Source organism: Neomonachus schauinslandi, chromosome 1, assembly GCF_002201575.2.
Source record: "Neomonachus schauinslandi chromosome 1, ASM220157v2, whole genome shotgun sequence".
In the NCBI taxonomy this organism is placed as follows: Eukaryota; Metazoa; Chordata; class Mammalia; order Carnivora; family Phocidae; genus Neomonachus; species Neomonachus schauinslandi.
The window spans coordinates 111237346-111309434 of NC_058403.1; the positions used below are offsets into that span (position 1 = coordinate 111237346).

The 72089-nt window shown below is 42.3% G+C and overlaps 2 protein-coding genes and 2 pseudogenes across 3 annotated transcripts in view; 1 reads left to right on the forward strand and 3 right to left on the reverse strand.

Moving 5' to 3' along the window:
- WWTR1 (WW domain containing transcription regulator 1) overlaps positions 1–9010 on the forward strand; it is a 134091-nt gene extending 125081 nt beyond the window's left edge. For both annotated transcript variants that reach the window (XM_021685949.2, XM_044920299.1), the window contains 2 exons: positions 769–881; positions 5559–9010. In XM_021685949.2, coding sequence (XP_021541624.1) covers positions 769–881; positions 5559–5743 — 298 coding nt within the window. In that variant the 3' untranslated portion in view covers positions 5744–9010. The remainder of the gene's footprint in view (positions 1–768; positions 882–5558) is intronic.
- A 16357-nt stretch (positions 9011–25367) lies between these two features.
- On the reverse strand, positions 25368–50511 carry TM4SF4 (transmembrane 4 L six family member 4). The gene is made up of 5 exons (XM_021685981.1): positions 50059–50511; positions 49255–49344; positions 38487–38623; positions 30022–30211; positions 25368–25795 (listed from the first exon to the last, which is right to left on the reverse strand). The coding sequence occupies exons 1-5, from the start codon at positions 50230–50232 to the stop codon at positions 25778–25780; spliced, it is 609 nt and encodes a 202-aa protein (XP_021541656.1). The 5' UTR covers positions 50233–50511; the 3' UTR covers positions 25368–25777.
- Positions 50512–52427: 1916 nt separating this feature from the next.
- LOC123324855 lies at positions 52428–52701 on the reverse strand (annotated as a pseudogene).
- An 11528-nt stretch (positions 52702–64229) lies between these two features.
- On the reverse strand, positions 64230–71803 carry LOC110576755 (annotated as a pseudogene).
- Between the last annotated feature and the right edge of the window lie 286 nt (positions 71804–72089).

Below are 72089 nucleotides of genomic sequence, written 5' to 3' on the forward strand. Positions count from 1 at the left end.
TTTTAAACCCTAATAAAGGGCAGTTGTCGATTTCCTGTGTCCTTTCTGCCCTTGCAGAAGCCTGTAGCAAACAAACAAATACAATTATGAAAGTTAGTAAAAAAGAGAGGTAAAAACAAACAGTAACTGAAATAATGAAGAAAGGGAATTTTTTAAATTGTTGATTTAGAAGTATTACAAATACACAGAAAAATAATAAAGAATAACATAAGATTTACCCAGGTATCCAACACCCAGATTTGCCATACTTCCGTAGATCTTGTTTTGTTTTGTTTTTTAGAGTATTATAGTTAATATTTAAACCATCCCCACCACCACTGAAATGTTTCTCTTTTTCCCTCCCTAGTGGGAGCCACTGTTCAGCAATTGGTGTGTGTCCATCACACATATTTTTATACTTCCGATTACTTGTTAATGTGTGCATTCATAAGCAATATTCAACACTGTTTTCTTTTTTAAAAATTTACATAAATGGTATCATAGTCTATGTGCAGCACAGTTTTCAAATTATTATTTTGAGATAAAAAGGAAATCAGCATCAACTTACTGTGAATGGCCAGTTTTATTTGCCTGGTCTTTACATCTTGCTGACATTGGTATGCATGTTGGAAAATTAAAGAGGGGTGCAAAGTCGGCCTCTCTCCATTCCCTGGAAAGTTGGGCAGCATGACAGAAGGAGACCAGTTTAGGGGTTTCATGACTGTGTTTTGATTTTGGAATTTCTTGATGTGGGCTCGCGTTGAAGTCTCTCTGTCCTTCACTCCCCAGAGGGCCCTATCATTCGAGGGAGCAGAGCACGGACAGCGGCCTGGGGTTAGGCTGCTACAGTGTCCCGACGACTCCGGAGGACTTCCTCAGCAACGTGGACGAGATGGACACAGGTGGGAGCAAAGCCTGCAAGTCCTTGCAGTGTGTTTGCCTTTTTATATCGTCCCTTCGGTCATCGCAGTTCTAAGTCCAACCAGAAACACTTCATCTCAACAATAACAGAAAATGACACCTGAAAAGCCACCCAAACCCCAGACACTATTAATAAATTCTAGTCCCTTCTTCTTAGTTTATACAAATACAGTTTTATACACAGGCACAGGATTTTAAATTCTTTCTCTTCTCCCTCCCTCCTCCTCTCTCTCTTTCTTTCTTTCCTTTGTCCTTGCCTCATATAGCCCCTGCGCACTGTTGCATTCCTGCCATTGTCTCCTGCCATTCTTCCACAGTGGAATATTTATACTGTTCTCCTTTCAGTTATAATGTACGGGCCACTTTTTCTCTTGAGAAGTGGGATGGCTTTATAGTTCTACCCGCATGCAATTTTTTTCATGTCATTCGCTGCATTTGGGAAGCAATTGGCAGCGGGCATTTGGAAAGTTAAGTCACTCAGAAGATTCTAAACTGTCAGCTCCCAAGCAAGTCCCAACATGATAACAATGTCTTCCCTCAGCAATTAAAGAGAAGAGTCAGGGTACTTTTGACCTAGTCCCCGGCCTGCCCCCCTTTAGGCCAGGCCCCGGCTGGCTTCTGGTCCTGTCTCCTCTTCAAGTAGTGAGGCCACCAATTGCAAAGCCAGATTGGGTCTTCTTAGCCACAGCCAGATTTAATTATAAAGTCCTAAACCCCCAGAGGATAGTCTAGAACCAAAAATAAATGATGACTGAGGGGTCCACTATTTGGAAGTATTCATGCAAGTTTCTGTTGTCATCACTGATGACAGAAAATTAATTGTCCTGTGATGAAAAGAAGTCCTTTTGAGGAGACTGCGTGGCTCAGTCTTTAAGCAGCTGCCTTCGGCTCAGGTCATGATCCCAGGGTCCTGGGATTGAACCCCGCATTGGGATTCCTGTTCAGCAGGAAGCCTGCTTCTCCCTCTCCCATTCCCCTTGCTTGTGCTCTCTCTCTCTCTCTCTCTCTCTCTCTCTCAGTCAAATAAATAAATAAAATCTTTAAAAAAAGAAAAGAAAAGAAGTCCTTTCCCCAATGCCATTGTCCACAGTGCCTGTGTGTGTTACACTGTGTTCTTAGATGACTGTCATCTGTATCATAGTCTCTGAAGCTAAACCACTGGTCAGACCAGAGTCAAGAGTCAGCCAGGCATCTTAGGAGTGCAGTAGGTTGGAGCAGCTGCTTTGGGGTCTCTCTGCAGGTCGTCATTGATGTGTTTAGAGGATAGCACAGACTGTCTTGTGAGGAGTCACACGGGAATAGTTTGAAATGTTTGTTTTGTTATTCGTCGATTTATTACTTCAGTTTCCTCCCTCCCTCCCGCCTCCCTCCCTCACTTTCTTCATCGCTCTCTTTATTTTTTGGTGTGAGATTAATTTTATCCTCTTTGGAACAGCCTTATGAAATGGCTCCTTCCTATATTTAATAATTGTTAGCTTTCATCTTTTGAACACTGGGAAGCCAGTAAAGATAAAAAACAAAAGTTAAATAAAAAAAGACTCAGGAGATCTAAATCTAAGCCTGACCATTAAAAAAAAAAAGGATGGATTCTATTCTACGGCTTTTTTTTTTTTTAAAGATTTTATTTATTTATTTATCAGAGAGAGAGAGCACAAGTAGAGTGTGAGGCAAAGGGAGAGGGAGAAGCAGGCTCCCCGCTGAGCAGGGAGCCCAACGTGGGACTCGATCCCAGGACCCTGGGATCATGACCTGAGCTGAAGGCAGATGCTTAACGACTGAGCCACCCAGGTGTCCCTATAGCTTTTAAAAATAGCCTCAAAGTAGGGAATATTTTGAAGCCAAAATGTAGAATTAAGTGGTATTCTGGAAAGAACATAGTCTTTGTAGACAGGCAACCTAAATTGAATCTCTGTTTCTCCACTTCTTGGTAGTGACTTTGGGAAAGTGATAGAACCTGCCAAGGCCTTGGATTTCACATCTATAAGTGGGAGTAACATGCTTACTTCATGGAGTTGTGGGGAGTCATGAGATCACAGAGTTTGGCCCAAAGTTCTCTTCCCCCACTTCTGGGAGGCTGAAGTAATGGACAAATTGAACTTGATAAATGCTAGGCTTCCAAGTTAACCTGGTTAAGTGAGTGTCAGCCTGCGGAGTTTAGGGTCATTCTGTGAAGTCTTTCTAGGAAGTAGGCATGAAACTTCTCAAGGAAAGAAAAGTAATACAGTAATAAGATGAGGAAAAGCTGGGGGGTGGGCACAGCTCCAGTGTGGCTACAAAAGGTCTATTAGATTCACTGACCACATGCTGAATGGAAACAAGCCAGCTAAGCACACTCCCTTTGCAAATCACACATGGAAACAACAGCTGGATATGGTGTGGACTAGAGTAAAGGGAATAGCAAGAGCAAAGTTTGGGAAGTCATCCACTCTTTCAGAATATTCTGCAATAATCATACCCTTTTAAGAATTGCCTGGATTTTTATCTCTCCTGCTTTTCAATGGATAAAACTGTTAAAGACCAAAAAGATCACTATGCTATTGCAAAGTTGATCCAAAGAGAGATATTTTAAGATTGTTAACCTTAACGAAGAATCTTATAACTAGTTCTCCTCATGCTTTCCATGTCTGAGAAGAAAGGATAAGAGAAATTCTTTAAAACAGATTTTGTTTGGCTAAAAAAAAAAAAAAAAAGTGTTCTTGAGTTATTAGAAAATGTGTATGGGAAATCAATAGAGATGAATGGTTCTAACTGGAGGTAAGGAAAAAAGACACCCAGCACTTGAGATCAGATAGTTTTTCAGGGCAGATACTTTTTTTCAGCCTCATTTCCATCTGTTACATTCTAGTGGGTAGTGAAAGTTATTTGGGATTTCCTCAACATCAAATTTGATGTTGAGGTCATGTCAAACTTGATTTAATTTTCCAAATTACTGCCTTTTGCAATGAAAATCCTCTAAAATATTGCCAAGAGTCACTGATACTGTATGGGTTACAGAAGAGCCATTAAGCTTTGCTATCACCAAAATGCAAGTTTGGTTATGTTTCCCTCGTCACTTGGAAAGATGTAATTTTTCTCCTTGGAAAATGCATTTGGTTAAAATGAATTTTCTCTGCTTTTGCTCAGAATAATGAAATTTCAGGAAGGCTACCATACTGAAAAGACACAAAAGCTAATTTAACAAGTTTCTTAGAAATGATTTCTAGGGTGGAAGCTGGCCTTAGTTGCCAATGCTCCTCAGTCTCTGAGGTATATTTTAAACCTTCAGAAAGTTGATCAGGGCTATTTGAATTAGACAGTTGTTCTGATATTGGGTAATCAAGAATGATTGAGTTCCTAGGTTTTTCTTTCTTTTAGCACAATCAACATTTATTGTATTTTTGTATTTATATAAGTTTGTATGTATGAGTAATGCCCAGAACTGCGGATGTGTGGCAGACAGTCTATGGTGCTTTACTCCAGTACGTGAAGAAGGTACCTATAATCCCAATTTCAGATGGGTACACTGAGGGTCAGACAAGTTATGTGTGTCTAAGGTCACACAGCTAAAAGCCCAGTCCCACTAGCACAAGGGTCAGTATGTTTTCTCCTACACTATTATTCATAAAGAACATATATTCTTCATGTCATATCCCAGGCATCTCATTTTTCTAGAACAGCATTTTCTCACCTGTGTTCTGTGGACTCCACTTCCATTAGGATATAAATTCTGCCAGAATAGGATTGGATGATTAAGTGGATTGAGGTAATAGTGGCCTAAACAAAATAAAACAGATCTCATTACAACAAGACTTCTTAGAACCTTCATATGCTCACATACATTGTGACTCGTACACATGGTAAGAAAAGTAGATAGTTGTGGGGTGCCAGGTATATGTGTGTGTGTGTGTGTGTGTGTGTGTGTGTGTGTGTGTGTAGGGTGATCTGCAGAATTCCCTTTATAAAATACTTTGAAAATGATCCCTAGAGCCATCAATGAAGATAGCTTTTTAATAATGTGGTTAAAGGAAACTCCTCGCTACTGTCTTTGAACATAAAGAGATATTTTAAGATTGTTAACCTTAACGAAGAATCTTATAACTAGTTCTCCTCATGCTTTCCATGTCTGAGAAGAAAGGATAAGAGAAATTCTTTAAAACAGATTTTGTTTGGCTAAAAAAAAAAAAAAAGTGTTCTTGAGTTATTAGAAAATGTGTCTTTGAACATAAAGAGGGATGACATAGGTAAATACAAGCTTCACAGTGAAATCCTAAAAGTATAGCTCTGTGTGATAAGGTATTTATTACAGGGAAAGACTCTCTACTCTTTCACAAAATAGCTCTTCATGCATCCGTCATGGGAAGGCACAGATCACAGGTTGGATCCACAGTGCCTTCGCATGCTTCTTTCCTATCTCCTGGGGTTATCCATTCTGGGCCCTGTCTACCCAGGACAAATAAAGATTCACCCGGCATCTCTGCATCTCATATGAGTGAGCATCACCAACTCAGTTTCGGGAACGTGGTAGCTGAAATTTTTCACAGAGATGAACTATTTTAGACGAGCAGCAATAGAATCTTCTGTTTAAATGGAAGCACTGTGGAAATGAAGGTGAGCATTGGGTCAACTCTTCAAGAGCTTAACAAACGGAATTAAAATGGTCATCTTCTGTTCTGTTCTAGGGGAAAACGCAGGACAGACACCCATGAACATCAATCCTCAGCAGACCCGCTTCCCTGATTTTCTTGATTGTCTCCCGGGAACAAATGTTGACCTAGGAACTTTGGAGTCTGAAGATCTGATCCCCCTCTTCAATGATGTAGAGTCTGCGCTGAACAAAAGCGAGCCCTTTCTAACCTGGCTGTAATTACTACCATTGTAACTTGGATGAGCCAATGATCTGACATTTCCTGGGCCTCTTGGCAAAAAACAATGGAGCAGAGTCAGTCTGCAGGTGTACCACATTCTGCCTCCATGACTCCATGCTCCCTCCTTCCCATGCGGCCAGTTTCATCATTGCCTGGATTCGATTGACAGTAACTTAAGTCAAACAGATAAATGCTCTATTTTCAGTTTCTGCAGGCCTGCATTCCCGTGATTTGCTATGCAGCGTTCTTCTGCAGAACTGAGGATGCAGAATTGCTTCTCTATTTTTCTCTCTGCTGCCCCATGACTAAGCTTGATGGGTGTTAGTTGAAATTTATGCATCAAATTGATTATAAACCATAAAAGCTGACCACAGGCAGTGACTTGTGACAAGCGGCTCGGTCCAGGAAATGTACACAAAATTAGACCTGATTGACGGTTTCAAAAACTGTGTTAATGACAGTAGTACTGGATGCTTTAAAAAAATATTTAACGCGAGCTTTAAAAATCATTGTATGGATAGTACATCTCTGCTGTATGGGATACAATGTAGTTTTGAATCCATGCTGGTTCTGATGGTTCTTTTTACTCTGTATCTGCAAAGGCACACGTGGTCCTATTGTAGTTTGTCCTTCATCATTACTTTACTGCGTAGCGTCTAGACAACTCGTCCTTCCAGTGGGAGAGGGGCAGGAATGTGAGTCACAGTTCCTACCCTACAGATCTTATGAAAGAGACCAGTTTGGTACTAATTATGAGCATTTATTAAACAAAACTTTTTTTTTTAATTACAAGTTGGATTTTTTTTTAATTGCAACTTAGAATTTGATGTTTATTTTATAAAGCACTATAATTTTGTAGCTGATGACAAAGGGCAGCCAAAAGTTTTTGATAAATCAGTGGCGACTGTATTTTTTTTGTCTTTTGAAACCGTTCTGAAAACATCAGGACGACCTAGCTTTCAACCCGACAGCACACACAGTAAATTGTTGCTTTTTTAATGCTGAAGCCTTATCAGTTTTGCTTTCCAGATTTCAAGCGTTTAAAAGAATCTTATCTATGAAACTGTTTGAAGGATGAAGCAGATCTCTGACTGACGTGTAAAAAAAAAAAAAAAAAAAACCCTCTGAAGGGTGTACGGTGGAGACTTGTGTTTCTGAATTCAGTAAAATTGATTCCTAAGTATATTATCCTAACCCTGTTTGCTACAGTTGGTATAAAAAGGCATGAAATATGTACTCAATACCTCTTATGTAACCAAAAACATTTTTTTATTAGCTTTTAAGGACTGAGAGAGAGCATCAGGTTCACCCGGTGTGCACTCTGCCTGCATTACCCATGAAGTCCTCAATCGTTGAATACTTTGAACTGACATTATTTATAATCTATGAATTTAATATCTTTCTTGAAAGACATTAATAATTCAGGTCTCTGAGAGGAACCTTCAATTCCCAAGGGGGCTTATCTATTGGGGATCTTAAATAAGATCCTTTTCCATCTACCAGAGTAGAGACAGGCAGAATACATTTTATCTGGTTGGAAAGAAGGCAAGTGAAAAGGTCAGAGATGAAGTAGTAAAGTCACGGTCAATAGTGGAAGGATACTAGTTGGGAAATGGAAACAGACAAGTGATAGTACCCCAAAAGCAAGACAAGCAGGATGGTAGGAGAGGTGCCCAAAAGAACAAAGCAACGATTTTCTACTACAGCTTTTATACCAAAAGACTCTGTTGTAGAAGAAAGGGCTTCGGTGCACTTTATGGGGAAGGAGGAGGGGAAGGGCTGGTGTCGCCCTGTCCAAGCTGACGCTGAGCGTGTCTGTGGGCAAGAGCATAAGCCTGCTGTGCTTCCAACACAGGGAAGTGATTTCTTTTTCCTGAAGGACCCATGGTATATGTTCTGATTCCTTTTCTCTCTCTAAGCGCTCTGAGAGAGATCGGGGTAGATGTTTTGTGTTTGCTACTAAATAAGGGAGCACTATTTCTTTTTCTCTTTTGTGAGCAATAATTGCAAAAAGAGTTGTACATTCTTTCTAAGAAAAACAAAAAACAAGGGACCTAACAAAACTGAGCAGTGTTACTGTATTTTTTAAAAATATTTTTATAGACTCCTTTTCAGGTTATTAAGTGTAAAAGAAACAGATACCCCTCTTTTTTAAAGTAGTTAAAACATCGGTGATTTGTATTATCAATTTTTAGAAGTAATTTCCTAGTAAGCTGTGGCATTATAAAACACTAGAAGATTTTTTTTTAGTGAAATTAGTTGAAACATTTATTAATGAACATAACAAATATTTTTCCAGAATGAAATATGAACCATGACTACGTGTTTACTAATAGACAAAGCCAGATGTAATTTTTTTGTTACGTTTTTAAGGCCATAAAATACGGCCTTTGTTAAAGAACACTAAAGCTAGAAATCTGGAAGTAAGAACAACTTTTGAAAGGGTTTTTACTATTATTGTAAGTGTAAAAACCCCTGCCGAATTCATGATAAGGTGCTATTTATATTTCTTATTATAAAAGAACTGCCAGGATATCTCGTCTTTTCAGTCCTAAATCAGTAAATTTCAACATGTCATCTGATAACTTTGCCATGGAAAAGACATATTAAAAATTGAAATGGAAAAACAATTTCAGAGATCTTTCATGCAAGGTATCGATATCCTGACAGAACACATTTTCTTGAAGTAAATACATTGTCAAAACCTGTTTGCAATTCTACTAAGTCCAAGTAATTGTTAGTGTTTCACCAGAGTATTTAGGATGTGAGATGCCATTTCTTTCACTGATTGTACAACATGCGGGAAGCACGTAAGACAGAGTAAAACACTTAGTGCGGGGGGTTGCTCTTGACCCCGGCGTGGTAGAAAAGCTCTCTGTAGAAGGTGAGAGAAGTGTTGCTAATTATAAGTTGTGTTCTTAACAACAAAATTAGAAAGTAACTTCTGAAAGTACAACTTTTATGAAAAAATAAGCTGTTAAAAAAAGGAAATTGTAGATTAATTTAATTGGGAAAATGGGCGATTGACAAGAGACCGTTTCCCTAACACACTACATCATTTATGTGCTAGTACTTTTAACTTTTTAAACAAATTTACTTCTACGTTTTGTAATATGACATATGTGTGTTTATTTTTAATTTAGAATGGTCTGCCTGCAGAAGGTATGCAGCCAAATCAATCATATCAAACCATTTTACCTGGAGTTTGGTACTGGTTTTTACTTCTCTGATTCTGTATAAGAAAAATAAATACAATTGAATTTCCACTTGGAGCCTTTGTCTTTTCATTATTTGTGTGTGTTCCTTTTACTCAAGGCTTGGGTGGTACTGAAGAAGGGCTTATGTAACTCTCCTGGCAGACAATGAAAGAAAGACAATTTTGTAGGCCAACATTGTTTGGGCTCAAATGTCTGGTCTTCAATATCCTAAATATCCACAGAATCCTGGTTTCCCCTTTATTTGAAGCAACCCCCTGAGGGTTTTTTTTTTTTTTTAGTGTGTGTATATATATAATTTACGTCTTATACATATGATTAATATATAATTTTTTTTTTTAATCACACTGTCCTCCCAACACCCTCACAGATTTGACTGAGATGTCAGAACTATAGGATTCTCAGTTTTTCCTGTGTTGTTAATGTTATAGCGTGGCTTCTTGTTATCTAAGAACAGCTTATTCATTCTGAGTTTGGGCTTGTGACAGTGTATTTCCTCTGTCCCTTGAGTCCCTTGATTCTCACTGTTGTCATATCTTTGTCCACTCCACAGAAACATTAGGTGAGAGCACTCAGTAAAGAGTGTTTTCAAGCAGGAGCTAAACAACAGAAGAGATGCTGGTGGGAACAGCTTACCAACATTCCAGAGCCTTAAGTCTCATGCATTTGTTTTTAAAAAAAAAATTTCTTAATTCCAGGATAATTAATGTACAGTGTTACATTAGTTTCAGGTATACAGTGTAGTGATTCAACAATTCTCTAACTCAGTACTCATCACGATAAGTGTACTCTTAATCCCCATCACCTATTTCACTGATCTCATCACCCACCTCCCCTCTGGTAACCATCAGTTTGTTCTCTATAGTTAAGAGTCTGTTTTTTTGTTTGCCTCTTTTTTCTTTGCTTTGTTTTTTAATTTCCACATATAAATGAAACCATATGGTGTTTGTCTTTCTCTGACTTATTTCACTTAGCATTATACCCTCTAGATCCATCCATGTTGTAGCAAATGGCAAGATTTCATTCTTTTTTATGGCTGAGTAATATTCTAGTGTGTGTGTATACCACCATTTCTTTATCCGTTTCATCTATGGACACTTGGGCTGCTTCCATAATTTGGCTGTTGTAAATCATGCTGTAATAAACATAGGGGTGCATACATCTTTTCAAATTAGTGTTTTCATAATTCTTTGTGTAAATACCCAGTAGTGGGATTACTGGATCATAGGGTAGTTCTATTTTTTATTTTTTGAGGAAGCTTCATAGTGTTTTCCACAGTGGCTGCACCAGTTTGCATTCCCATCAATAGTGCACGAGGCTTCCTTTTTCTCCACATGCTCACCAACACTTGTTTTTGTGTTGATTTTAGCCATTCTGACAGGTGTGAGGTGATACCTCATTGTGGTTTTGATTTGCATTTCCCTGATAATGAGTGATGTTGGGCATCTTTTCATGTGGCTGTTGAGCATCTGTATGTTTTCTTTGGAGAAATGTGTGTTCATGTCTTCTACCCATTTTAGTTGGATTATTCATTTTTTTGCTATTGAGTTGTATAAGTTCTTTCTATATTTTGAATACTAACCCCTTATCAGATGTATCATTTGCAGATGATCTTCTCCCATTCAGTAGCTTGTCTTACTTTTGTTGATTGTTGTCTTTGCTGTGCAGAAGCTTTTTATTTTGATGTAGTCTCATGCATTCTTTTTAAAAACCGTATTTCATCATCACTGCCAATATAACATGCACTGCTTGTTGAAAATGTTATAAATACCAACATGTATGAGGTAAAAAGTGAAACTTCTCTATCCCCCAAGTCTCACACTTTAAAAAAATATGTAAGATTTTTTTCCTATAAGTTGGATTTTTTTAACAAGAAAAATAATGATACATGCTATTTTTAAGCTTTCATTTTTTCTCTCTCTTTTTTTTAAAGATTTTATTTATCTGACAGAGACACAGTGAGAGAGGGAACACAAGCAGGGGGAGCCGGAGAGGGAGAAGCAGGCTTCCCGCCGAGCAGGGAGCCCGATGCGGGGCTCGATCCCAGGACCCTGGGACCATGACCTGAGCCGAAGGCAGACGCCTAATGACTGAGCCACCCAGGTGCCCCTCATTTTTACTCTTAATAATAATAATGATATTACTAATAGTTACTGATCATTTACCATGTGCCAAGCACCACGCAAAAACACTTGATATGTATTATCTAATTTAATCTGCATAGTGACCCTATCATTTCAATATTATCCTTACTTTATAGATGAAGAATTTAAGAGGTTAAATCTTTTGCATGAGGTTACACAGTAAGCAACAAATATATCCAAAATCTCATGGGTATCTTTCCATGCCAGGACATAGAGTTGTATACTGGATTATTTTTAACAACTAATATTTTATATGGATGTCCCCTATTGCTAGCCAGTTTTTAGTTTTTGCCTTTATAGACAGTCCTACAGTAACCAGCCCATTCTCGTGTGAATATGGCTGGAGGATAAATTCCAAGAAAAAATCATTACATCATGTGATCTTAAATTTTGATAGATTCTGTTAAATATTTTTGAAAGGAAGGACTGTACCAGTTTATACTTCCAATAACGACAAATGCAAAGGCCTGTCTCACCACTGCCAATCTGGAGCTGAATATTGCGTCTTTGTTTTGTTTTGAAGATTGAGGAGTTTTCCTATAAACATGCAATTTCAAAAATAAAAATAATCAAATCTGATTTGAATAAACATTAACATTTTGGGGTTTTCCCCCCACTGTACATTCCATAAAATATTTGGGAAGATATGTAGAATATATGAAGTTCAAAAATTGAATGAAAAATTATTTCCTATCAATAAATATAATACAAATTAGTCTCTTCTGTTTTTCTTCCAGCTTTATCAAGATATAATTGACATACTGTATAAGTTTAAGGTGTACGGTGTAGTGATTTTATGTATATATATATATATTGGAAAATGATTACCACAATAAGGTTAGTTAATACATGTATCTCCTCACATAGCTACTTTTTTTTTTTTGTGGTGAGAACTTTTGACTAACTCTCAAGTCTGTATAGATAGAAAATACCGTTCTGTTACAGCCTGTATTTCCTTTTTTTTTCCCAGTTTGTATTTCTTGAATTAATAGTGAAATTGATATTTGCATATCTATAGTGCATATATTTGCATGTCTATAGTGAGTGATGTCAGTTCTCTACCCATATCACCTTAGATTCCTTTTTACTGTTTTGTGCACCCCATCTCCCACCCTGGTGTGTTTTGGCTTCCAACAGCTAATATCTGTGACTTTTAAAAAGGATCGCAGTCACTTTGCTCCCACACGTGCAGAGAGCTAGATGCATAGGAATTCACATTCTACAATACAACCTTTAGCCAATGACAGGTGGGTGTGTAACTTACATTTCAAAGTCTCCTGTGGGATCAGGCACAGACTGCCTTCTAGAGGACTTGGCCTGAGAGCACACGCCTGCTTTGTTTTCTCCCTTTCCCTGTCCTGTTTACCCCACTCTCTTACCAGTTTCCCTTGTAAATACTCAATTCCTTGAAAAACCCTTTCTTAAATAGTACTTCTTTAGTAAATGACTTGTACATGAGTCCTTGATCAGGGTCTGCTTCTGAGAACCAGACCTAAGCTAGTATCTGGAATATACAACAAACTTGCATGCTAATGAGAAAAACAGTCCCATAGAAATATGGGCCAAGGATATGAATTGAAATGTATAGGACAGGGAACTGGGTGCCAAAGAGCTTGCCAACTTCATCACTAATCAGGAAAATGGAGGGGCGCCTGGGTGGCTCAGATTGTTGAGCGTCTGCCTTCGGCTCAGGTCGTGGTCCCGGGGTCCTGGGGTCGTGGTCCTGGGATCGAGCCCCACATCGGGCTCCTGGCGCAGCGGGGAGCCTGCTTCTCCCTCTCCCTCTGCCTCTCCCCCTGCTCGTGCTCTCTCTCTCTCTCTCTCTGTGTCTCAAATGAATAAAAACAAAAAAAAACCAAAAAAAACCCTACTAATCAGGAAAATGGAAATTAGATAGTAGTGATCTACCATTTCATTTCTATCAAACTGCAAAATGAAAAAGACTGAGGACACCATGTGTTAGCTAGGATATGGGGAAACGGGAACTCTTAATGCACTGTTGGGGGGCTGCATAAGTTGATAAAGGCATGAAGGGGGCCACTTGGTCTGTTTTGCTGACCACTATATCCCCATTGTATTCCCCAAGTAAGTGAGTAGTTTCAGCAGGGACAGACAGGGAAGAAGGGCTGGCTGCAAAATAGGGGATGAGGAACTTCCTAGATGATTTGGTTGAGTAAACAAATCTGTCACCAATCAATGGGGTGACAGGCATTGCCGCCAAACTAGCTCACAGCTGGGACTTGTACATTTATAGTGTATCCAAGTTCCCCCTTTTTTTTCTTTTAGGATTACAATCTTGAAAATTCATTTATTTGTATTTTCAATTAAAAAATTATAGCTGCCGAATTTAGGATTTTTTTTCCTTAGGACACAGGTTTTTAAAAATTACCATCAATATTGTGTGGATATCAAAGCTCCTGGATATAAAATTTACTTATCTTCCATTGAGGGCACATATGAAGGTATTATATATGTAAGGTTAAAATCTAGATAATTTCTTTTTTTTAAAGATTTTATTTATTTATTTGAGAGAGAGAATGAGAGAGCATGAGAGGGGTGAGGGTCAGAGGGAGAAGCAGACTCCTGCTGAGCAGGGAGCCTGATGCGGGACTCAATCCCGGAACTCCAGGATCATGACCTGAGCCGAAGGCAGTTGCTTAACCAACTGAGCCACCCAGGCGCCCCTAGATAATTTCTGATATCTGCCTTGTTGCCCAGAATAGTTTAATATATGCAATGGATTAAAATGAATATAAAATTAAGATCAGACACATTATGTCATGTTAGAAAGACTTTCTGGACGAGTTTCTGGTCACTAGAGCTAGATGGGCTGTGAATTCTGGCCCTAAAACAGAATGGATTTATTCCAGTTATGCCTCAAAAGGTCTGGTACATTAGGGTCCTCAAAGCAGAACTCCTTATAACTTTCTCTGGAATGCCCCCAAATTTCAAGATTCACCAAAACAATTAGCCAATGCATTTTATTTTTTCACTGACTCGGATGGCTTTGAGAAACTGATCAAAGCTTTAGGTGTTGTTCATAGTAAGTTGCTCCCATACACATTTTACAGTTAATTCCAGATGGCTCATAGAGTCACTGAAACTCTTCCATTGGCCTTAGAATTTGCGATTCTTTCCTATAGGCTGTCCTTTGAAATAGGTCCCTTGTAGTAACTTAAAAGTGTGAGATGATAAAGCCTTAAATGTAGTTCACAGAGATGTATAAGTTGTGTTTAGAAATAATAATTTGCAGGGGTCACAGTTTACCATCAAGTTTTATATGTCCTAAATGGACCCTTCTGCTTGTAAGACAATAGGTCATATTAGAAATTGAACAAAGTGATGCATGCCTCCTATGTTTGCAGTTTGAGGACCAGAAATAGGGTGACCCAGTGTCCTGGTTTGCTTGGGACAGAAGGGTTTCCCAAGACTCAGGACTTTCAGTATTAAAATTGGGGAAGTCGCAGCAAACTGGGAAAGTTGGAAAGTATGCATCATGTACTCGTTGGCAGGACCGGCTACATAATTTGTGGGACCCAGTGCAGAATGAAAACATGGGGCCTTGCTCAAATGTATTAAGAATTGACAGTAGAGCATTAAACTGTGGGGCTCCTGTGAGGGTGGGGCCCTCTGTAATTGCACAGGACATGTCCTGAAGCCAGCCCCATTCATTGCAATCCTGCAAATCAAAGGATTTCCTGTGCTAGTATATCTCTCTGTAAGAATAAGAAAGAAGAGGCTGACATAAAAAAAAAGGGGGCGTAATTACAAAACTGGAAGCTCAGTGTAGGGAATGAAGAAGAGGAGTGAACAACCTCAAATAAGACATGGAGTGTGAGCCTTAGCTTCGAGGAGTTTCCCAGGCATTTCAGGGAAATGGCATACACGAAAGCGCCAAATTTTGAGTGCTGAGAAGGTCCATGTCTTTGGAGGGAGAGTGTAGGAAGGCCATGAGGCAGGAGGTGAGTAAATAAATAAAACAGATGGAGATAATCCTCGAAGGAGCTCGAATGCTTTGTTCCAGAGTTGGACTTTAGCCTGTATAATGGAAGCCATGGAGAGTTTTCCAGTAGTAGAATGACCTAAGGAAAACAGGTGGAAAAGTGAAGATGTATTGGAATGGAGAGAAGTTGGTGGCCCTCTCTGAGGACAAGGGCCTATTTGGTGCCGTGAGGATAGGAAGAAATTGATATCATGGCCTCTGCCTCCAAGAAGATAATACCCTACTATGTATTTAGCATCAAATGTGTGCCAGCAGAGTTGAGGAACGAGAGAGATTGCTTGGGGCTTGCTGGTGAGGAGGTAGGACAGGGGGAGCAGGGATGTGGCACTGGTAAATGAAGGCATGGGAGCACAGATGGAAAACAATATACATGTTGACAACCCACTGTGTTCCAGGAACTGGGTGTCACTATTTCCTCCGAGTGTGTATCTGTGTGTTTATTGCGGTACCCTGACACTTTTAGAGTCATTTAAGCAGAATTGAAATCTTTATAATATTGAGTCTTTCTATTCAATTCAATCTGTTTTCTTAACATCCTCAAAGAATGAGAGTTGAAGATGGGTAGACAAAAAAAAAAACAAACAAACTCCCCTAAAACCTCAGTCTTGGAAGTCAGGCGCTTGGGCCAGCTCTATCAGAAATGACAGATATACACTTGACCCTTGAACAACACATGGAATTGGGGGCGCCAACCCCCAATGCAGTTAAAAATCTGCAGAAAACTTTTGACTCCCCCAAAACTTAACTAATAGCCTACTGTTGACCGGAAGCCTTCCCAGTAGCAAAAACAGCAAATTAACGCATTATTTCATATGTTATATGTATTCTTACAATAATGTAAGCTAGAGAAAAGAAAACATTATTAAAGAAAATCATAAGGAAGAGAAAACACATTTACAGTACAGTACTGTATTTATTAAAAACAAACAGACCATGTATAAGTGGACCCAGGCAGTTCAAACTTGTACTGTTCAAGGGTCAATTGTAATTGTAATCTCTGGAAATCCACTTAACTTTCCTGGGTATCATTTCTTATTTTCCTTAGCTGTAAAATGCTCATTTTCTCCTGGCACTAAAATCCTCCCATTCTGTAATCTTTCTTAGTGTTTGAAGAGATTTTCTACATTGAGGAGATAGGTGGATTTGTGTCATGTACACAAGAACACACTCTTTTTCTTATAGCATTTTTTGAGAATCCAATAGTTATAATAGACTGGAGAATGAGAAACTGATATTTTAACTAAGACTCTAATCCCCCAAAGTGGTATAATTTCAGCAAGCACGTTCATCACTCCCCAACCAGGGGGCCTGACATTTCCACCATTGAGATTTAGGGACTATTCCAGGAAAAGGTCCCACTCAAGTACCTTACTTGGGTAATGATGATGTGACTAACTGGTCTATAAATGGAGAAAATTAATTTACAGGACTGGCAAGTGATTAATAATCAGTAATCCCGGGGCGCCTGAGTGGCTCAGTTGGTTAAGTGTCTGTCTTCAGCTCAGGTCACGATCCCGGAGTCTGGGATCAAGCTCTGCATCGGGCTCCCTGCTCAGTGGGGAGCCTGCTTTTCTCCCTCTGCCACGGCCCCTGCTCCTTCTCTCCCTCTCAAGTAAATAAATACAATCTTTAAAAAAAAATCAGTAATCCCTTACACTTTGGGAAGAGAATCCATTAGCATAGAGTAAAATAAGAGTTTGAGAGAATAAGAGGGAAGCCCTAACAGGGAAGGGTGAGGTCCAGCACATTCCACGCAGCATTGCCAGTCCTGGAGAGGTGGGTGTGTGAGCATTAAGAAAGGGCATGTGTGGGCAGTCTCCTTTACAAATTAGCCGGGGGCTTCATTCCTCCAACAGTTAAGGAGTTCCATACCACGCAGCTATTAATTAACACAGTGGCCTTAGCCAAGTCTCTTACAGTTTTTCTTTACATGTAAAATTGGCTATTATAATAAAAGTGGGGGAGCAGTGAGAGAGAGGTGAAGATTCAGAAAACTGACTTATATAGAATACCCAGTAAATAAATAAATGGTGGTCAATAAATGTTCATTTCCTCCTTTTTTGTGAGCTTTTCCCTCTCTTCTTCCCAGGCCCTGTTTTTCTCCACAGCACTTACCTCCATATAACAGTAAGAGATAATTCACTTCTTCATTGTCTCTTCCCATTAGCCTATCAGTGCCGTGAGAACAGGGATTTTTGTTTCTTTTATTTTTTTTTTATTTATTTTTTATTTTTTTTAAAGATTTTATTTATTTATTTGAGAGAGAGAGAATGAGAGAGAGCACATGAGAGGGGGGAGGGCCAGAGGGAGAAGCAGACTCCCTGCCGAGCAGGGAGCCCGATGCGGGACTCGATCCCGGGACTCCAGGATCATGACCTGAGCCGAAGGCAGTCGCTTAACCAACTGAGCCACCCAGGCGCCCCGGATTTTTGTTTCTTTTATGACTAGCACCTTGATGGATGCCCGGTAGACTGTTGAAAAATATTTTCAAAATATTTGTTGAATGGAAGAATATGTTTGTGAGAATATTGTTTTTCACACTGCAGCCCTTCCTTTGGACAGTGCCATTTTTGTTGACTTGTTTGCTCACACTTGTGGGTCTTAAATTGATGAGGCTTTTGGAAAATATTTCTTTATGGGGAGATACTTATAAAGATGGCCAAACCTGTCTTCTGAGAAACTGCCCACTGAGTGAGCCGTGCGCTGAGCCGCCACTAGAGGGCAGCAGCTGGCTCTGCCGGGGCGTGGTGACCAGCCCCTCTCTCAATCCCCGCCCCCCCGCCCCTCCCCCTAATCACCGTGCAGACTGGCTAAGGGATGGGGTATCACCAAGGGGATTTAGAAAGACAGGAGACTGCAGTTTTTGTTTCCTCTTTGCACTCATTTATATATACACGTTGCCAGGAAGATCTGTGGCTTTGGGTGAGAATGAGGGTTTTTTTTAAAGTACAGAGGAAAAAAAAAAAGAAAGAAAGAATAAGAAAACAAAAGAAAAATTAAGGCATTCTCAGAATAAGATTCATATTGGAGTCAGTGGATCACCTGCCTCAGAATATCCTAAGATGTTAGTGTAAAATGTGAATTTCTCTGACTTTCCTGAATCTGAAGGAGAGTGAGGGCTGGGAATTTGCATTTACTTAGCAAGCTTCCAGGTGATTCTGGCTCATTCTAAAGTTTGAGGACCACCACACCTGGTGAGTAGTCTCCAAACTTTTTATCATGAAATGTATATATGTTTGCCTGTTTATTTCCTTATTTATAAGCTATATGCATAGATGACTGTTCTAATGTATTGTGTATATTGGAAAACATTCACAAAAACAGAAAATTTGAAAGGATGAAAGATCATATAAAGTTTATGTATGAACCTCCCATGCCACATTTTGAATGAGAGGATGAGTATAACTCATGCAGATGAAATGTTATTTAACTGATCCTCAGGGTAATTGTTATGGCACAACACTCATTTTCTCAAGTTTATGGCCCCAACGTCAATGGGCATGAGACAGCATGATTATCTGTAGAGGTTTTATTTCTGTTTCAATGGTATCACTGGGCATTCTCCCTCTCCCTCCCCACAAAATTCACATTTGCTTCTCAGGAAAGTTGTCATATTTACCCTCTTCCTCAACCTGATGTCCCAAGTGCAAATTTGGGGTGGGAAACCGAGTATAGACTGGTCAGTGTGTTGGTATCTTATAGCCCAGCAATGCCCAGGTAATTCATGAACACACACACACACACACACCTGGGGCTACATTAAGACTGAAAAAGTTGCAAAATCCTCTCCTATGAAACCCTGCCTACAAAAAGCTTTAAATTTAATGATTTGACTCTACTTCTGGCTCTTAACCTTTCTGGAGTCATGGATCTCTTTGAGAATCTAATGAAATATATGAGCTTTCTCCCCAGGGCAGGGAAAAAAATACTCCTCTGACTATATATACCATTTCCGAGCGTGTGGAAACTTCTGGAGTTCTCAACATGTGTACTCTGAGCCAGCAGCATCAGCATTTCTTGGGAACTTACTTGAGATGCCCCACACCCAAGCCTACTGAATCAGAAACTCTGGGGTGGGAATAAGCCCTCCAGGTATTTTTGATGAATACTCAAGTTTGAGAACACTCCAGAGCAGAGGTTCTCAAACCGGCTTCCTTATTAGAATCACCTGGTGATTTTTTTTTTTTTAGTTTTTGGAAGCCACCAATGCCTGGGCTCCAATCTCCTTTAATTAAATCAGTATTTTTCTGGAGGTGGGGCTTGGACACTGGGATTTTTAAAAGCTCTCCAACGGAGCTAAGCTCTGTGGATTGAGATGTTAATAACTCAGGCTACTTCTGACGATCCCCTAACTAGAGCATGATAGCACTAGAGAAGAACTTAGCCACAGCCTGACTCATCAGTTTCATTTACTGGGGAGGACGCTGAGAAGTTTTCCATGCTGCACAGTTACTGAATGTCTAGGCACCCGGTTCTCCTCCCCCTGTCCCAGGAAGTGCCACACACCGAAAGAGTGATCCCAAAACACTCCTGAAGAAGCTTGGCCAGAGAAGACACATGTAGTTAAAAGTGGACTAGATCACAGCATATTCAGCTACAGATCATTGACATCAGCTTCCAGTGGTTTTTCCTCCTTGGCTCAACATCTGCCATTGATTTTCATTGAACTCAGTTCATTAAGCTCTCGGGAGCTGAAGCTCTGCCTGGCCAGTGGAAAGGAGCAGAGCTGACGTGGGGCCACAGCAGAGCCTTCTTCCCCTTGAGAGGTGGGGGGATGGGGCAGGGGAGTGTGCCAGGGGCTGGGAGGCAGCCGGGAGTCCTGGGTTTAATGGCAGTCTTGCCACTGACTCACTCCGTGACCTTGGGCTTCTTGCTCAAGCTCTTCATGCCTCAGTTTCTTCACTTCTCAATAGGGACGATAATAATAGCACAACTACCCCATGGGTTGTGACTACTAAAGGGGTTTGACGCATGTCAAGACTGATTTCCACATCAGGTCGCATGTTCTGCCAGTGTAAGCTCGCAGTGGGTGGCAGCACCAGTGAGTGGTGACTGGAGGGGGATTGGGGGGGTAGCTGCCTTGCTTGCTGCGGGTGAGGCAGAGAGCTCAGGAACCTGCCTTTTCTTTCCTCTTCGTTTTTAACCCGAGTATTATAGAAATCTGCCTCTGCATTCCGGCTTTTTCTACACAGAGGGGATAATGTCAGAGAGTAGAAAGAAAAAGCAGAGGAGTGAGCAACGGGGTGGTGGGGGGGGTTAGGGGGTGCCGGGGGGAGGGAGGGAAGGGACATCGACTGGGTGAGGTTGTCTTCATATAGGTGCTTTGAAAGAGTATATAAAAATGCTGATTTTGATTATGATATTTTAATTGATCATTTGCACTAATTCAGGTTAACATGAATGAATGAACAGGATAAATTGTGACATTTTAAAAAATAACAAAATGCTCATGCTTTCAGTTCCACATAGGAACTGGAGATTAGCATCACAAAGCCTCCCTTCTTGGATGCTGTTAGGAAATTAGGTTTAGAGCACCGTGGGTGAGAGTGGGACTCTTACCTTCAAACAGGCAGATGATCTGGGTTTAGATCCCAGATTTTTCATTTGCTGTTTATGGGGCTCTGGGAAAGTTTATTTTTTCTAAGCCTCATTTTCTTCTTTCTTACACGCAAGGAGCTAATCATAGTTTCTATATTATAAAGTTGTGTCAGGTTAAAAAAAAAACCAGACTTAGATAAGGAAAAACTTTATTCAAAAGGACTATTGCAACACGAGAATCTCCAATCTCAGGAATCTGCAGGCGTCTCAGAAACAAACAGAAAAGGCTTTTCTTTTCCAGGCTGGGCTAAGCAGAGCTTGGCAGCGATGGGACATTGGGCAAGCACATGGCATGCTTGCCGGGGTCTGACAGGAAATGTGTCTCCCTGTGGTCAGCCGATTCCCCGGATAAGCTAATAAAGGGACACTTCCGTGCTTGCTCAGGCTTGGGGGCAAGCGGAGGTCAGGGGCCTGGGGGAGGAGAGAAGCCTCCCTGAAATCTGGTGAAGACAGAGCAGCATGTGAGGCAAGGGCAGTCGTGAGCACTTGGTCAGTTGTTTTGAGGACCAAGTGAAATCATGCATGTATATTACTTACCAAGGTTTCTGGGTATTACCAGTAAGTGCTGGGGTTATTTATTTTTTTTTAAGATTTTATTTATTTATTTGTCAGAGAGAGAGCACAAGCAGGGGGAGCAGCAGAGGGAGAAGCAGGCTCCCCACCCAACAGGGAGCCTGATGTGGGACTCCATCCCAGAACTCTGGGATCATGACCTGAGCCGAAGCAGATGCTTAACCGACTGAGCCACCTAGGCACCCTGGGGTTATTTTTTATGACAAAAGCTTGATTTTCAGCTTGAGAGTGGCTTTTTCTTTGTTCTGGGCAGACTAATTCAGTCACACCTCCATGACAATGATAATACCCATCCAGAGCACAGTTACTATGTTCCAGGCCCAGGGTTGGGGAGAGGTCTGAACTTTGATAAGATGGAGTTTCTGAGCTCAAGGCGTTCTCAGTCCAGAGGGAAAGAAGGAAGTGTTATGTGGTATAACACGGAAGGGCAACCATTCTGACGTATACAGGATACCATGGGAGATTGGGGAGGGACTATCAATTAACTGTGGGGACTATGGGAAGGAAGAAGGTGGACAAGATGAGCCCTGAATGGAATCTGGGAGGAGAAGAAGCATTTTTCCCTGATGAGCAGGAGGGAATGAGCATTCCTACACACACGGAACAGCATATGCAAGAAAGGTTCTGAAAGAGTGTGTGGGGCCAAAGACAAGGATCCCCAGGTTCTGGGCAGAGCGATGCTGGGTCTGCAGGGGCCGTAGGGGCTGGGTGATGAAAGCCACTGAAAGGGTAGGGGCGTGGTAGGTTCTGTAGTTAGGACAGTCCTCTAGGGTCATTCTCAGTTCTGTGTCTGCTTAAATGCAGATAACGGCACTCTCCGAGGCCAGGGTTCTAGGAGAGCCATGCATGGAGGACTGGAAGAGCTCAGGCCAGAACTGTTGCTTTGAGATGCCCGTGAAACATTCAGAAACAGATATTTAGGCGCGCCTGGGTGGCTCAGTCAGTGAAGTCTCTGACTCTTGGTTTTGGCTCAAGTCATGATCTCACGGTCTTGGGATCAAGTCCCACGTGGGGCTCTGGGCTCAATGCAAAGTCTGCTTGTCCGTGTCCCTTCCCCTCCGCTTCTCCCCCTGTTTGTGTGCTCTTGATCTCTCTCAAATAAATAAATAAAATCTTTAAAAAAAAAAAAACCCCAAAACCCAAAAGAGATATTTAGCAGACAGGGCAGTGGTCTGGGCTGGAGATAAAGACACAGGAGTCATGAACATAGTCATTAGAACCACAGTGGTGAAGATTATCTGGGAGAGTATTTAGACCAAACAGAGTAGTGCTCTGAAGCCAGAACTCGAACATTTAAGGAGCAGAGCACCTTCTTTTAAATGTGTATATGTCACTTTGGTGATAGGTAAATATTTGTTTATGCACATATGTTTACATACAACCAGTAATTACTAAGCACTTTCAACGTGCAAAACACCATGTTGGCTTCCAGGAAAAAGAACTGATGGTTCTTCTCAAGCAGCACATGATCCAGACCAGTGATTATCAACTATGGGTGAGTTTGTCCCCCAAGGGGATATCTGGCAATATCTGGAGATATTTTTGGTTGTCAAAACTGAGGAGGAAAGGTTCCTAGTAGCATCTCCTAAGTAGAGGTCAGGGAAGCTGCTAAACATCCTTCAGGGCCCAGGACTGCTCTCCCCACTTTGATAAAGAATTATCTGGTACCAAATATCAATTGTGTAGAAGTTGAGAAACCCTGATCTACACTAAAACAGCACACGAAAACAAACAAAAAAAAACACCCATTCCTTTCTCTCAGCTGGAGATGGTGGCTTTGTAATGTGTCAACTTGGCTAAGCCCAACTATATTTGCCGAAGTTGCTTTTTGTATGTTTCCTACTGGGACACCCGCAAGAACAACTCTTGCAAACTTTGGAGGGCCGAAGGGAGGCAGCAGCGTTTTGTAGCTCATACAAACTCATCTCATTGACGCAAAGCAGCATCCGGGCCCTACAACTGCCCTACAGCCTTCCCCAGTATCTCCTCCAGCTTCACTGACCCTTCGGGTGGGTAGGGTGTGTTTAGCTCCATGACAAAGGGCCCCAGCTTCTGGGGCTGCAGCTCAGGTGGGTTCCAGCTTGTTCTTGCTCTCTCACACTCTATATCCATCTCTTCTTTCTGCTGACCTGCCCTGTGGACCTTAAGCTCCAGCCTCAGCCCCAAAGACAACACTAGCTAGCTAGCTCCCGCAATTACAAAGGGCAAATCCTTGTGATATGGATTTATATTTATATATCCCTCTACTGACACAACAAATTTATTGATTGCCTACTATGTCCTAGGGCCCCTATTAGGCACTGGAGGTGCAGACTTGAATCAGATACTGTCCTTGCCTCAAAGAATTTGTAATCTGAAGTGTGAAGACATAAGTCATGTATTTGTGAAATCAACACAAAGTTGGCAACTCCCAGAGAGAAGTTTCTAGACAGTCTTATGACCAAATGTGTGTGTGTGTGTGTGTGTGTGTGTGTGTGTGTGTGTGTAGGAGCATCAACCAAGGGAGGGGCCCATACATCTTTACCCTTTGTTTTCTGTCTCTTCCTTTTAATCCCTTTAATCCATGGTAAGCATTTTTCTTTAATTTTATGTTAATTGGATTTGAAAAATGGCCTTTTGTGTGAAAGCTTGTCAAAGAATTGTTTTAATTCTTCATCTATAAAATAATGAGATCAGATTTGATGATGACTATAATTTCTTCATTTTCAAGTTCTGAATCAGTGAAAACCCCTAAATAAGCAATCGATGCCCTTTTATCTACATTCTTATTTCCTTGTCAGAGAACATAGGTGAATCAGTCCTAATGGCCTGATGTCTCTGAACCTCTGGAACATCATTACCTGTGTCACCCTTTAGGATTTAATGTATAAGCCATCATATTAATATTAATCAGTAGAGCGTGAGTTCCCAATGGGCTGTAATGGGGTCTGACTTATTTTTATCCTTGGTGCCTGTCAGTCTGTAGTCTAAGTCAATGGTTGCTCAAACTGGCTGGTTTTTAGCATCCCTGGTAGGCTTTTAAAACTAAATAACAAAAGACAGGTTTTTATGCCTTATACCTAGATTTTCAGATGCAGTAAGTCGAGGCTGGGGCACAGGAATCATAATAGGACATTTTTTAGGTGATTCTGATGATCATCGTTGAGAACCAACATTCTACATTGACTTGAAACTCTGTGTGTGTGTGTGTGTGTGTGTGTGATCTTAAGTGCCTATCTGCTTGCCTTTCTTCCTTCTGCCCATTACGTGCCAGATGGGGTCTTGACCTGATCCCAGACTTCTCCCTGTAGTGAGGGCAGAATCACAGCCTGTAACCTTCATGTCTTCAGTGCCCAGGCCCCATGGCCAGCACTCAGGAGGTGATTGTTAATCACTTTCCTGACAACTGTGAGAAACGTAGTTTCAGCGTGCCTGACCCACATAGTGCAGCCTCTCAGCTTGGCAGGTCCAGAAGTGAGGCTCTCTGGCATGTACCTCTTCTGAGACCCTTTTAATTGTACGTTAGTCATGTTGACAATTCAACGGGCCTCCTTGTTTCACCTTGGGGAACTTCAAAATTTCTTGGCTGATGGGTTGCCTTTCAGCAGTAGGGAAATGGAGACTTAGAAAGTAACTCTCCCAGGATCCCCAAGCTGGTGTGTAGTAGAACTGGGGTTTGAACTCAAATCAACAGAATGGATTGGACTCCTTATTAGTGCCTGACTCATAAAACCAAACTTAATATCTTAATATAACACATAGAATTAATAATACCTATTACCTTAATCCTGGTCATACACTGACAAAAATTATCACCGAAGTCAACTTTTCTAAAACATTGTTTTTTGTTTCATCAAAAGAAGCCATTTGTAAAGAAGAAGAAAAAAAGTGTGGAAGTCATTCAGTCTTTTCTCCTCCCTCCCAAACACACACAATCTTTATTATATCACCTTTGCAAACATAAGCAGGCTCAAAAGACTAGTCATAAGTAATTCAAATGCAATAGGCCAAAAACACCAAATAAAATTATTTATGGTACATCAGTCATTCTGTTTTTTCTCATAAATCTTGAAAACAAAAACTGGTCTTAGTTTCTCATTTTTGATATGCTTTCCTCCGTTGAATTATGTAAAACTTCCAAAGATATAAACATCTCTATATACAAAGAAGCAGTATGGCAGTGTGTGTAACCTGACACATTTTTTCCTCAAAACAAATCATGATAACTCTGCTTTGAACCTGTTCTTCAATTCTAGAAGGAAGCGAGTCTGAAAGATATATAAACCTAACTTAAGTGGCTGAACAATTTTTTATTTGAAAATAGCATAAAAATCTGAGTTGAGCTAAGTTGCTTGGAAAGTGGAAGGAACAACTCTGCTCTCCCAAAGCTTTGTCAGTTAGGACGCAGATAGGAATTGCCAACCCCAGGAAGAATAAGTCTAATATAATATAATTCTAATAAGAATAAGTCTAATGTAATGTCCTACATGCCGTCGAGTTAGAGCAGCTCATCAAGGAGATTTAAACTGGTCCGTCTCCCTAGAAGGTAGAAAAGTTAATTATGACATCATTCTTTTTTTTTTTTTTTTGCTTTCTTCTCTCCTTCCCTTCCCCCTCCCCATCACCCCTCTTCTTCCTGATTACTCCTGCCCCATATTGGTTACCTATTGAATATTTTCAATACTTTTCTGACTGTTTCGGGTCTTTCATCCATCACTTACCTGTGTTTAGGTTTCAGGCTTCATTTTATTTTGCATCATTTATTATTATTATTTTAAGATTTTTATTTATTTGAGAGACAGCATGAGCGGGGCGGGGAGGGGCAGAGGGAGAGGGAGAAGGAGACTCCCCACTGATGCAGACTTGATCCCAGGACGCTGAGATCATGACCTGAGCTGAAGGCAGACACTTAACCAACTGAGCCACCCAGGTGCCCCACATCATATATTATTAAAAATTTTTTTGATAAGAGGCACAGAACTCAAGTGATGTATACAAAGTCACAACTAATAAGTAGAGGAGCGAGGATTTGAACCCAGGGAGGTTGACCTCGGAGACTGTGCTCCTCGCTCCTCTCCTTGACGCTCCGCTGCCTCACCAATGTTTCTATCAGTAAATAACAATCAGTACAATGTGCTGAGCCTTCTAACTGTTGGTATGCAAGCATATTTATCACCCCATGTTAGATACGCAGCAACCTCAGGAAGTAGGTTTAACAAGCACGTTCTGCAGACAAAGAAATGGTTGCGTGCAACAGACTTGGCCAAGACTGCACAGCCGGCACCCAACCCAGGTCTCATAGTTTGTATCTAAGGCATGTTTCCATCTATTACCTCATGGAAGGCCTGTGCCAGGCTCAGGAATCTCTCAGTAAATACTTTCTGCTTGAATGCGGTAGCTCTGCACACTCTCTGGAAAAGGTCTGCAAGAGGCGGTCAGGGTAACTAAGACTCGGGAAGTGAGGAAGCTTGCTGGGGTCACTCAGTGAGGAGGTTGTGGAACTAGGCTACGAGCCCAAGTCCCCCCACAGTGTGCCTTGGCGGCGGGGGGTGGGGGGGGGTGCGATGCTGACCAGCTGTAGGAGAGGCAAGCCGCCAACAAGAAAGGAATCCTCAGCAGACCGATTGTTAAAAAATGCAGCTCTCATGGGCACTGAAATATCTGGTAGTGAAGTTTCATGATTATCTGCACATTACTTCCCACTGGTTCAGAAAGAGAGAGCAAGCAGATGTGAACAGTTTGTGGATCCTAGGTGAAAATATATAGGTGTTCATCGTACTGTTCCTTTAAATTTTATGTAGATTTGAAGTTTTCTAAATAAAGAGTTGGAGAAGAAGGGAGGGAGGGAGGGTAGAAGGGAAGAGGGGAGGAAGGGAGGGAGGGAGGGAGGGGAATTCAGGAGGTGTACATTTGCCCTCATTCTCCGGTTCGCATGCACGGACAACTGTGGAGTCCTTCTACTGTCTTCTGACAATCAAGTGATTTATTCATTGAAATTGCTAAACTAGGGGCGCCTGGGTGGCTCAGTCGTTAAGCGTCTGCCTTCGGCTCAGGTCATGATCCCGGGATCCTGGGATCGAGCCCCGCCTCGGGCTCCCTGCTCTGCGGGAAGCCTGCTTCTCCCTCTCCCACTCCCCCTGCTTGTGTTCCCTCTCTCGCTGTGTCTCCCTCTGTCAAATAAATAAATAAAATCTTTAAAAAAAAAAAGAAATTGCTAAACTACACGGGCGCCTGGGTAGCTCAGTCAGTTAGGCAACTGCCTTTGGCTCAGGTCATGATCCTAGGGTCCTGGGCTCTAACCCAGCATTGCGCTCCTTGCTCAGCATGGAGTCTACTTCTTCCTCTACCTCTGCTGCTCCCCCTGCTTGTGCTCTCTCTCTCTAAATAAATAAAATCTTAAAAAAATAAAAAAATAAAATTGCTAAACTACAGTATCTGTATAGATGACACTCACTGACAAGATTCTATGTGCTGGCACCTATGGGTATGTTTTAAAATTTATAGATAATCCTCAAATTGAATAAACTACTATCTTCTATTCAAAAGGCAGCTGTATTTGTCATAAATCTTGCAATGAAAATTTGCTTCCTAATTAAATATATGATTCTCTTCTGTGTAGGCAGAAAAGGAAATAATGAAAGTATTTGAAATGAGCTGATTTAGCAAGCATGAATTCATTTTGTATGAATTACAAGATTTAGATGCTCAATATTCTTAACTGCTATCTTGAAAATAATTTTGATGGATTGCTAACTGGTAGTGTTCTTTCCTTCTCATTTGTGTTTAAAGACCAAAACATTTAAATACAACACAATAGAATTGAAAATTTATAGCACAGGGTCGCCTGAATGGCATGGTCGGTTAAATGTCCTACTCTTGGTTTCAGCTCAGGTCGTGATCTCAGGGTCGTGAGATCAAGCTCCATGTCAGGCATCTGTGCTCAGCATGGAGTCTGCTTGAGATTCTCTCTCCCTCTCCCCCCCCCCAAAATAAATAAACCTTTGGGGGAAAAAAAGAAAATTTATAGAACAAAAAATTCAATAGTCAGTGAAACTTATTTGTTATATACTCATTTTACACTTGATTTTGGGGACCTTTTTATTTATATTTTGTATATTTTAAAACTTATGATTGTTAAACTTTTTTTTTTGAATAATATAAGCTAGAAGGAAGGAAAAAAGTCAAAGTCTTCTTACTGATCATTTGAGTTGAGTTGGATTTCCTTTAGGTCTTTTTAAAACTCATAGCGTTTGTTTTTTCTTATGTACATACATGTTTATTCTATATACTTTTTTTGGTATCTTGCTCTTTTTATTTTTATCTTTTTCTGAAAGATTTTATTTTTAAGTAATCTCTATACCCAGTGTGGGGCTTGAAACTACAACCCAGAGATAAAGAGTCACATGCTCTTCCAACTGAGCCAGCCAGGCACCCCTATGTCTTGCTCTTTTAAAATAACACTATCCCATAAGCATTTTCAGTATTATTATAGTTTTAAAAATATTTTTAAGGTAGGGGGAATAAAAACGATAACAAAATAACTCTGAGAGGATATAGAAGAAATCAGGTGGAAACTGCGGGAACTGGGTAGATAGAAGGCAGGGCAGGACACAGGTTTTCCAACTGAATGCCTCTGTATATTTCTGACACAGAGTTTTTGACCTATATACATATAATGCTTGTTAGAAATTTAGAGAAAATGATTTGAATCATTTAAAATTGGGGCATAATATTATCTTAAGTAGATGGACCACAGTTCATATTTATTTACATAGTTCTTTCTTATGGAACTCTCAAGTTCTGTTTAGTTTTTTCCTCATACACCAATTTGTGTTTTTAAATATTTCCATGTGTGCTTGAACAATTGCCTGATTTGGCTTGGTCACTACTTGAAATAATTGCACCGTCTTACTGTCCACAGGTTTATTTTTGTTTTCTATATTGTTGATAATTTACAATCACATTTGGAGACTAAATCCTCAGTGATTTCCTTTTATCCCCCCTACTTGAGAACCATTTCTCTCTTCTATATCAGCAATCTCATCAAAATATAGGTTTTTGCCAGGGAAAAGACAATGCCCCGACATGAGTTTCACATATTTCTTGGCAACTTTATTTTTATTTATTTATTTATTTAAATATTTATTTATTTGACAGAGAGAGAGAGTACAAACAGGGGGAGCGGCAGGCAGAGGGAGTGGGAGAAGCAGGCTCCCCGCTGAGCAGGGAGCCTGACTGGACTTAGGGCTCGATCCCAGGGCCCTGGGATCATGACCTGAGCCAGAGGCCGATGCTTAACTGATTGAGCCCCCTGGGTGCCCAATTCTTGGCAACTTTAACCCACTGTCTAGATCTACTTAGGGAATAGTGAGAATATCTTAGGCTGGACCATGACGTGTATTTGTTGTCAATATGTGCTTATGACAAATGCCCAATTCCTGGGGATCTTCATATAAATAATAATAAATACTATTGTAAACACCTACATGTATTTGGAGTCCTCTTTCCCCAGGACTGTGGTCAACTGTGTGTGAGACTGAAAAGTCTGGTCACCTTCAGCCTGTGTATATTAACACGCACAGAGAGCAGAACCGGGTTCTTGGCCACGCAAAGTCTCCGCTCCCCTGAGCCGATAGAGAGGGCCGCCTGGCCTTTCCCGCCTGGGTTTCTACAGCTGCCACCCTCCCCACCTGCTCTCCATCAGCATTGCTGGCCTGCCCTGGCCTCCTGCACGTTGAGAAGAAAGTGCCAGGACCTCAACTTACCCCACAGCAGCCACAACACTGACAGTCCCCACACAAGGTCCCCAGGAGGCCGTTGACCACCTGGATGACACAGAGAAGCATCTGGATCCCTCCTACGATCAGCAGGATGGAGAAGAGGGTCAGATTCCAGGGCACCACGTTGACAGGCTCGTGGCACTTGCTCCATAAGCCCTCATTATTGAGGTAATCCCTGTCGGGGACATGGAATTGAGAAAGGAGACATTTGTAAAATGTATGCAGTACCCTGGGCTAGAAAGACACCGTCATGATTTTCCTTTTACAATACTTTCCATCCCAAACATAAGCTTCATGAGAAAAATATCCCATAATAGGTGCCTGGGTGGCTCAGTTGGTTAAGCGACTGCCTTCGGCTCAGGTCATGATCCTGGAGTCCCGGGATCGAGTCCCGCATCGGGCTCCCTGCTCAGCAGGGAGTCTGCTTCTCCCTCTGACCCTCCCCGCCTCATGCTCTTTCTCTCTCTCTCATTCTCACTCTCAAATAAATAAATAAAATCTTAAAAACAGAAAAATGTCCCGTAATAACAATTTTAAAAACAACACCTAACATTTTTATTAAGTATGTACTCTGTACCAGCCAGACCCTGTTCTAAACGTTGTACACATATCCACTCATTTTTTCCTATAGAAACCTTATGGTTCTTTTCTTCCATATCACAAATAAGGACATAGAGGCACAGAGAGGTTGAGCGACTTGCCCCTAGGTCACACAGCTACTAAGTGACAGAGCGACTTTTGTGAGCTGACCAAAAGAATGGATGAATCCAGTATCTACTATGGGGCCAGGAAAATGAAGACGCTGCAGGAGCGGATTCTCACCACTGTTCATGGCCATTATCTTCCCTATTGTTAGGGACCATTTGGACTTCTGACAGATTTTCTGTCAAGTGTAGTGGCCCTCTGAAGCCATGTAAAGTATAGTTGTGGCACATAGCTTAGTTTTTAAAGGCCCAGTTCTAGCCAAATTGTGAATTTGACTCAACTGTATTTTTGTTAACATGCAAAGATTTAGTTACTGCCTTAAAATTCCTTAATTCCTTCCTTAAAAAAGGAAGAAATCATCTGCTGCCTTAATACATAGTTTATAAAACTTTGAAATAGGAGAAACTGCAATATATTTGTAATATATATATATATTAGGAGTTCACTACAATATAAGGGGCATTGTATCTTGAAGGAGAAATATGAAGTATATTATCTTTAGGACAAAAACAAGAGTAAAGTAGGTAAATGTTGTGGATTATTACAATTTCTTCTCACATTCTTAGAGCTACAAACTGGTCTCTCCCTCTTCCTTTATGTATCCTCTATCCTTTCAAGGGCTCAGTGGGAAACTCCATCTGGCTACTAAATTAACATCTCCCTTATTGTTTCCAGATCTTTTTGATGACTCCTCTTTCTGACAAATTCTCCAGGGCATCAGTACTCATTTTAAATACATTCTGTATTAAGATTTTCAAAAATCTTTGGAATGATGGAAGATACCCTGGAGTTTAATAGAGCAGAAGGAATAAAAGAAAGAAGGGGCACTTTACTCCTGATTTCAAAATTAGCCATTGCATTGTTTGTAGCATTGATTTACCTTTCCATAATTCCATAGCTGTGGGACTTGCATACTTACTGTAAAGTGGGAATAACATCAAATCATAGGATTGCTGTGACAATTACATGAATTAATACTAGTGAAGTGCTTAGAACAGCGCCTAGCATGTAGTAAGTGCTCAATAAACACTAGTATTGTTATTATTTTACTTAATCTGAGCAGTGTGGTCTAAAGGAACGAGCTGGTATTTTGGATTCAGTTGGGCCTGGGTTTGAAGCATTCTTCTTACTAGCTGTGTATTCCTCATACAAGTCTTACCCCCCACACTTAGCATCAGTTCTTCGTTTATAAAATGGGCTGAGAACAACCTCACAATTGTGAAGACTCATGAAGACAATACACCTTATGTATTGTTGTATAAAACTTCCTTTTTTAATTACTTAATTATTTTTAAAAACTCATCTTTCTGTTCTGCATGTTTCTATGTAGCCCTTTCTGTCTTTACAATTTTCCAACTTGATTATAGACAGTCATAAAGGCACAGTAATTTCCAGGCACATTCTATAAAGCAGAGATTCTAAGAAGTACTTGGCAATGCCCAGTTCTTTCCCTCGGCAAGAGTCTCTGCAGAGATGGGACGACAGTGCCTCCTGGCGGTGAGACTGGCAAAACGCTCATGGGGGCTCTTGAAAGCAAGGGTTGAGTTTGGGGACCTGGAGAAATCCTCTCAGCCCCACCCCTGCTGCTGCCTCCCCGCTCACAAACCACCGCGAATACCCATTCCAGACCCTTCTACTCTCCTCCCAGACTCTCAGGCTTCGAGTCTCTGAGATGCTGGCAAAGACTGCTGGGTGCAACTCTCCAACCCCAGGAGAGAGGGGGCCCTAATTTTTCATGGCCCCAGTTGCTAATCATGTTTCTGCATTCTGTGTAGCAAGGAGAGCCGAGGCAGTTTAAAGCCACTTAACTGGAGTTTTCAAGCATCTCATTATTGGGAAGGGCATTTCCACCTGAGCTGCAGCAATCCCATCCACATCCTGATAGAAAGTGATGGGTTTCCTGAAACTCACTTCTTGCGAGCAACAAAGGTAGTGGATGGAAGGAACGGGGAGCCCAAATGCGTTGCCGGGTGTGCTCTGCCTGGCTTATTCAGCGGCCACGGCCTCCAGAACAGACTCCCTGATGCTCCTCCTGCCCTTCGCTGGCTTTGGTAGCCCTCCTGCGCTTCTCAGCACTCCGTGTCCCTCTGGAACAGAGAACCCCCAAGACCCTGTGCTGCCATTGTCTGTCCGTGTGCCTGTCTTCTTTCCGGGACCGTACACCCACAGGAGCAGAGACCATGTCTCCTAAGTCTGCCCCCGGCTCTAGCACAGGGAGTCGTCCGTCACCACCAGCAGCTGTTGTGTCCTGGTCCTGCCCATGTGCTGGGCCCTGGGCTAGCTGCTCCACAGCATCTTCCCCAGTCCCGCAAGGAGAGGCTATTTTACTGGAACAGTGCCGGCATAGAGTAGCCTTCATGAAATATTCACTGAATGAACGAACATACACAGATTAAGAACCTGGGTCTAGTAAAGGGAGGTGCTGGGATTTGATCTTGGGCTGTCTGACTCCACAGCCAATGTTCTTCATCATTACACAAACCCCCTCTGCTTGAGTAATTACATCCCTTCAGTATATTTGCAGTATGATTTATTTGTGAAATTTGATTTACACAATATATTTATCATAGCATGTCAATTAAGATTTACCTATACCATGGTAAAGAGAATATTCTCTTTGCACCTTCATGTGGCTGGTTATAAATCAAAGCACAAAATCATTATAAAAGCATAACATTTTAGGAAGTTCTAATGCATAATAATGAATTCTGTTCACAGTCATGAGTTCTATTCATGAAAATGAATAATAAGGCTGAATGTTTAGCAAACAGCAAGTGGCAGTAATTGTGCCAAGTGCTTTCTGGACATCAGGTTATTTCATTCTTGCCTGCACCTGTGAAGTAGAGCTTGCTGTTACCCCCACCCATCCCCGACCCCCAACCGAGTAAGAGCTGAGAAGATTCATGGATTGCCAAATATCACACCACTGGTATGCGGCAGAGGTGGGACCGGTCCCCAAGTCCAGACAGACCAAGGGCAAAGCTGCTTTAACATCCCTGAGTGTTGCCTGCTCCACGGAACATTGTGTGGCTTTTGGCTCTAGGGTATGTGTTCAAGAGCAGCTCAGGGAGTTCCTTGCTGATGAGTAATCTTTGAAGTACAAATGCAGATGGTCTCAACTGAAAGTCCAGGCTGAACATTTATTGTATTCACTTCCATGTTTTGGTGTGAGAGAGCTCGCCTCACCTCACCTTCCCTGGGGAGCAGGGAGCGTTGCAGCCCGATGGGGGAGTACTGTCCTTGGCCATGTCCCTTGTCCCTCCCCCACTGCTACCCGTCCTTGGCCTTTCCTCTGGCTCTCTCTCCTGTAGTTGCCCCCATGCCCTGTGCAAGCTGCTTCCCTATCAGCAGCTCAGGGTCAAGGTAGAGGGAGCCAATTGTCTCAGAAAGGAAGACCTTGGATGGGAGGAGGTCCTACATCAAAGGAAGCCAGGAGGGTGTATCTCAAAATGTCCTAGGTTTCTTTTTCCTTCTAGAATGCTTCTCGAGTATGGTTCTCATGACAGAAAAAGTTAACTGTCTTTGCTCTTTTAATATGATTGCTAACAAACATTTCTGAAGGAAAAAAAAACAAAAACAAAAAAACAGGCTACATTCTATGGCATGGCATTGAAGAGTCCTGAATTTTGTGCCCCAGGTTGGAAATCTGAGTCCACCTTAATAACCCTCTGCCTTGTCTCCTCATACTTCATCCTGATGATTTCATTTCAGATGGTCTCTGAAATATACGTCCTTCTTTTGAGCCCCAATTCCACTGCCTTGCAGGTGTTTATAATCTTATCTGGATTACTACTCCAACCTCCTACTTTTCTCCCTGGTACTGGGCCCTTGTTCATCCTCCATATCACTGTCATCACGATCGTCCTAGAAATCCCAAGTGGTGGTGGCATGTCCTGCTTGAAGTCCTCTGCTGGTCCCTGAGGTCCCAAAGTTCTGGCCTGCCTGTCCATTGCACCCCCATGTGGTGTCCCCTTCTGTTGCTCTCCACCACGTTCAGCCTGAGCTTCAGACTCACAGTGATGGGACATTCTCTGAGCATGTCGGCCTGTCCCGTGATTGTCTTAGGACCTGCTCTTCTCTCTGCCTGAAATGTGCTTCTCCTCCTTCTCTTAAGGCACACCTTTGCTCATCTCTCCAAACCAGCCCTTATCACCTCTTCAAAAAAGTTTCCCTCGCACTCCTCCATTTCATCCCTCTCTGCACTGTGAGGGTCTGGCCGGTGTGGGCCCCCTAACTAGCCCTGTGCTCACTGGGGCAGGGGCCACATGTCTCTCCTTCCCTGCTCCATGTCTGGGATACCCCTCAGCACAAAGTAGCATACTGGCCAAGTATTTGTTTGCTTTTTAAATTCTCCTTCCACTGATGACTAGCTATGGAGCCCTGGGCCGATTAACCTTTTTGAATTTCATTTTTTCTACTCCAGGGATAAGAATTCTCCTCAGATTTATTAGGAAGACTAAGTGAGATAATGCATGCAAAACCACTTAGCCCCTAAACATGGAGAAGGAGAAGGAGGAGGGGGAAGTGGGGGAGGAGGAGAGAGAAAACAAAGAAAGAAAGAGAGAGGAAAGGAAAGAGAGGAAAAGAAAGGAAAAGAAGGAAGGAAGGAAGGAAAAAGAAAGAGAAAGAAAAGGAAGGAAGGAAGGACGAAGGGAAGGTAGGAGTGGTAGTGGCTGCCACTGCCCTTTGGTGATGAGGAAAGAGTGACAGCTGTCCTGGGTCCTTTCGTTGCAGCCCCAACATGATTAATCCGTGCTCCTCACTGGTAACTGTGCATGTGTGTCAGGTCTGCAGCTATAATAGCAACTGCTACAGTGCTCATGCCCTGGAATCCCCTGGATAAGAAGTAGCCACGGAGGCAGAGGCCCCTGAACTATGCTACGTGGAATCTATAAAGCAGATAGTGCAAATCAATATCCCTTGTGTTCTAGAAAAGACAGTGTCACTTGGACTCAGAAAGATTGGAGTTGAGCTTCCGTCATTAAGGAACAGCCTATCTCCGGGCAAGCCTCTTGTCCTCTCTGGGCTCAGCTATCTTCCCTCTGAAGGAGAGTTAATCCCCCAGGCTTTTTGTAAGGATCGAATGAAACATGTGGGCGAAAGCACTTTGTTAACCAAAAAACACCAAGTGACAGAGGTTCAGTTATTGTCATAAGAAACTCAGGATGAGCCCCTGCAGGCCGAGGGAAGGTTTGGAGCTGGCGTGGGAGATAAGGTTGTAAAAGGATGTGAGTTCTGGCCTCAGAAGATAGGACACAGGATGTAGGAGACAATGGAATGCTGAAGAAAGCCTGCCAGGTGGCAGAGAGAATGCAGTGTGACACGCTCCACCTAGACAGCCCCCCCCCCCCCGAAAGCCCTTCCTGTGCCAATCGTGGCTTATTTCCAGCCTTGTACAGAGGGAGGATGTGCAACTTCTGTGGGATTAAATTCCAAAGTCAGGGCATGAGGATAAAAAACCCAACCGTGGATAGTCTCTTAAATATCCTATAAATCACCTGGGAAGTGTGGTATCCATGGCTTTGTAATAAACCCCTACCCAGTGATATTTAATCACATTACAGTTTGAAGCCTCAATGCAGACCTCGTGGTATGCAAGCCTGTCTCCTCTCAGATAATTATCAAAGCCCTGCCGTGCACAGAGGAGGATGGAGAATTCTGAAATGCCCCAGCTTGCCTGCCACGTCGACTCTACTCCATTTTTATTATTAAACCTCATTGATCTGGTACCAGTTCGTGAGCGGGTCAGTTGGGAGGAGAAGACACGGTAACATACAGGAAAGCCTCCATCACAGAGTAACGTGCCATAGATGGCAGGGATGTGCATGAAAACTTGCTTCACCAGCAGGAAAGAGGACTTTGAAAAGTACTTTCCTGTCCTTCCCCCACACTGGCATTTCCTGCAGTGGCCCACAGACCAGCTGTCGTTCTCCTGACCTTGGGCATCCGTCCCATTCCCTCCCAAGCAGGGAGCGGCTGTGCCCAAGGAGGGTGTGCGGGCCTAAGGCCATCATGCTGCCGTGGGGTGGTACCGTAGGGCTGTAGGCCCAGTGCTGTGTTTCCTTTCTCCCTCCTTTGTTTTGGACATAGACTTACTCTAATGGATTTTACGTTCGTCATTCACATAACAATAAATAGAAAAGCATGTTTAATACGGCACTGAGGCTGTGGATGGAGATAAGAGGACAGGGGGCCTTGAAAGGAGACAATCTGGAATTTCATAAACACACCCCGACGGAGGGAGAGAGTGAGCAGGGGAGGAACCTCAAGAAATGAGTCTGGTGTCCAATGTCTATGCTCATGCAGGCCAACCCCACGGCCGTTGGACATTTCCAACAGTCCTCTGCAAGAAAAGGGGGCTTTTCCACAATATGATCAATACCTTTGGGAATCCTCGCATGTGATGAGGATAATAGAGGCCTGCACCCCTGTTTAACTCTAGAGTACGGTAGGGATGCTCTCTTACGTGAAACCCTTGGGTGACCCGTATCATCACAGAACCAGTACCCTCCAGCTCCCCATCGGAAGCCTGCTCTTGAGGTTCTTTAGACTCTCATTGTAAATTAATACATAGAGTTAATAAATTGGTGTTCCGATTTCTTTAGGCACGGACCCATCCTCCCCGTGTAGGAGGACCCCACAACCGTGTTTCCTGACCACCTCAGCGTGTCAGTCACTGTGCCAGGCAGCGGTGAACAAAACAGAAATTGTCCCAAGCCCTCCCGGAGGTCGGAGGCTGGTGCAGCTCTGCCTCATAGACCGTCCGTGATGACGGAAATGTCCTGTATCTGTGAGTGTCAATGCAGTTGCCGCTAGACACATGTAGCTGCTGGTACTTGAAATTTGGCTAGTGTGATTGCAGAATTTCTAACTTTATTTCATGTAAATGAATTTAAGTTTGAACAGGTTCATCCGACTACTGGCTACTGCGTTGGATGGTGCAGTCTGTGGGCAGAAGGATGTGTAATGTAGAAAGACTAGACCTCAAAGTCAGAAGACAGGAGTTTGAGCCCTGCCTCTGGCCTCAACTAGCCATGTAAGTTTGAGCAAGCTGAACTTAGTAAGCTTGCCTTGGCAGGGAGTAATGACCTCTTGGGGTTGCTATGGGGATTAAATTATAAATTCGTGGGGAAAGAAGTTCTTTATCAACTACAAAGTTCCATGAAAATACGAAGTGTTATTTTAATGAGTTCTATTGACATTAACTCTCATGAAGAATCTACAGTATCTTCAATGTCATTTTCCATAAATGCTCACCTTAAAAGATTAACATAGCACAATAAAATTTTAAAAATGCTATCAAACTTAAAAAAAAAAAGATTGTTTAGTCATAGAGCATTTGGGGTATTAGTGAAAGCCTTTGAGCTCTGTTACTGAGTAGTCATTCTCGTTTTCTATCCTAAGATTTTTAATGGATGCCACCACTTTCTGTTTACTAATATTTTTAGTTGCCTTGTGTTGCTGCTCATAAATGTTTGGGTGTCCGTAACGGGACAGCAAATGTCCTTCTCCCAGGCCAGCTGAAACACCTTCTCTTGTTATTTCTCCTGGTGTCTGTCAAAAACACAATTAGAAGTGAGATCTTGGGCAACTTCACTCCACCCACACTCCAGTTCTGCCTCAGAGAAGCAATGCACCTGAGACTTTTCAAATGAAGGTGACAGGACCTGTGCAGGATCCCCCTTGGGCCATTTACCTGCCCATGCCCCTTGTGGGGACATGGGGCATTGCAGGATGTACCTTACCCTTCCTGGAAGGGGTAGCCCCACGTGCTGTTGTCCATGAGACACTTAGGACCCCTGTTGATTGAGATGGCCGAGGTGACAAATGAATATCCAGCACCCAAGAATCCAATCACAGCAAATATTGTGGAGGTGAACATCTGAAAGAGAAGGAGAGAGATAGGTTCTTAAGTGTTCCCGAGGTTACCCCCAGCACACCTCACCAGCTCTTGTTGAACATGGGGACTCCAGGGAAGTTTGGGGGTAAGAGCCAGTCTTCACAGTAGGTGGGGCCTGTGGGGTCTCCCAGAAGGAAATTTGGTATCTTGTGTCTCCTTCTTCTCCCGCATCCCCGTATCTTTTCTTACTTATTCATTGATGACTGCAGTGCTACTAACTGGTTGATCCCTTTGAACCATGGTTTTTAAACCTTGTTAAGAAAAGACTCTCCTCCTATTCTCCCTCCTTCTCAGGGATAAAATGAAAGACCAGCCTATTTAAACAGATTTTTTTTTTTTTAAGATTTTATTTATTTGGGCGCCTGGGTGGCTCAGTCGTTCAGCGTCTGCCTTCAGCTCAGATCATGATCCCGGGGTCCTGGGATCGAGCCCTGCATCGGGCTCCCTGCTCAGTGGAAAGCCTGCTTCTCCCTCTCCCACTCCCCCTGCTTGTGTTCCCTCTCTCACTGTGTCTCTGTCAAATAAAATAAACTCTTTTAAAAAAAAGATTTCATTCATTTATTGGAAATGATCTTAAAAGTTATCTGGTCTAGTCATCTTGCTTAAGCTAAGCCACGGCAGGGTCCTATGTGGCTGGCAGGTTCCGCTCATGAGAAAGAGCAGAGGTCCTGGGAATTCTCCTACTGGTCCCAGTTCCATTTCTCAAGGTCAAAGAGATTAAGCCCAACTTCTCTTCCATGTGGTAGCAGCCTTTAAAATAGCTGAAGATATTTTCTATTTCATATACACATATTTTATATGTTACATCTCTCCACTCCTTCTACCCTCTGAAAGTTTTCTCTTCTTTGGGTTAAACAAGCCCCCAAATTAAAGTTCTTTTAAATATTTTTATACGACAGGGATTAATTAGTAAGACATAGATGGCACTAGCTTCTTTCTTTTTGTAATTATAAAAGCAAAATAGAATTATAGAATATGAAAGGCAGGAAAAATCCTAAAGCCCATCCAGGCTAACTCCCTCCTATAGATGAAAACAATCAGGCTCAGAAATGCCATGTCCTGTCTAAATAGTCATTAGAGAGTAGCATGGAAACATTAATAATTTTGGAAGTGGAGGTGGAAGATGACCAACTCTCTTACATTGGTCACATGATGGTGTAGTGCAAAGCACAAAAGTTTAAACGTTGGCAGGCCCAGGCTCCAATCACAGCTTTGCAGCTTATCTTTGTGTGATGACTCTGCATAAGGGATGCGTCCTCAGAATCCTAGTTTTCTTATCTATAAAATGGACATGATAAAGTCTGCCCAAAGGTCAGTTGTGAAAATTAGATGTGATAACCTAAGTTAAATGGCAGGTACTTTCCTCCCCCCCGCCCCACTTCTGTGTATTACTAACAATCTTATCACAGAATATATTTGGGCAGGGGGTGGGGAGAGGGTGGGCTTGGGGTGGAGAGGACTGGATAGTACCTGGACAGTTGGAATCTATGTAATAATGGAGTTCCACTGTAGCCTCTATTTGTTTTCATATCGTATATTAATGTATTTTTGGTGCAAATTTCCAAGGCTGAGCTCTGCCCCATGTGCCTCACGAAGCCTTGTCTGACTTCCTATGGCAAACTGACCGACCCTTCTTTCATCTCTTACCCCAGTACTCTGGACTGTATGAACTTCTAACACAGCACAACGCCCACAGCACATTCATGTATAGCCTTTTATGTCTGTCTTCCCCTGAACCAGAGCATAAGCTCCTTGCAGTCATGGACAACAAGTTATTTGAAAATAGATAGGACATTGCTCTACCTACCACCAGCTATCTGGTTTTTCTTCTTCCTACCTTTTCTAAGGCACTGAATAACTCCTTGCTTGATGTTTACAAAGACGATGGTTTCATGTTACTCATTATTTAAATTTTCCCCTTAATTTTTGTTTCTAGTCTATTCTCACCATTAGGAACATTTGTGAATGTAATCCAGGTCAGAAGTAAATGAAAATGTTGGTCAATTTATCATGTTAGAACAGGCACTATCTTTTCCAAAGGATGTCTAGTTGAATGACTTTGGAAATTGCTGGGTTATATCAAGTTAAATGTGTTTCATTCCTATTTTACTCCTAAATATCTTTGTGACGTGCTAAAGTCTGTGAGCCTCCAAGAAGAGGATTCACTATGTATTCTGGAATATACACAAACTTATTAGCTCTCAGATCACCCCTGAAAAGTGAGGGAATTGCCTTAGAGCTGAGTCCTTATTTTATCTACCAGGCAATACGGTACTTCCTCCAACACTTTATTTTGAACAGCTGAGTACTGCAGGGGGAGGACATTAGTCAGAAACAACCCAACTAATGTAAGCTGACAGAATTGTTTAAAAAAGTTTTCTGAACACAGATGTATTAATTTTTCTAGGAAGGTTGACCTCATCATTTCTAGTTCTAAATGTTATAGTTAACAAACCTTTTAAAGGGCATTCTGAATGAGCATACCTAGTGTTTACAACTGTGGGGATCATTACTTATAATTGCAAGAGAAGTGTTCAAATACTGCCTTTGTCTTTCGTGAATTGGTATTTGTGACTAAGTGAAATTTCCACTGACAGCATCATACCTGGATACAAAAATGTTGTATCCAAACTTAATGGAAGGGAAGAGAAGATGAACTATGGGAAATATTTGACATTGATGTCAAAAAAACATGAATAGATTTAAAACTTAATGAGTGGGGGAAAAGTCTTATTTCAAAATCAATGTATTAAAATTTTATAGAATGTGATTAAAATATGTGTATGTCATTCAAAGTTTGTATATTAATGTCAGTCAAAGAGGTTTTTTTTTTTGAAACTTCTTAATGGGAAAATAGGAGATAGTTCTATATTCAGTTTCGCCTTATGTTTGGGTTTATATGGTGATTTGCAGAGTTTTCCAATCTCATTGGAATCAATACCTTTTTTTCCATGAGTTCTTGCAAGAACACGCTTTGGGAAATGTTGATCTAATTCTTAGTGACAGTTTATCTGCCTGGTTCTCTGTCTCTGAGCTTCCTCCATGCTCCAATCAAATCACTGTTCAGTTAGTCACGGCCGATACCACTCTAGGAATGGCCAGAATATTCTAGTACTGCAACTGAAGACTTACACTCCGGGCTCTTAGTCAGGAATCACTAAACTACTGACTAAGAATACAAGAGTATCTAAAATTGCTGTAATGAAAAAGAAAGGTTGCATTTCCAGGAAGACAGTTTGGAAGTCTGAAGAGACCTGTGTTCTAGCCCTCAGCATTACAGAGGCCCCCACCTCTCTGGCCTCAGCTTCCTGTGGTAAACAGAAGAAGGTGGGAGGGCAGCTCTAAAAGGTCCCCTCAGCTAAAACAACCCAGGATTTCAACATCTGCTGACTGGTAGGGAGAGGAGAAATCTGACTCATGCTATTCCTGCTGTGTAAGCTGAGTAAAGGATTTTAGATATCACTCCTGGAACATTTTAGCAGGCAAATATTTAAAGATACAGAAAGTGAGTACAAATGCACACATTCTTAGTGTTAGGCAAGTCTGAGTAAATGAAAAACCAGGTTAACATAAAATATCAATTAGATGATATGCCCTTTATGAGGAGCTTCCATTATAAGGCCCTCTAGATCAGTACTATCCCATGGAATTTTAACGAGAGCCATATATGTAATTTAACACTTTCCAGTAACTATCATTTATAAAGGAAAAACAAAAACAAACAAAACCCCCAAAACCAAAAACACTGAGATTAATGTTAATATATTTTCTTTAACTCAACATATTCAAAAATTATCATATCAATATCTAATCACTATAAAAATTACTAATGAGATAGCTTCCATTTTTTGTACTAATTCTTTGAAATCCGGTGTGTATTTTTTACTTATGGTACACCTTAATTTAGGTTAGCCACATTCCACTGCTTAAAGGCCACATGTGAACAGTGGCTACACCATAGTGGACAGCATAGTCTAGAATATTTGAAAAGCTGATTTTTGGTGGTAAAAGTTTAAAAAAAAATGCATGGATATAGTCTACACTGAATTTATGATTATGGTTACTCTCAGGGAGGAGGGAAATATGATAGAAGAGAGGAACACAGTGACTCTCAATTGAATCAATAATGTTTTATTTCTTTATAAAACTATCTGAAGGAAACATGGCATCAGGTTACAACTTCAGAAAGCTACAGGTGGCATGTTCTGATTTTGTATCCAAATTTGAAATACCTTATGTTAAAATAAAGAAAACAACCCAAACTGATTTTTCATAACTTTTCCAGAATGGACGAACCACATGAAGCAAAGTATATTTTATGTCACTTTGCTTTAAGTAATTTCACATTCGGAAGTCTTAAAACTGCAAATTCACTACTCAGAGATATTATCAGTCTTAAAACCACTATGTAATAACTTTATCATGGGTTTCATGATAAAAAACTTTTCATGTTAAAAGTAAAGTTGTTGGGACGCCTGGGTGGCTCAGTCGGTTAAGCATCTGCCTTCGGCTCAGGTCATGATCCCAGGGTCCTAGGATGGAGCCCCACATCGGGCTCCCTGCTCAGCGGGAAGCCTGCTTCTCCCTCTGCCTGCCGCTTCCCCTGCTTGTGCTCTCTCTCTCTCTGACAAATAAATAAATAAAATATTTAAAAGTAAAGTTATTGAACCTCTGAAATTAATAATATACTATATGCTAATTAATTGGGAAAAAAAAGTAAAGTATTGAGACCAAGTTGACTATGTTAGGGTAGACACTCTAAATCGGTGTTATTTAAAGTAAACAGGCAAAAGGCTGGAAAATCTCTGGAAGGAGACACAAAATTGGGACTAGAGGTAACCTCTAGAGAGAGGAGTTGCCAGACTTTACAGTCAGAAATGTGTCATTTTTGTACTATGGTAGTGCTTTCCCTGGTCTAGATGAATAAAGACGGGGCACTACTGTATAGTGGTCAGGGGTGCGGGTTACAGGCAGACTCATCTGGTTCTGAGCCTTTGTTCCTGCCTTATGACCGCAGCAAGTTAATCTTTCTAAGACCTCCATTTCCTCTTCTGTAAAATAAGGCTCAAAAATAAGTACCTGCTCAGGGAGATCATAATATGTAAGATAGCCTAATCAATAGTAAACAGGGAATCCAAAGTACACATCTCTACAAGATCAGATAACCCCCAGTTGGGGTAGGCTATTAGATAATGCCTAGTACTTCACTGATAAGATACCCAGAAACTTCTTTTTTTTTTTTTTTTTAAAGATTTTATTTATTTATTTGGCAGAGAGAGACACAGCGAGAGAGGGAACACAAGCAGGGGGAGTGCGAGAGGGGGAAGCAGGCTTCCCGCGGAGCAGGGAGCCCGATGCGGGGCTCGATCCCAGGACCCTGGGATCATGACCTGAGCCGAAGGCAGACGCTTAACCGACTGAGCCACCCAGGCGCCCCGATACCCAGAAACTTCTTTTGCCTAATTCTAAGTTTTGGATAATTTCCCATGACATTAACAAGCAGTCTGTCAGTGTCATTATTATATTGTAATATTTTTATTATCATATCCTCACACACTCTTACTTTCCACAAATACTGAGAACATAACACTGGGCAGAAAAATAACAGGCCGACTCTCCGCACACACATTCTGTTCACATTGCTAAAGAAATGTGTTTATGTATATGCTGGAAATACTTCCCTGGAAAAGGAAGATAAAAATGCCCTCGAATTCACCATGTGTCAGCTTTAAAACCTTCCTCTCTGTCAGGTTCTGGAGGCAGAGGACGTGGGATTGGACCCCAGCTCTGCCACTGGCCACGGTGTGTTCTTGGTCAGCTGTGTGCCTAGGTTGGCTGAACCAGATGGCAGAGACACTGGGGCCTGGGAAGGGAAGACACCTGGGAGGCTTGGGGTCATAGCTTTTAGAGACTTGGGTAGGAGCAACATGTTGGGGAAACATTTCTGATGGGCGTGAAGGTTCCTCCTTAACAATTATTCTGAGATATACAGAGATGACCTGAAGCGCTTTTTCTCTCAGGATGTTAATGTTCTGTATTTTCTGCCTTGGCCAGGCTTGCGAAGGGGAGAGGACTGGGTGGGGGTGGGGGGTTGTGGCCATCAGAAACTTAACTTGTATGAACCTCAGTTTCCTTATTTACAAAACGGGAGTTTAATGCCTAACTCAAAGGGTTAGTGTTAGAGAGTTGGGCCTGATAAAGTTTGGAAATCACCTGAAATCCCTCGTGAGCGTTCATTTGCTTCACTCATTCAACAAGCATTCACGGAGGCCCTCACTACCCAGCCACTTAGTGCTCCTCCCCCCTTCTGGGTACACTAATGCTTGCGTCATCTTCCCCCACCCTTGGACTGTCCTCATGAAGGGACATGCGTGCGTTATCCATTTCATAGCAGAGGATTTTGAAACATAAAAAACATTTAGTGAAGAAATAGGATTCCATATTTTATTTCTTCTCTCAAGATAATCTATTATTTCAAAAGAATTATCTTTCTTGAATCCTCCTCAAACTGGCTGTCATTCCAAAGAATGCGGAGGTAATGCCACTCAGGAAGTATTCACTGCAGAAGTGTCCCTAGGGGGCACTGGTGAGCCGGGCACGGAAGAAGTGCTGACTCTCCACTGAAGAGACTAAGAAGTGACAAGATCCTCCTTGGCAACAGGTCAGTCAACCATCTGGCCCTGCCTGTGGGTGGGGTGCCCCTTTATCTACCTGATATGCTTTAAGGATGCTGAAATGCCTGCCTGTCCCTAATAACTCCTTTATCAAGGTACCTTCAGTTCTATTATTAGATATTCCTTTGAGTCAAGGCCAAGGTCTTCAAAAGGCTCTTATTAAAGCACAGACTTAACATGAATGAGTGGATAAAATTAATTAAGCTGTTCTATGGACTCCGAGAGTTTGTTGTTGTTGTTTTTTTAAGGATTAGGGGCCCTGAGACCCTGACCAGCCACAGATAAACTGCCAGGAGGCCACTGAGAACCTCTTATAGGGGAGGAAGAGGTTGAGACCCCAAAACAAACCCAGGTTTGGGTTTTCAAAGCCCATTTCGGAAGTCTCTCTCATCTCACAGTTTTTGCCCCCTTTCTCGGTTCTCATGTAGCTTAATTTTTTTTTTTTTTTAAGATTTTATTTATTTGAGAGAGAGAAAGCATGAGCGGTGGGGGGAGGGAGAAGCAGGCTCCCCTCTGATGCAGACTCGATCCCCAGACTCCGGGATCACGACCTGAGCTGAAGGCAGACGTTTAACTGACTGAGCCACCCAGGCGCCCCTCATGTAGCTTAATTTATTTAAAAGAGTACAGGCTTCTGGCTTGCTCTACCTCAGAGGAGAGCTGGCCTCCATCTTCTAGTTTGACCATGAAACTACCGGTTTCAGCTCAAGATTTTTTCCAGCTCATTGTCTTGCTTTATCTCTACAACCACCATATCCTGCTTCTACTATAGATCATTATGCCCTGGTTTTACACCCAGGGAAAGGGAAGAGAATGATGCAGCTGACTTCTGAAAAGTATTCCCGAAAGACGTGTAGCAAAGAAGGGTGGGGGGTGCCAGGAAACAAATGAGAGCAAGGTTGTGGAGACGGGGACAGGATGTAGATAGCCCCACAGCCCTTGGACTAGTGTGTGTCTGCCTCATAGGAATTTTTACCCAGCTGGATTTTCTAAACAGTGTTCCACAGAAGCCCAGTGTTCTTTAAACACCTGGACGGGAAAGCCACAAGCCTTTGGAAAAATAATCCGAATCTTCAGCATTAGAGTACTGATCGAAATACGCTGCAGCTTCTTCCTTTTTGTCTGACAAAATGTTTGTGGATTCCTTTCTTTAAAAATGATGATTCCTTAGTGCTCCAGAGCCTCAGACCGTTAAGGAAACAGAGCCCTGCAGCAGGAACATGAGCTCAGTGGCCCTTAGGGACAGGGCAGGGACCCAAAATGAAGTGCTCAGCCGTGCCCACTGTAGGCCATCGTTGTGTCAAAATGCAGGCCCAGGTCAATTTTTAATTTTTTGGAAAAGAAGTAGGATATCTAAATACTTCTGTAAAATCTATTTTTAAAAGTTCACAGCTGATTAAGAACCAAACCCAAACCAAGAAATTCCACTGGCCTCCTAGAGGGTGGCTGTCCCTGGTCCAGGGGGGCTATGGCTGTTTGCCTTGTCTTACATCGGGCAGAGCTGGTCCTTTGATGGGTACCACCCCTGTGCCCAAAAGCCAGTCGTTTGGAGGAGTCATCCTCAAACCAAGCCAAGGGCACATCCTACATGGGGGGTTAGGGAGCCCAGACAGACAACTCGAATTGGGCAGACCAAATGTTTCAGATTTTATGAATTCAACTGTGCTTGAAAAAACATGACTTGGGGCGCCTGGGTGGCTCAGTCGTTAAGCGTCTGCCTTCGGCTCAGGTCATGATCCCAGGGTCCTGGGATCGAGCCCCGCATCGGGCTCCCTGCTCCGCGGGAAGCCTGCTTCTCCCTCTCCCACTCCCCCTGCTTGTGTTCCCTCTCTCGCTGTGTCTCTCTCTGTCAAATAAATAAATAAAATCTTTAAAAAAAGAAAAAAAGAAAAAACATGACATTTCTGCCTTTCCTTGGAACCTCACTTAAATCTAATTAAAAAACAAGTTATGTACAATACTTTGAATATGATTTCACTTTTCCTTGTGGTTATGTATAAACCTAAAAACAAAAAAAATAAAACGACTTGTTTTAATTCTGAGCCTTCTATTCAGCACCAGAGAGAGAGAAAGCACAAGCGGGGGAGGTAGCAGGCAGAGGGAGAGTGAGAAACAGGCTCCCCACGGAGTAGGGAGCCCGACATGGGGCTCCAACCCAGGACCCTGGGATCATGACCTGAGGCGAAGGCAGACGCTTAACCGACTGAGCCACCCAGGTGCCCCCGAGCTGTTAGATTTCTAGGCAATGACTTATTTTCCTTTTCATCCAATTCCTTGACTGCCAATTTTTTTCAAATTCTCATCTTCAACATATTCTCCAAAAGGAGAAAACAGGATTATATTTCAAAGGGCAAATGAGCTATAGATGTCTTTCTTTCCTTTATAATTAATTATATAAAAATACCATATATAAAACACATGTTACATAACTATATCAAATAAATTGTGGCTAATTTTTACATCTCTTTGCTTTTAAATGTTATAATAATCAATGCTAAAAAAAATGATCAGTGCTTACTTGGGACTCATGATGGTGTTAAGAAGGTAAGAACATTCTCTTTGAATGATCTTTGGACATAAAAAACTATAATTGTATGCCCAGTGCCCTAGCTTCAACCCTTCATAGGTGCTCAATAAATATTTTTTGATTGAACAAATATTTTTTGATTGAACAAATAAGCAAATAATAATGGGAAAGAAATGTTAGAAATGATTCTATTTCGGAACATATGGCTACACCTTTTCCTTTAGAAGTTAAGGTAAGTTTGTATAATTCATCATTGAGTTTCACAAATCTCCTAGATGGACAGTTGAGCCTTGGGGAATTTAGAGCAAGAACCAGCCTTATTTATCAGCCAGCCAGGAATTCCAGTTCAGCCTTCTTCATTTTTGCCATATCAGTGTACCCAAACTCTTAATATTTTTCTTTAAGTCAACTCTCTATTTTATTCATTTATATCACCACTATGAGTGGAGAGCTAGAATCATTAACAAAGATAATGCAGTACTATTGAATTTTTAGTTAATGTTGCTTGCGTTCCTGGAGCCTGAAACGTGTTCTCCCTTTGTCAGAAAGGGAGATTTTGAGGGATTTGGGATGGTAAAGACTTATTTCCATCAAAATTTGAGTTTCTTTTGATAAAATCAAAAGGATTGAAGGAGAATTGACAAGGGAATGACTTTCTATGTTATTCACAGATACAGCACACCTGTGGGCCAGCAGAGCTTGTCCCATACTTGGGAAATTCTGATCTAATTCAACTTCCTCATTTTACAGATGAGTAAAAGGGAGGCAGAGGGCAGTACAGTGACTTGCCCAGGTGCAGAAATGCGACCCGACCCCACTTCCCAGGCTGGCGCCGGTGATGCCAAATCTCTCTAGCTCACCTACTAAAAGATGCTCGAAACAAGAAACGGAAGTCCTGAGGCAAAATCTGGGCACCTTGACAGTGAAGCCGGCAGTGGGGTGAATGGGGAATTTAGGGGACTCTTGGGGAGGGGCTGGTATCATCTGTCATGCTGCCCCCCACCCCCACCCCACTCCCTTTACAGATGAGACAACGCAGGGCCAGAGAAGGGAAATGACTTGCCCAGGGTCTCAAGGCCTCTCGGTGACAGGGGGAGAGCTGCAGCCCCCATCCCTGCCTTCCATGCCTGCCTCCTTTACATGGCACCACTCCAGTTTTCCAGCGCTGACGTCCCTGCCCGTTTGCAAAAGCTATAATGATACTCACACCCTGTAGGTATCAGGGCTATGGTAGTTTAAATTTTATTATTATTGTTACTTTGCACCAGTAAGACGTCCCTATTTATCCATGCCCCAGCTGCCTCCAGAGCTGGTGACTGCCTGGGGCTGGTGACTCGGCCCCATTCCCACGGTGCCCCGCACAAGGGCCTAGTGCACCCGAAGTCACCGCGGCGGCGCCGCCGGGTACTTACCGCGAAGCGCTTCCCACAGCTCTCGTTGCCACAGCACCCACAGCAGTCATTGTTCTTCAGGCCCAAGAACACCAGAGCGGGGAAGATCATCTGCCAGCGAGAGAAGCACCTCAGACCAGGACTGACGCGGGGAGGGAGAGCCTGCGCCTGCCTGGCTGCGTGCGGAGCCACGTCCACGCTGTGGGACTCGGGGGCTGAAGGCTATGGCGAGAACTGCCAGAGCTCCACCGAGTAGCCAAGCACGACTGACTCTGTGGGGTCCGTAAGGCCTAACTGCAGTTCAGTGAGGCCAGATTTCAAGATCTGACACCCTGAGTTTCCATTTACCTGGTGGGTTAGGACAGCAATAAGAAACTTGTCCTCAGTTAGGAAAAGTGAGTCTCTCTCTAAACTCTCCTGGAAACGAGGGGTAAATAGATCATTAGTGAATGAGTGGAAGAAGAATCCACCGACACCTGCTTCTCTTGGTGGTTTTCAGTCAGTTTGCCAGAAAGTGTGCATCTACGGTCCCCAGCACTATCTTGTTAGAATATAGAATCCAGGTGGCCCTCAGCTTGGTTGGTGGAATTCAACTGACCCATGAGAACTGCCAGCCCAATCTTGGGAATTCATTACTTAGTAAATTTAGTGGACATGTCCTCCGTGTCAGGACCTAAGGGAGAAGGAAAAGAACTAAAGCACTGACTTTTCATCATGCAAAGCTTGGGCTCTTGTTAGCAACTAAATTATCTTGTTCAAAAAGTACCCAATTTTAAAAGGATTCGGCAAAAATCAATGCGAGGGTTTTAAGGCTTCCCTACTCACCAACACCCCGCTTCCTAATATTCCTCCGAAAAACCAGACCTCGTCAGAAAGGTGGTCGTTGTTGTCTATCACTTTTCCTCCAGGAAAAAATAACAGGATGTTAGCCAAAAAGCCAAACAAGGCGAGGGGGATGAGGGTGCCCCCCAGGCACTTGGCACAGCCCCCACTGCACATGTTGGGGAAGTATAATATAGGTCTGCGATCAGAGGCCCCTCACTGTCGCCTTCACGGGGTCTCTGCAAAGTTATCGGCCAGAGTGTCCTAGAAATTATCCCCAAGTCAGTCCGTATTTTGGAGCCGAGAACCAAATCAGCCTGTGAGCTGTGTCCTTGGAGTTGCTTCTGCTTCTCAAATGTGGCAGAACCTTGATGGCGATGGACATTTATACATTCTCCCTGACCTGAAGTCCTTTTTTTTTTTGCACTCCATAAATGAGATTACGTTCAGAGCAATGATTTTGCCATGGAGACCAATAACCTCTGTTAATGATCCACCAGCACAGGCAAGACACTCACATTGTTGCAATCGAACGTAGGGCTGGAACAAACAGCACTTAGAACTACTGCACCTTTAATCTGACAATGGTCTTGCCCAGATATAGAAATATTTCTCCCAGGCTCTTTATAATCACTGGGTAATTGAGTTACATCCTAAAATCATGTCTCTCCAGTACTTAATGGTCTACAGTGTGTGTCTTTTTCTCTTCCACCGAAAGCCTGGAATGTAAAAGAATTATCCCAAAGAGCTTCTGTTTCCCTCAATACAAAAATAGCAATTTGATGGTCTAGTTGGGTATCACGGAGTTCAGCCCTATAGGAACTTTTGAAAGGATAAAACCATTATTAATGGTTATTAATTAATGATTATTAATTTTATTGCCTGACTGCTGTATTTCTGTATTTGTCGCTTCATTAAGTTCTATCTTCTCCCTTACCTGGTATGATGGAATTAGCAAAAAACTTTTACCAATCAGCTTGTTAAGTCACATCCTCCATGTAGGAACAGAAACCTCTTCTTCACAAATGGTGAGGGACAGGGAAAGTTGGTGTTGGGGAGAGGAGAGGAAAGGTACTGATAAATCAGTCAAGGGGAGGCTGAGTGGACGAAGTTGGAAGAACCATGAGAAAGTACCGGGGGCTGTAAGGTAGATCTAAGATTGTCAATCACGATGCTATGTTGTCAAAACCGGGGCTATGGTCTCCCAAATAGGTTTAGAAATTAAAAAAAGATGATCTTTTCAATATAAACAACAGAATGTCACTATGTGCAAGTATATGGAAACAGTGGGACATACTTCCTTCTGAACAACAATTTTGATTTTTTCTCTTTATTACGAATAGGTATTTATTTAGGTAAAAAAGTCAGATATACAGAGAAATGGAAGGAAGAAAAGGAAAACCAACTGTGTTCCCACCACCAGCAGATGAGGACTGTCACCACTTTGCTGGCGGGTGCTTTCCAACACTCCAAGCAGGTGCAAATGAGCTTTGTTTATAAACCACCAGTTTTGATAGGGAGTCTTGAGAATATTCCCACAGAGGAAGATAAGGTTCCAGAAATGTAAGGCTTGAATTAATCATCGTAGATGCCACCTTGAAGATGCTCCCCCACTGGAACCTGGACAGCTTCTTTCTTTTGTCAGGGCCTTGGGCCCCTAGAATTTCCCATCACGGCATTTCAGTAACACTGTTCAACAGAGCCCTGATGTCTTAGACTTTACAGAATAGCAACTGGATTTGCCAGCCTACCCTATCTGAGAGAAGAGATGAGAGTAAAGGGTACTGTGCACCACACTTCAGTTTCCTTCCACAATTTTTTTTTTCCAATAAAAATTAGAAGGATTTTTTTAAGGGGGGGAGGGGCAGGGAGAGAGAGGGGAGACAGAATCTTTTTTTTTTTTTTTAGAGATTTTATTTATTTATTTGAGAGAGAGAATGAGAGAGAGAGAGCACATGAGAGGGGGGAGGGTCAGAGGGAGAAGCAGACTCCCTGCTAAGCAGAGAGCCCGATGCGGGACTCGATCCTGGGACTCCAGGATCATGACCTGAGCCGAAGGCAGTCGCTTAACCAACTGAGCCACCCAGGCGCCCCGGGGAGACAGAATCTTAAGCAGACTCCACACCCAGTGGGGCTCGATCCCATGACCCTGAGATCATGACCTGAGCAAAATCAAGAGTCAGACCTTTAACTGACTGAGCCACCCAGGCACCCCAAAATTAGAAGGATTTTTAATTTCCAAGAGTTTTGAGAAGGCAACTAATGCAACGCAAGTTGGAACATCTAATAAATTTAACAACAAGCCAAAGTGATTTTGTTACATAAATTAACCCATTTATTATAGGCTACTATTGTTTCAAATGGTGGAGCTTCTACTGGTCTTTCAACTCCTCCGGTCCTCTGATGGCCAACTCTATGGCAGAAGTGATGTTGTAGGTCCAGGCACCACGGGCTACCATTTTCATTGCAGGAACCACCATGTCAGATCCCCACAGCTCGTCTTTTCCTCTTGGTTTTGCCACAGAAGGAGCAAGTGTACTTGGCGTGCTGGTTTACTTCAACTTTCTTTCCCATTTTCCTGAGGGTGGCCCCATAATGGGTCCCGTATTTCCCAGTGATTCTGACCTACTTGCTGGGTTTAGCCATGTCGCCGCAAACTAGGTCTCAGCCCAGAGAGTCCTTCCACAATTTTTAAGAAGTTTTGGTACATGAGTAACTGTGAGGGAGAGGCCTGAGGTAATTTATTTCCTGTGTGGAGAAGGTGAAACACTGAGAGTCACTCTTCTGGAATGCTCTGGCCATCCAAAACTTGGAGGGTGACTAACTCATTTATTGTTCAACTATGAATCGTGCCTTCAGACCTGCAAGCAGGAAGTGGAGCACCTAATCTGGAGAAAGGGGGAAGTAGGGGAGGGAGGCAGGAAGAGATAAGGGTCACCAACAGACTGCTCTAAGCACTAGGAAAAAAATGTTGTTGAGATTCTGGCAATTGTTCTTGTGATACCCATGCTTGATGGTTTGTTGCTTGCTCTCTGTTTAGCAGTGAAGCCTTTAAACCGAAAAGGCTAGAGCCCTCTTTCAGAGAAGCAAGGAGGAGGAAGCTGAGACTGAGCCCCATTTTGGATCCAGTCTTGTAAGAAGACCTCAGCAATGAGAGCAGATGGCAGCTCTGGAAGGGACAGAAAAGACAGTAATGATCCTTGCAGAAAGAAAAGAAGAATGCAAACATGCTGGCCATTCTGGACTTCACCTTCTGGGAGGTTTGACTGCAGGAGATTCAGGGGTTCCTCTCTGTGATGCAGGCACTCTGTTCCTGAGACAATGAGCACAGGAGTAAGAGATATTTTCCAGGGTGCTCTGACCACCTGGGGGGGTATGCACACTACTTAGGTGAAGCTTGCTACTGTTTCTCAGCCTGCTAAACTTCTTTGCCTACAAAGGATGAAGAATCATCAATTCAGTGCAATGCGATGCCAACAATAAGTGAGTTTGAAGCACCCACAATGTGTCTACCAATGTACCAATGCTCTTCTAATGAACCAAAAAAAAAAAAAAATCTGACTTACTTTCTGCCCTCACTGGTATTACAACCTCTTACTTGCAACAAGAGACAATGGTAATTGTGCATAGAGGATATAAGAATTAACTGCTTCTTAGCAGAAGAACTAGAATAGGCTTTTCTCTTTTCCTGAAAATGGATCACTCTCATTTATTCATCTAGAACATCAGGGAGAAGATGAGGGGCCTTGACACTCATATTCAGGTGTTATAAAATTTTGATTTCTATCTTTGCTTGCTTAGATTACTGGAATAGCTTCTTAAAAGTGATTTCCAGGAGGAGGAAAAAATAATAGAAAATATTAGTGGGCATTACATGTAACAAGAATTAGATCCATTTTATGAAACTTCTGTAATGTGCATATAGATAATGGGTAATAATGCAACATGTTTTGTTTACTGCAGGTCTCCAATGAATAAATAAAAGTCAAAAGTAAGAGTCAATGCAAATCTGATCAAATATGCTCTTGCTTGAAGCCCTCAGAAGCTTCCCATGGCCCTCATAGCTTAAACCCAGCCCTCCCTGATTTGCCTTCCTGCCAAGTCAAGTTGACCGTCTTCTTATTTTCTTCTCTCCTCTCTTCACCTACTTCCCTCTTCTATACCTCCAGGACTCAGCTCAGCTGTCACTCCTTCCAAGAAGCCTTGTTTTACCAGAAAAGTGTTTCACAATCAAGATATGTCTGTACATATCTAGATAATACAAAGTTAAATAGATTTCTGAATGGTATAACTTTTTAGGGCTTTTAATTGGCAAATGCACTTGTAATTATTGAAGGAAAGTTAGGAAATGCAGTGTCCAGTGTTTCCAGAACTTCAGTGTGCACAGAGTGGTTCATCCTGAAGGACTAGGGTTCTCCAGCACATCCTGGGGAAACTTGGAGTTTCCGTATTTCTCAAGTGTTTGTGAAGGAGTCTGTGTTAGCAGGGAGAAGGCGAGTGGTCATTTGAGGGAAAGGAAGTGTAACAGGAGTGAAAGTTGAAGATGGGATAAAGCGTGATTTGGGGGAGCTGGATGCACCCTCAGGGTAGTGAGCTGGGAGCAGGGTTGGGAGCCAGGTGGGCCTCCATTGAATGGGAGATAGCTGGCCTGTAGGAAGGCCGTAGCTAATCTTAGGTGGAACAGTAAACTCTAGTCCTTCATGCTTGGGTCATTTCAACATGAGTGTTCCAAAGGTGGCCACTGTCCTGGTTGAGATTGGACTATACAAGGTCAAAATGTCCTGGAGAACTAGATGACATGGAGCCCACTCTCAGTCTTCTCTTTCTCAGAATCAGACGAAGGTTGTCATCCAAGCTTTCCAGGAGCCAACTTTTACAGAGCTCTTGCTATGTGCCAGGCCCTGGTCTAAGGGCTTTCTGTTGCTACTCATTTAATCCAGTTAAGATAGGTATTGTAATTGTTGTCCCTACTTTAGAGGTGAGGAAACCAAAACAACTAGTAAGTGTTGTTCTAGTTATCCATCAATGTATCATAAAGCACCTCAAAACTTTGTATTCGAAATAGCAACCATTTTTTTTATATATTGTGATTTTGTAGGACAGGAATCAACTTGGTGATTCTTTTGTGCCAGGTAGTGTTGACTGGGGTTTATTTGCTCTTATGCAGCTGAGGGCTGCATTGCATTGGTCTGTAGGGTCCATGCAGGCTCAGCTCACCTGCCAGGTGCCTTCATGGGAAGGGCTGTAAGGCTGGGCTTGGAGGGGCCCCTGTCTTCCCCCCCTCCCCTCCCCCCCTCATTGTCTCAGGTTCTCCCTGTGGTCTCTGTAGCAGAAGAGTCTGATTTTACCTGATGGCTTCAGGCTCCAAGAGACAAGAATTGGAAGCCATGTTTCTTAAGGCCGGGCCAGAAACTGGGACAGATCTCCTTTTATCATACCCCCTTGGTCAGTGGAAGGGGCATAGACCTCACGTGTCCATGAAAAAGATTATCAGAGACTTTGTGGCCATCTGTAACCTGCCACAATGGTAGAGATAGGGTTTGAACCCAGGAATTCTGGCTCCAGAGACAGTGTTTTGTTGTTGTTTTAAGATTTTATTTATTTATTTGAGAGAGAGGGAGAGCACCGAGGGAGAGTGAGAGGGAGAAGCAGACTCCCCCCTGAGTGGAGAGCTCAATGTGGGACTCGATCCCAGGACCCTGAGATCATGACCTGAGCTGAAGGCAGACGCTTAACCGACTGAGCCCCGCAGGTGCCCGAGAGACTGTGCTCTTAACTACCACAGTGTAATGTCTCAATGACCCAAACCGGCATCTACTCTTACATCAACACAGGAAGGCTGCCTGCAAGGATTTAACTTCAAATGAAGGGCTTTTCTTAGCTCCAGGCTGAATAATCTGGGTAATTCCCTCTATTTTATATGGGTAGACACAGCCTGAGTTGAGATTTGGACTTAGGGATCTTGCAGGTGCCTTCAACACCTAGAAGTTAGTATCTCTGGTTGTTTTCACAATCAGGATGAATGAAGGTGCACAAAACGTTCCCCCTGGTTCAAAGGGGGTGCTGGTGCTGTGTGACCCTCTCTGACATGGGCTTCAGTACAGAAGGACGCAGCTTGACCTCTCCGAGAAGCGTGAGCCCTGGCTGATAAATCTGTCCAAGAGATCTGCCCAAATATGGATTGGTTTTAGCATTGTTTCATATTTCTATGGTTATAGGTAGAAAATTAACTTTCAGCAGGATCTCAGCAGCCACCCACTCTCCATAAAGTGGAACATCGATAACTGAGGCTCCTCATCCTCTTTTTAAAATGAAATACAGGGCGCCTGGGTGGCTCAGATGGTTAAGCGTCTGCCTTCGGGTCAGGTCATGATCCCAGGGTCCTGGGATCGAGTCCCACATCAGGCTCCCGGCTCAGCGGGGAGCCTGCTTCTCCCTCTGACCCTCTCCCCTCTCATGCTGTTTCTCTCTCGCTCGCTCTCTAAAAAATAAATAAATAAAATCTTTAAAAAAAAATAAAATGAAATACACTCATGGGTTCTAAAGTAGACTAAGTTTAGAAATTCATGTTATGGTTTTTAAAAGGCAGGGACATTTTCACACATTTGTTCTTTTATATCTATACACCTGGCTTTATAAAATTATACGTTATTCTTTTGGTCTGTACCTTTGGATAGGTATTTCCCCAATAATTTTTAGTATTATGTTTCCTCAAGTCATATTTGCTGTTAAAATATTCACATACATATTAGAAAGCAAAAACAAGAACAGAAAGAAGTGAATATTGAGAGCATTGGCCGAAAGCATTTGTCAGGTCAATGAGCTAAATTCATGTCAATTTTAGCTTTCATACATTTATTCATTTAGCATCTTTATTACGCCCTTATGTATCAGGCACTGGAAAAATGTTAAATGGACAGAGCTGCTAAGAAAAGGAAGATAGATACTAATAATATTAAGAATAGGAAACAAGTCTAGTACTTACTACAAGCTAGCCATATATTTCTCATAGCAACTGTATTAAGAGGGTTCTATTACAATCTGCATTTTACTGATGAGGAAATCGAGATACAGAGAGTAACTTGGCCAAGATCTTTTTTTTTTTTTAAGGATTTTATTTATTTATTTGACAGAGAGAGACACAGTGAGAGAGGGAACACAAGCAGGGGGAGTGGGAGAAGGAGAAGCAGACTCCCTGCTGAGCAGGGAGCCCGATGCGGGGCTCGATCCCAGGACCCTGGGATCATGACCTGAGCCGAAGGCAGACGCTTAACGACTGAGCCACCCAGGCATCCCAAGATCTTTCAGTTAGTAGCAACAGCTAGGATTGGATCCCATGTAGCCTTGTTCTAGAACAAACAAAAAAGCTCTGTGCTCTCACCTCCTATGCAATGTTGCCTCTTGCTAATCAGAGAGTCTCAGAACCATGTGATAACCAACTGTGACCTGTGCCGTGGCACTGAGGAAGCCATGAAAGTGTCCCTAGTAACGGGGGGACTCAGGTGGGGGAGGGAAGGCTCCTCTGAGAAGGTAATGCTTCCTTGAAAATTTGTTCGTTGTCAGGAATACATTTTAATAAAATTATGTAGTTAAGATTTCTTGTACACTTGTTACATGCTAGATAGGACTTTAATGCTTTCATCATTAACTCATTTTATCTCAACTAGGTCCCTCTGAGGTGTATAGTAGAGTAACTGCCTCTTCTATGTAGGGGAGAAAACTGAGGCTCGGAGGTGTCCGGAGCTTGCTGAAGCCCATACAGCTAGAAAGCATCAAGTCAGCTTTGAACCCAAGCCTACACACTGCTCATCTTAATGAAAGGAAAAGACAGTGCTGGGGGAAATGGGAGCACTCACGTTGTCCCACTGCCCAAAGATGCTCGCACTGACTTTAAGGACTGATGCCAAGCTGTAAAAGGATGAGTAAAGAGAGCAAAAATTGTGGGTAAGATCAGATTCTGAGGCAGTGAAAACATTAAAACTAAGCTTCCTCCTTGTTTGTTTGTTTTTTAAGATTTTATTCATTCATTTGACAGAAAGAGACACAGCGAGAGAGGGAACACAAGCAGGGGGAGTGGGAGAGGGAGAAGCAGGCTTCCCGCAGAGCAGGGAGCCCGATGCGGGGCTCGATCCCAGGACCCTGGGATCATGACCTGAGCCGAAGGCAGACGCTCAATGACTGAGCCACCCAGGCGCCCCTGTTTGTTTGTTTCTTAAATATTTTTTATTGTGGTAAAATATATGTAACTTAAAATACACCATTTTAGCCATTTTTAAGTACACAGCTCAGTGGTGTAAGTACATTCGCATTATTGTGCAACCATCATCACCTTTTCCAGAAATTTTTAATCACTAAAAATAAGTTTTAAAAGACAGAACTTAAAGGCTGATCATATCAGTGAGCTTTCATGCAGGTCAGTTTTAACTTTCACACACGTATTATTTCTTTCTTAGCCTGTTTATTGAGCTCTTACGTATCAGGCACAAGCACGCTAACTAAAAACAGTCGATATTTGGGCGGATCTCTTAAAGGTGTAGGCAGCTGGTGTGATACATGCTTACTCTGTGCTGATTCCAGCCGCCCTTCCCCTGTCAGTGGTGCAGTCCAGAAGCCTCAGTTCAAGCATAAACCTCACTCACTTGAAATCGAATGACCAGCTCCAAACCACAGAAAGTCAAAGCTAAAATGCACTGTTTTCTTTTCATAGACTTTGAAGACTGAACTACAATTGCAAAAAGAATTTTTTTAATAAAAAATAAAAAATAAAAAACCTTCCCACCTAACTACAGTGGTTAAACCTAGAAGGTACAGAAGACATCCTAGAGGTCCTTGGTGGTCTTCAGAGTACCCACTATGGCATGAGGCATATTGCAGAGGCTCAGTATTTTTTTTTTAAAGATTTTATTTATTTATTTGAGAGAGAGAGAGAGAGCACATGAGAGGGGGGAGGCTCAGAGGGAGAAGCAGACTCCCTGCTGAGCAGGGAGCCTGATGTGGGACTCGATCCCGGGACTCCAGGATCATGACCTGAGCCGAAGGCAGTTGCTTAACCAACTGAGCCACCCAGGCGCCCCGAGGCTCAGTATTTTTTTTTAATTGAGATTAGTATTACTGCGATTACCCATGTGTATATCGAAGCTTTTAGCAGAGTTATAGACCAGGGCTTCTCTAGCTTTAATGTGTATGTGAATTATCTGCTGTCTTGCTAAAATGCAGATTCGGATTTAGAAGGTCTGGGGTGTGGCTTGAGATGCTGCTTTTCTAACAAGCTTCCAGGTGATGCTGGTGGTCCTATCCTAGGACATCCATAGGGGTCTTAGGATCATACACTGAAGCTGCTCACATTTATTAGTATATTTATTTGGGGCCAAATAGGTGTCCTCCCTTTGACTTCACACTGGCTTTGGCCTTTGTGGGGTATTTCAGACAGTTGCTATTTGCTCTAGTAAACTTCTGTTCTCGAGACCCCCAGTTGGGGCTTTCAGCAGGTTCTGGGGTTGGAAGAGAGCTCTCATCATTCTGGCTTGTGCTGTTTTCTGCATGCTTTAAGGCAGTAGTTCTCAAAATCTGAGCCCCTTAAAATTCATGCTGAGGACCACTAGGAGGGCCCTCCTATACTCAGTGGTCTGTCTTCCTGCCTTACTTATGCATTCCCTATCGCATTCCACGGCTGTTATTCCAACTCTTTTCCACATTCTTTGAGCACTGTCCTCTCCGCCTAGGCCCCACTCCTTTGCATCTTGTCATCTCTCCTCCCACTTTGTGGAAATGGAGGCCCCAGTTTCTCCATCCATCTTCCTTTTAGGCTTATGGTATTTTTATGCCAACACTCCCTCTTCAACCCATATCTTATCCTTATTTATTATCCATTCGTTTCTATGATCTTTCTCATCAGAAAGTTAATTTCTTTACCTGTGCTTTTTCAAAAACACTTTGCAGGGAAACAGAGCTTGTATAGAAACCTTGGATTAGAACTTGCAGTTCTGTCGATTACACGTGCTACATGGCCCCTGGTAGGTGTGGACACCATACTTACTTGGGCCAATTGTTGAAGAACCAAATGTTAAAATCAATATTCATCCAAAATCGCGGCCAAAGCCAAAGATCAGCTTTATAAAATAAACATGAGGGATAGAAGAATGAATGTGAAACTTGACCAACAAACTTAATGATCATCACAACTGCATTATTTGAACTTTTAGTAGAATGAAGGTAGAAGTCTGGCTAGATCAGTAAGTACTCAACACTGTCGGCTCCTGGATTTCTGCTGCCACAGCCAGTATGCTGCACGTTTTTTGGCACTAAATAGCTGCTCATTTTAACTGAAGCTAGTGGAGAAATAAGATATTCGGTAACACTTCACTTTTATCTAATACTTACTTTTTTTCTTCATGCCATTTCTTTTTTCAAAATAAAAATTGTATATCTATAAGGGGTGCAAAGGATGATTTTATATACAACATAGTGAAATGATTACTATAGTCAAGCTAATGAACATATCTTCTCCTCACATAGTTACCTTTTTGGGTTTTTTTTGGTCATGAGAGCACTGAAGTATACTCTCTTTGCAAAATTTCCAGTATTCAGTACAGTATTATTATTATTATTATTATTTTTAAAGATTTTATTTGTTTGACAGAGAGAGACACAGCAAGAGAGGGAACACAAGCAGGGGGAGTGGGAGAGGGAGAAGCAGGCTTCCCGCAGAGCAGGGAGCCCGATGCGGGGCTCGATCCCAGGACCCTGGGATCATGACCTGAGCCGAGGGCAGACGCTTAACGACTGAGCCACCCAGGCGCCCCTCAGTACAGTATTATTAACTATAGTCATTATATTGTCCATTAGGTCTCTATTCTTCCTACCCAACTGCAAAATCTCTCTATTTTCTCCACTTGCCCAGCCCCTGGTAACCACCATCCTACCCACTGCTTCTATGTATTCAATATGTAGATCCTACGTATAAGCGAGCTCATGCAGCTTTTTCTTTCTGTGCCTGACTTATTTCGTAAGCACAATCTCCTCCGGGTTCATCCACATTGTTGTAAATGACAAGATCTTTTTCTTTTTTAAGGCTGAGTAATATTTCATTATATATATAGTTACAAAATATGGAATCATAGCATTACCCTGTCTGGATCGAAGGTGATTTATCATAGATGTCATTGTATGACTTTGGAGTTTCTCCTGCCCATCACATTTTGAAGTGGTTAAAGTTATTCTTAGGCTTTTAATACATCCCCCTAATATGTAAAGACTTTCCAAATGGGACTTTTCCTTGAAAGGTGTATAGCTTAAATGGAATTTAAATAACTACGAGTGAAATGCAATTCTGAAAAGTTATTTTATTTAATGTCATGAAAGTTAACACACCAATCTGTTCCACCAAGTTAGCATTATTGCATAAACTGTCAGTTGATTTCCCTATTGATCTGTTTAGTAGTTCTTTTTTTTTTAATTTTTAAAGATTTTATTTATTTATTTGACAGAGAGAGACACAGCAAGAGCGGGAACACAAGCAGGGGGAGTGGGAGAGGGAGAAGCAGGCTCCCTGCTGAGCAAGGAGCCTGATGCGGATCTCGATCCCAGAACCCTGGGATCATGACCTGAGCGGAAGGCAGACACTTAACGGACTGAGCCACCCAGGCATCGCTGTTTAGTAGTTATTAGTAATTGCTTTTGTATATAAAATAAACAACTTTCACAATCATGAGTATTTTGACATTTTACCCTTACAATCGTAAATATATACACTTACGTCTTAGCTGTCCAACAGAACGTGAATGAAACGAGCACATGAGGAGACTCTCCATTCTAAGTTACAGCTGGAAGGTTTACCTATATTTAGAAGTGAATATTCAGCTATAAGATATCTAAATGAAAGGACATGCTGCGGCAGATAGTTTTTTCTAAAGATGACTATACCAATATGTATTCCATCCCCCATACTCTTCTCATAACCTGAGAAAGATAAGTCAGATCTATGTTTCTTCCCCTTGAAACTGGGTGGAGGTGACACTGAGGCCAAGTCATAAAAGGCAATATGACCTGTGCCTGGTTGTCTCTCTAGGGACTCTTGCCCTGGGATCCCATCTACTGTGTTGTAAGGAAGCCTCCCTGTGAACCCTCTGGCTAACAGCTATGTGCCGTGCTCACAACCAGCATGTACTGCCAGACACATGTTTGAATAAGCTTTTGATGATTCTGCGCCTGTCTTCCAGCTGAGGCCCCAGACATCACGAAGCAGAAACACCAGAAGCTATCCCCCTATGCTCTGCCTGAATTCCTGACCTATAGAAAGTAGGAGATAGAATATATAATATTGCTTTAAACCACTAAGTTTTTCTTTTCTTATTTATTTATTTTTAAAGATTTTATTTATTTATTTGACAGAGAAAGAGAGAGCAAGAGAGCATGAGCAGGGGGAGGGGCAGAGGAAGAGAGAGAAGCAGACTCCCTGCTGAGCAGGGAGCCCCACGTAGGACTCAATCCCAGGACCCTGGGATCATGACCTGAGCCGAAGGCAGACACTTAACCAACTGAGCTGCCCAGGTGCCCCTATTTTTTATTTTATTTTTTTAAGGTTTTATTTATTTATTAGAGAGAGAGCGTGCTTATGCATGCGAGCACAAGCAAGGGGAGCGGCAGCGGGAGAGGGACAAGCAGACCCCCACTGAGTGGGGAGCCCGAGGCGCCTCTCAATCCCAGGACCCAGAGAGCATGACCCAAGACAAAGTCAGACACTTAACTGACTGAGCCACCCAGGCGCCCCTGAATTACTTTTTTATTTTTATTTTTTAGTATGTCCCAGGCAGTTTCTGGGAGATACTCATACTAAAAAATTACTTGTTGTTTATGCAAAATTTGAATTTAACTGGGCATCCTGTATTTTTATTTGCTATCCGGCAACCTGCAGTATGAATCCATGTGGAATCTGCACTGTCACATTCATTGAATACCTGCAACACTGGGGAAGCCACAAATGCAACTGCCGACCCAGGTATTCAGCTTACCCGAAGCTGAGGACCAAGCAGAAAAACAGACAGTGGCTGACTGCAGCTGGGACTGAACGTCCTTCCCCCGTGGCTCGCAAGTTCTCTCTGATCCCCAGGCCCATTTCTCTGATTGTTTCAATTAGAGCTGATAAATGGCTGCAGAAAGCTATTTTTAAATGCAAAGAATACTCTGAAAAATATTATGTCTTTACTTTCCTTTGGTTTTACTATGCAACTGACCATCATGTATCTTAAGACTACTTCTGATAAAACTGCTCTTCATCTGCAGTCATATTATTAAACGAAGACTCTTTCTCCTTAAATTTCTATGTATGAGCAAAGGTGATGTTGTGGGGCTCCACATTTTAAAACAGTTCTTTTTCTTTAATTTTTTTTTCTTTCCAGTAAAGAAAAGCAAATGAAACGAGATGATGTCTAGGGATTTGCCTCAAAATAGCCACTGGCGTGGCTGGGTGTAGAACCATAGCATTGGCCGGGGCTGGGAATTTGGTGGCAGGGAAATTGGTGATGGCTACTTGGGGTTTGCCTTCCTATTCTTTCTACTTTTATCCACGTTTGAAGTTTTCCAGGATAGAGAGTTAGAAGGAAGGAAGGAGCTGTATAAACATATAGCTAAGACTAATTCATGCTGTAGAATCAGAGACTGATACAAGTGCAAAGTCATCTAGCCCAAACAGTTATATTGTAGATGACATAAGGGAGGTCTGGTGACATAGTGACTAAATCAAGAGCCACACATGCAACACTTGAACAGAAGCCTTTGAATCCCATGTTAGTTTTTCACACAGGTCACGCTACACTGTATTCTTTAATCTTTCCTGTCTCATATATCATCATTTTACAATCATAAAATGTTTGGAAGTTATTTTTAAACAATTATGTTCCCTTGACTCTCAATGGGAATGCATGAATTCATTTTTCTTCTCTAGAGGAAGATTTAAGAAAGTTTATCAACACTTGAATATAATATAATAAAACACACAGACACACTAATAAATAATGAGTGATCAAAATGATCTAAAAAGACAAGTGGGTTCAGAAACTCAAATAGAACCAGGACTAAAGTTAGTAGTAGTCAACAAATTCATATACCCTAGAAAGTGGCAGGATAATAAGGAAAAAATTTGCCCACGACATCCGGAATGGATTTGACTTTCACAGCTAGATGTCAATACTATTACAAGGTGGTCTGATGCTCATGGCATCATTTTGTTCTCCTATTGGACAGAAACAATCTTACAGATATCTATATCAAATGAGGTCAATCTCAGACCATGACTGAGACAAAAATAAGGTCACTGTGTAACAAAAAACCACTAAGTATCCCCCTTGCTCCCTGACTGGGTGACTCTCTAGTCTGTCCTCCTTCCAGAGAAGATGGAATGGGATGTCCCATACTGTTGGGATGTCCAACCGTAGAACTGTCTCCACTTTCTGACTATCCAGAGGAAGCCCCTGCTTCCTTAGACCGTCCCCCAAATTACCCAACTAAAGCTCAAATTCTTTACTAGCTTCTTTCTGATAGAGATGCTCCAGGTTCCTCCATGTGTGTGTGTTCCCCTCACAGCAACCTGTAAAAAAAAAACCCAACTTGCTCAAGGTATTCCCAGTGTCTTTGTCTGAAGAACACTGATAAAAAGAGCCAATTATCTGTTAGTGCCATTTCTTACATGAGACAATAAACAATGTCCTCAGAAATGCTTATCTTTTGGGACGTCTGGGTGGCTCAGTCAGTTAAGCATCTGCCTTCAGCTCAGGTCATGATCCTAGGGTCCTGGGATTGAGTCCTGCTTCGGGCTCTGTGGGGAGCCTGCTTTTCCTTCTCCCTCTGTCTGCCACTCCCCCTGCTCGTGTGCGCACACGCTCTCTCTGACAAATAAATAAATAAAATCTTAAAAAAAAATACATATCTTTTTGCTCTTTAGAGAGTGCATGTGAGTGTTCATTTGTGGAGTATTTGGGGAGGGCAGTAGTAAAGAAGGGCTAACTTTATGGTGCTTTCTTGTGTTAGTATCTTTCAGACTGAAAATCAGTAATTACTGACAATTAAGAGTGCCCAGAGTATTTTCAGGTGTGATAATGTATTTTAGTTGTGTGTTGGGTTTTTTTTTTTTTAAGCACTTATCTTTTAGAGATAGACCCTGAAATCCAACCAGGAGAGAGGGGAAGTGGGTGGAGGTGTGGATGGAAAGACTGGTCATGAGTTGATAATAATCAAAGCTGGGGGATGAGTATAACAGTTCATTATGGTGTTTTCTTTACCTTTAAAATTTTCCATAATAAAAAATAAGAATAAAAAGATTCCTGGAGTCCAGTTGCACATCTGTGTTTCCAGTTTGGGGAGCCCCAAGGCTAAGTGAGGCTGCGTCTGAATATGTTGAGAATCAGGGTATTGGAATTTAGTAGAGGATTCCAGAGTTATATGTAGGTGTGGAGGTGAGGCAAGGACAGACTTTTGAAAGATGTTGTCCAAAGGCATTTGTATTTTCAGGGAGATTTTAAACCAAACGGACGACTACAACTGTAACATCCATCAGACAGGGTTGGGTAGCCAGGGATGAGGCAGCTGGGAAGGAATGTGAGATGTGAGAACAACACAGCAAGAAGGTCTGGAATGGTAAGTGAGAATTCAAACCTAGAAATGTCCCTTTAGTTGAGCCTTGCATGCTTCAGGTCATACCTACTGCTGTGGAAGGAGTTCTGAAAGGTTACATTGTACCTGCTTGAGTCACAGGTTCCAATCATTTCACTTTTCTTAAGTTGGATATCCAGATCTCCAAGGTCTACCAGTTACAAATCAAACACTATGTTTTTGAAAATAAATTTTTAAAATTTCTCTCCATATAAATGGGTTTGCCTTCTTTTACCTCTAAATAGTTCTGGAACGAGGAACGATTCATTCACTCAAAGGATATTGTTGAGCGCCTGGTATGTAAGGGGCACAGACCTACATGCTGGAGATAAATGACACCTGACTCTATAGAGTTTAGGGTCTAATGAAGAAGAGAGAAATGAGTCTAACAATCTTTCAAATATAAAGATAAAATTAAGATAAGTGCTTTGAAGAAGTACAAGGAGTTATTAAAGCCTATGACTTATTCTAGTTGGCAGAATTACCTGTGTAAGTGACCTCTTTGGAAGCTGGGATTACTGGGAAAATGGAAGGTTATAAGGCAGTGCCAAGAAATGAGACTAAGAGCAGGCTGTTGGTCTGACTGATCAAAAGCCTTGGTTTTTACTCAGAAGACAAGTCAATGAGTGCAAAGTGACATGTTCACCTGGGGGATGAAATTTGTGGGTACAAAGAGTCCTACAGAGACAAAACCATCTTAGCTAACAAAAAAATGTCATGATCTGATGCATTCACTGAATTTGCCCTTCACTGAGGAGCCAATTTCAGTGGTAGGAACTCAGAAGCCTGAGGCATGTGGTGAATGATTCCTGTCACACACTCGGATGAAAAACTATCAGCTGAAAAGAATAAAATCATACAAGTAAATATCTTGTGTTTTTATCCACATGGAACTCATGTATTGTGTTCATTGGCAGCTTATCTCCAAAGATGTTCAGCATCAACTAATTCCTTCCCTTTGTGTATATATGTGCTACTTCCCCATTGAAAGGTCGAGTCTGTTCCTCTTCTTCCTTAAATCTGGGCTGCTGTGTGGTTGCTTCATCATCAGAAAGTGGCAGAAGAGACTCTGGACCATTTCTAGGCTCAGGTTGTAAGATCTCTGACAGCTTCTGCTTTCTTTTTCTTGGGACCTTGAGGCACCCTGTAAGAAGTCTAGCTAGACTGCTCTATGAGAGAAAGGTGCCATGGGGAGAGCCACTGAGATACCAGATGAGGGTGTGAAGAAACCATGTTGGCCACCCAGCCCGGACAGGAGAGGACTCAGTTATTCACTTACCATTATTACATAAAAACAAGCCAACTAGGTTGACCCAACCCACGAAACCATGACAGTCAATAATACATTATTTTAAGACACTGTGTTTTGGTAATAGGTAACCAGAAATCACCTTTTTTTAAAAAAGATTTTATTTATTTATTTGACAGAGAGAGACACAGCGAGAGAGGGAACACAAGCAGGGGGAGTGGGAGAGGGAAAAGCAGGCTTCCCGTGGAGTAGGGAGCCCGATGCGGGGCTCGATCCCAGGACCCTGGGATCATGACCTGAGCTGAAGGCAGACACTTAACGACTGAGCACCCCAGAAATCACCTTTAACTCCCAGTCCCTACAGGGAGTATAGCTGGTGCTCTACAAATGCTTGTTAGGCCAAATTTGAGTTGAAATGTCTTTTGTAGACTCTCCCAGATCCCTCTAAATTTCACTGCAGCTTTTAGTAAGGGGTAATGGGGAAAGTTAGCAGAATGGGGTGAGTTGTCTTGCACACACTCCTATGGGATATGTGTGAAATGACAGTGGTCAAGACAATACTCATATTTACTGAGTCTCTGTGATGAGCCAGGGACAGTATCGTGCACTCAACATGAACTATCCCATGTCATTCTCAAAGCAACCATTCAAAGGAGGTGATATAATCTTCCTCATTTTATTTTTATTATTTTTTTAAAAGATTTTACTTATTTATTTGAGAGAGAGAGCACAAAGGGAGAGAGAGAGGGAGAAGCAGACTCCTCGTTGAGCAGGAAGCCCAACGGGGGGCTCGATCCTAGGACCCTGAGATCACAACCTGAGCCAAAGGCAGAGGCTTAATTGACTGAGCCACCCAGGTGCCCCTAATTTCCCCATTTTAGAGATGAAAAAACTGAGGCCACAAAGTTGCTGAGTGGCAGAGCCTGATGGATCCATTTGATTTCAGTGCCAGTTACCTTGCCTAAAATGTGCACTTTCATCCAGAGGGAATTCATTGGAAGTTACTGAAAAGTTCCTCTGATGCAGTGGCAGATTCTTGGCAATTGTCCCTTGGAGCCTGAGCCTGACCTACTCTTCTTCCTGTGAGTGTGGGGAACGGTGTATTTGAAGGTGGAGGGGATATGATAATGGCTGTATTGGAGTTCACCCCTGCTCCCCGGGATAACAGCCAGGCACCGGCCCCTCCTTGCTATCCACAGAAACGCTCTCTGGCATTAAGTATCACCCGGGTCAGAGCTACAGGAAGCTCTGTCTGAAAGCTAGAACATTCCCAGATCTTGGAGGAGGCCAAGAGAAACAGTCATGAAGTATGGAGAGGGGAGGAGGCCAGCGGACAAATGATCTGCCGCATTCTTTCAGACCTCCAACCAGGCAGGAGGCTCCACTCCCTGAACACCACTCCTAAACCTCCCAGGGGGCGCAGTCTCCTCCCTGGGCCCAGAGCCTTCCCTGAGGCAGGAAGGGAGGCGAAGGTATCCAGGTGAAAAGCTCTGGTTCCATCAATCTTCCCCTTAGCTTTAGGTGCTGATAACTAGCTTGGCAATACTTTGGACAAGCTTTCGAAACCTCAGCATTCTTCAGCACAGAACTGGCTGTCATCCTACTTTAGGGCTTGCAGAAGGTTGTGTGTTGATACGCTTATGATATTCTTAAGATGTCTTCTTCCCCCCCAGGCAGTTTTTTCCTTTCTGAGGGCTTAGCCTCCTTCTTCCTGCTTTTAGTCATCTTTTCTCCTCTCTCTCCACAATTAGGTTCAGGAAAGAAAAACACAGAGAGACTCTGTTCCATCTTGTGGAGTTGAGAATCTCCTTGGGAAGAATCTTGAAAGAAGGAACCCAATGTTTGTTGACTGAATTAAGTAATGTTGTGTTGCTCATCTGGAAAGAGAAGTAAAACTAGCATCAAAAGGGCTTAAAACAACACTGCACACCAGGGAAACTAGTACTGAACATCTCCTGGGCCCCAAGTATTATACTAAGCACGTTAGCTCAATTCTCACAAAAATTCTGTGAGCTAAGTGTTACTTTATTTCCATTTTACAGATTAAGAAATTGAGGATCAATAAGTTAAATAATTTCTAAGTAGCTTTTGGTAGTTCTTTAATCATCTTTTCAATCTATTATATGTGGTTGCTGTATATTCCAGTTTTCCATTTCTTCTCTACTAATTTTGGCTACTTATATTTGCTAGGTAATGGTTCATTTCCTACAGATATTTAAGCTTGCTACCATAGGAGCGGCTGGATGGCTCAGTCAGTTAAGCATCCGATTCTTGATCTTCGCTCAGGTCTTGATCACAGGGTCATGAGTTCAAGCTTTGCATCGGGCTCCATGCTGACTGTGGAGCCTGCTGAAAAAAAAGTTGCTGCCATAGTTTTACACCTTGTATTTACTTTGGCTTTTTTTTTAACTTTGCAAATCAACTTAATTGCAACATAATTTGCATATGACAAAATATGCTTATATATCTTTTTAAACTATTTAATCCATACATTATGACAAAGGTCTACACAAATGTCTACATCTATATTGTCTATATTGGCGCAATCATATATAGTACTTTTCCATAACCCCAGAAGTTTCTTTTTGCTTCTCTGCAGTCAACTCCCACCATCTGGCCCTGGGCAACCACTGATCTGCTCTCTGTCACTATATTTTTTTTATTTTTTTATTTTTTAAAAAGATTTTATTTATTTATTTGACAGAGAGACACAGCGAGAGAGGGAACACAAGCAGGGGGAGTGGGAGAGGGAGAAGCAGGCTCCCCACTGAGCGGGGAGCCCCATGTGGGGCTTGATCCCAGGACCCTGGGACCATGACCTGAGCCGAAGACAGACGCTTAACGACTGAGCCACACAGGCACTCCTCTCTGTCACTTTAAATATGCTTGGTCTTTTCTAGACTTTCATATAAATGCGATATACTATATGCCCTCTTTTGTTTGCAATTTGTTTGTTTTGGTGAGTTTAATGGTTTTAGATTCATCCACGTTGTTGCATGTGTCAGACGTTTGTTTCTTTTTATTGCCAAGTGGCATTCCATTGAATGAATACACCACAATGTTTATCATTGTCTTGTGGTTTTCAGCTTTTGACTTCTATGAATATGTTATATACTCATAACAAATCACCACAAAACTTAGTGATCTATTTTTTTTTTTCCTCATTAAACTTTTGTTTTAATGGGTCTCAAAATTCTGTGACAGATTTTTGGTCAAGTTGTTTCCATTAAAAAGTACTGATTTTAAAAACTAATAACTTAAAACTGCTACACACACAAAAAAACCGAAATGGTCCACAAAATAGTCTCCTTTCCTTCTGAAGATTTTATGACCCATTGTTATCATGAATGAGTCTTTTACTCTTAAACTTAAATGGCCAACTGACACAAACAGTTCTGAGGCCGTGCTTCCACCACTGATTAAGACTGGGAGGGGCAGGTATTGGGGATAATATTCATTCAAAGCCTTCTGAGCTTTCTGGGCAGACTTGGTGACCATGCCAGCTCCAGCTGCCGTCTTGTCCACTGCTTTGATGGCACCCACAGCAACCGTCTGTCCCATGTCATGAACAGCAAAACGGCCCAGAGGAGGAGAGTCAGAGAAGCTCTCAACACTCATAGGCTTGCCAGGAACCATATCAACAATGGCAGCATCACCAGATTTCAAGAACTTGGGACCAGCTTCCAGCTTTTTTCCAGAACGGTGATCTATCTTCTCCTTCAGCTCAGCAAACTTGCAAGCAACGTAAGCTGTGTGACAATCCAGTGCTGATTTGGCCTGGATGGTTCAGGATAATCACCTGAGCCGTGAAGCCAGCTGCTTCCACTGGTGGGTCATTTTTGCTGTCACCAGCCACATTGCCACGACAAACAACTTTGACAGTACGTTCTTGACATTGAAGCCCACATTGTCCCCAGGAAGAGCCTCACTCAAAGCTTCACGATGCATTTCAACAGACTTTACTTCACTTGTAACATTGACTGGAGCAAAGGTGACCATAATGCCAGGTTTAAGGACACAAGTCTCCACTTGACCCACAGGGACAGTACCAATACCACCAATTTTGTAGATGTCCTAGAGAGGCAGACGTAAGGACTTGTCAGTTGGACGAGCTGGTGGCAGATTGCAACCCAGAGCTTCAAGCAGTGTGGTTCCACTGGCATTCCCATCTTTACGGGTGATTTTCCATCCCTTGAGTAAAGGCATGTTAGCACTTGGCTCCAGCATGTTGTCACCATTCCAACCAGAAATTGGCACAAATGCTACTGTGTCGGGGTTGTAGCCAATTTTCTTAATGTAGGTGCTGACTTCTGTAACGATTTCCTCGTATCTCTTCTGGCTGTAGGGTGGCTCAGTGGAAGCCATTTTATTAACACCAACAATTTGTTGTTTTACACCCAGTGTGTAAGCTAGAAGGGTGTGCTCACGGGTCTGCCCATTCTTGGAGATAACCGGCTTCAAATTCACCAACACCAACAGCAACAATCAGGACAGCACAATCAGCCTGAGATGTGCCTGGAATCCTGTTTTTGATAAAGTCTCTGTGTCCTGAGGCTTCAATTATGGTCACATAATACTTGCTGGTCTCAAATTTCCACAGGGAGATATCAATGGTGATACCATGCTCACACTCAGCTTTCTGTTTATCCAAGACCCAGGCATACTTGAAGGACCCCTTTCCCATCTCAGCAGCCTCCTTCTCAAAATTTTCTATAGTTCTTTTGTCAATCCCACCACATTGGTAGATCAGATGACCAGCAGTGGTAGACTTGCCCGAATCTACGTGTCCAATGATGACGATGTTGATGTGAGTCTTTTCCTTTCCCATTTTGGTTTAGGTTGAGCAGTGGTTTTCGCATCTGTGTTCTGGCAGCAAACCCATTGTGAAAAAGAAAACTTAGTGATTTAAAAAGGAAATATTATTATATCACAGTTTCTATGGGTCAGGAGTTTGGGTCTAGGTCAGCTGGGTGCTTCTGCCTCCAGGTCTCCCACAAATCTGTAAGCAAGGTGTTGGCCAGGCTGCTCATTCTCCTCTTCACAGTGTTTGGCAGGATTCCATTTCTTGAGGGCTATTGGACTGAGAGCCTCAGTTCCTCTCTGGCTGTTGGTCAGGGGCCTCCCTCAATTTCTTGTCATA

Excerpts from the sequence above, each read along its gene's own strand:
- TM4SF4 (XM_021685981.1), bottom strand. The coding sequence starts at position 50,232 with ATGTGCAGTGGGGGCTGTGCCAAGTGCCTGGGGGGCACCCTCATCCCC. Across the intron at positions 49,345-50,058 it reads TATTAGGAAGCGGGGTGTTG|ATGATCTTCCCCGCTCTGGT; the intron begins GTGAGTAGGGAA and ends TCTCGCTGGCAG. Across the intron at positions 30,212-38,486 it reads GGCTACCCCTTCCAGGAAGG|GGATTACCTCAATAATGAGG; the intron begins GTAAGGTACATC and ends TGTCCCCGACAG.